General features: G+C 33.0%; 3 protein-coding genes, 1 long non-coding RNA gene and 1 pseudogene across 6 annotated transcripts; all 5 read left to right on the top strand.

The window, feature by feature from the left end:
- The first annotated feature begins 17,825 nt into the window (after positions 1 to 17,825).
- Positions 17,826 to 19,623, top strand: LOC107938753 (berberine bridge enzyme-like 18). Its single transcript, XM_016871987.2, has one exon. It carries the CDS (start codon positions 17,852 to 17,854, stop codon positions 19,433 to 19,435), a length of 1,584 nt encoding a protein of 527 aa, XP_016727476.1. The 5' UTR covers positions 17,826 to 17,851; the 3' UTR covers positions 19,436 to 19,623.
- A 9,421-nt stretch (positions 19,624 to 29,044) lies between these two features.
- LOC107938754 (berberine bridge enzyme-like 18) lies at positions 29,045 to 30,776 on the top strand. The gene has a single exon (XM_016871989.2). The coding sequence runs from the start codon at positions 29,076 to 29,078 to the stop codon at positions 30,660 to 30,662; it is 1,587 nt and encodes a 528-aa protein (XP_016727478.1). The 5' UTR covers positions 29,045 to 29,075; the 3' UTR covers positions 30,663 to 30,776.
- Positions 30,777 to 32,545: 1,769 nt separating this feature from the next.
- Positions 32,546 to 33,906, top strand: LOC107938756 (berberine bridge enzyme-like 18; annotated as a pseudogene).
- Positions 33,907 to 38,577: 4,671 nt separating this feature from the next.
- LOC121228278 (uncharacterized) lies at positions 38,578 to 41,491 on the top strand. 3 transcript variants are annotated; one of them, XR_005925834.1, is made up of 10 exons: positions 38,626 to 38,645; positions 38,736 to 39,067; positions 39,172 to 39,353; positions 39,584 to 39,676; positions 39,773 to 39,838; positions 39,953 to 39,985; positions 40,160 to 40,343; positions 40,569 to 40,625; positions 41,045 to 41,140; positions 41,249 to 41,491. It is a non-coding gene; the product is annotated as an uncharacterized lncRNA (long non-coding RNA). The 3 variants fall into 3 exon arrangements; XR_005925833.1 differs by having other exon boundaries at positions 38,578 to 39,067; XR_005925835.1 differs by having other exon boundaries at positions 38,579 to 39,067; positions 39,215 to 39,353.
- Positions 41,492 to 43,942: 2,451 nt separating this feature from the next.
- LOC107938752 (ATP phosphoribosyltransferase 2, chloroplastic) lies at positions 43,943 to 48,247 on the top strand. The gene is made up of 11 exons (XM_016871986.2): positions 43,943 to 44,346; positions 45,065 to 45,124; positions 45,227 to 45,340; positions 45,649 to 45,714; positions 45,800 to 45,907; positions 46,048 to 46,131; positions 46,958 to 47,059; positions 47,188 to 47,301; positions 47,385 to 47,465; positions 47,570 to 47,689; positions 47,825 to 48,247. Exons 1-11 carry the CDS (start codon positions 44,116 to 44,118, stop codon positions 47,918 to 47,920), a joined length of 1,176 nt encoding a protein of 391 aa, XP_016727475.1. The 5' UTR covers positions 43,943 to 44,115; the 3' UTR covers positions 47,921 to 48,247.
- Positions 48,248 to 72,089: the final 23,842 nt, after the last annotated feature.

Consider the following 72,089-nt stretch of genomic DNA (forward strand, 5'->3'; position numbering starts at 1 on the left):
CTTTAGGCATGTTTGTCGTATGTCCTTCTTCTTCATGATTTTTGTGACTATATTCATTACTTCGGCTCTTGACTTTCTCTTTAGGCCCTTGTACCCGTCCTCAAGTTTCACGAAACAATCTGCGTTTCTCAATTATCGCTCTCTTGCCCCTGGTTGAAATTCGTCCTTGCTTTGAGGCTCTTGTACTTATCGAGTTCTTATCTAGGTAATGATTAACATTTCTTTTGTTTAGAGTATGTCATTTCACTATTTATCATGAAAATAAACGACATAATGAGATGCATGAAAATGGTCAGGTAGGGACAAAGGGATACCTCACATTTATTTATTTCAAATGTAGCAAACAAAGAAATTTAACCAGTGATAGTAAAAGAGTGTCATAAAGAAAAGGGATTGCATTCAACGAATACAAATGCTCTAGATATTCAATGCATGAACTCTTCCACATTCCTCAATCAAGAATCTTTTTGAACATGGCTTCTTGCGTAGAAGATTTCGAGCTTTTAGAAATGCTTCAAATACTGTAGTCTCACTATTCGACCCAGCGTTCAAAATGCCTTGCTTTTTAAACTAGTGCTTGCTTCATTAGAATGCCCTTTCGGGTTTTAATCTTTTGTGTTAATCAAGACGCCCTTTTCGGGTTTTCACCTTGAATTTTTTTTGAGACCTTTTTTCGGGTTTTCATCTTGATTTTTTTTAGGCATAATATTTCTTCACAGCATCTGAGTTCACTGGATTCGGTAACTCTTTCCCATCCATCTCTGTAAGAATCAAAGAGCTCCCGAGAATGCCTTCTTTACGACGTATGGTCCTTCCCAATTCGGTGTCCATTTCCCTCGCAGGTCTCTTTGTATTGGGAGAATCTTTCTCAACACGAGTTCTCCTTCGTGGAATTCTCTTGGCCGTACCTTTCTTATCATGAGTCGCGATCATTCTCTTCTGGTACATCTGTCCATGACAAATTGCCTTTAGACGTTTTTCTTCGATGAGGTTTAACTGGTCGTATCGAGCAAACCCATTCTGCTTCCTCTAATTTTGACTCCATTAAGACTCGTAGAGGGAATCTCAACTTCGATAGATAACACAGCTTCCATTCCATAGACTAGAGAGAAGGGTTGCCCCCGTAGATGTCCGCACAGATGTGCGATATGCATACAAAGCAAATGGTAGCTTCTCGTGCCAGTCTTTATATGTCTCGGTCATTTTCCCAATGATCTTCTTAATGTTCTTGTTCACCGCTTCAACAGCTCCGTTCATCTTTGGGCGATAGGGCGAGGAGTTATGATGCTTTACTTGAAATTGCTCACACACTTTTCATCATCTTGTTATTCAGATTCAAGGCGTTATCTGAAATGATTCTTTCAGGCAAACCATATCGACAAATGATTTCCTTTTTCAAAAACCTGCAAACTGCGGTCTTCGTCACGTTGGCAAACGAAGCGGCTTCTATCCATTTTGTGAAGTAATCAATAACCACAAAAATGAATCGGTGTCCATTAGAAGCTCTTGAGGTAATTGGCCCTATAACATCCATGCCCCACATAGAAAAAGGCCACGGAGAAGTCATAACATGAAGGGCAAAGGGGCTACATGAATTTTATCACCATAAATTTCACATTTGTGCATTTTCGTGCGAAATTAATACAGTCACTTTCCATCGTCAGCCAGTAATATCCGAGTCTCATAATCTTCCTGGCCATAGTGAAACCATTGGCATGTGTCCCGCAAATTCTCTCATGGACGTCTTCAAGTATTTTTCTAGCCTCAACAGCATCTACGCATCTCAATAGCACTTGATCTTTTCCTCTTTGTATAGGATGTCCCCGTCAAGAACGAATCCAGCTGTCATTCTTCTAATTGTTCTTTTGTCGTTCTCATTTGCTTGTTCAGGATACCTTTGATTCTTGATATATTCTAAGACATCATGGAACCATGGTCGTCCATCTGGCTCTTTTTTAATGCTGAAACAATGTGCAGGGACTTCATATATGCTCATTTGAAAAAGGCATTATTTCTGTTTCTCTGTTTGCTTTGAACATTGAAGCCAAAGTGGCCAGGGCATCAGCCAATTGGTTTTCTTCTCGTGGGAAGTAATTAAAAGTTATTTCTTCGAATTCTTTAGTCAGCTCTGCCACTAGATTACTGTATTTAACCAATTTCAAATCCCTCACTTCCCAATCTCCACGGATTTGGTAAATCACCAATGCTGAGTCTCCATAAACCTCTAAAGTTTTGACATTTCGTTCAATAGCTGCACGAAGTCCCATGATACACGCCTCATACTCCGCTATGTTATTGGTACAGAAGAAATTCCTGGCGGTGAGTGGGTAATGGTTCCCTTCTGACGATACTAAGACTGCTCCAATCCCATGCCCCAATGCGCGATGCACATCAAAGTTCATCTTCCATGACTTTTCTTTTGATGACTCACATTCTTTTTCTGTAATGCATATCAAGTTTCATCCGGGAATTCAAATCTCAATGGTTCATATTCATCCATTGTTCGGGTCGCCAAAAAGTAGCTATTGCGCTTCCTTTTATTGACTTTTGACTCACATAGACGATGTCGTATTCTGATAGTAAGATCTGCCACCGTGCCATTCTTCCTGAGAGTGCAGGTGATTCCATCATGTACTTTATTGGATCTAGCTTTGAAATTAACCGTGTCGTATGATACAACATGTATTGCTTGAGTCTCCGAGCTACCCAAACCAGAGCGCAACAATATTTTCAATGGATGAATACTTTGCCTCATATTCAGTGAACTTTTTACTGGGTAGTAGATCGCCTTTTCTTTCTTTCCTGACTCGTCATGTTGTCCCAGTACGCAACCCATTGAATTTTCGAACACTGTCAGATACAAAATTAATGGTCTTCCCGGAGTTGGAGGTACTAGCACTGGAGGACTAGACAAATACTCTTTTATCTTGTTAAAAGCCACTTGGCACTCATCGTTCCATTCTCTGGGATTATGTTTTCGAAGGAGTCGAAAGATTGGTCGCATTGGTTGGTAAGCTGAGCGATATAAATCGGGCGATGTAGTTTAATCTCCCTAAAAATCCTCTGACTTCCTTTTGCGTGCGCGGAGTGGTAACTCTTGAATGGCTTTTATTTTATCTAGATCAACTTCAATACCTCTTTCGCTGACAATGAAGCCCCAATTTTTTCCCGAGGTAGCCCCAAACGTACATTTGGCCGGATTGAGCTTTAGCTGGAACTTTCTCAGTCTGTCGAACAACTTCTTCAGGTTCACTACATGCTCTTCTTCCCCTCGGGATTTAGCAATCATATCGTCGACATAGACCTCTATTTCTTTATGCATCATATCATGGAATAACGTCACCATAGCCCTCTGATATGTTGCCCCTGCATTCTTTAACCCAAAAGGCATCACCTTGTAGCAGAATGTTCCCCACATCGTTATGAAGGTAGTTTTCTCCATATCTTCCGGGGCCATTTGATCTGATTGTACCCTGAGAATCTATCCATGAAGGAAAATAATGAATGTTTTGTCGTGTTATCCACCAACGTATCAATGTGTGGTAAGGGAAAATTATCTTAGGACTTGCTCGATTCAGGTCACGATAATCCACGCACATTCGTACTTTACCGTCTTTCTTTGGTACCGGGACTATGTTAGCCACCCATTCTGGATATTTGGAGGCTTGTAGGAAGCCAGCATCAAATTGCTTCTTGACTTCCTCTTTTATCTTCAACAACATCTCAGGCCTCATCCCGTCTTAGCTTTTGTTGAATAGGCTTGCATTCTGGCTTTAATGGGAGCTTATGGACCGCTACATCTTCATCCAATCTTGGCATGTCCTGATATGACCATGCGAATATATCTTTGTATTCGCGGAGCAAAGCAATCAAATTATGCCTAGTGCCCCCTGAAATAGAAGTCCAATCTTCACTTCTTGCTTCCTTTCTTCAGTTCCCAGATTTATTGTTTCAACAGATTCTTGATGAGGCAAAATCTGTTTATCCTTTTGTTCCACCATTCTTAAAAAATTAGGAGACGAGACATAGTCTTCAGCGTTTCTTCGGCTTCGAATTCTCCTAAACAAATAGCCTTCTCAAAATCGATTTTAGGACTCGTAACGGGTTTGTTCATGCTGTTGACATCTGAGCACCTGAAAGTTGAATGGAAAAGGGAACTATAGAGGGGCATCCAAGTATTGAAACCAACAAACGAAATGTTATGGCATGGGATGAGGCAAATGTAAGGATTGGCTATGAAATGAGAAAATGATTATGAAATTAGTGATAATGTGAAAGATTATGACGAAATGCATCTTCATTGATATTCATTTGAATGATAAAGAGCGAATGCAGGCTCTTACAAAAGAATTCTATTATATCTAAGGACATAACAGAATGTTAACGTTTGAGCATTACTCTGAAGACTTATAAACTACAAGAAGTTCCTCGGCAGTCCAATTGTTCAACCTGAAACCCAAGGGGGGCGTATCCTTGAGACGTCTTTACTTGCGTTAGCTTCTTTGTCAATGACATTTATACTGACATTCTGAAACCCCTTTCAATTAATAACAGCGTGCTTTGTATATTATCCTGTCTGGGGTATATCATTCCTGCAGATGTAAATGTTTTTAAAGGACTTGGCTCCTTCTATCTCCTGATCCTTCTTCCACCCCCACTGTTTCTTCTTGAGTGTCGCTGACCCAAACCTTTCGGCTTGCTGCACTGGCTTTAGGCCCTGATTTTCCTTACAGTACTCCAACTTTCCTCTCGCTCCCTTCCTACAGTCAATGCACCCATCTTGGTATTCTCGACAGTTTTGGCTTGAGAGTTCTGTTTCCTCAGCGACGAATGTGCATTGACAAATTCAGAGATCGGAAGAACATTCCATAGCATCTTTACTCACTTCAATATATGGTGCTCCAGAAATAGTTGTCCATGATGATTTTCCTTTTATGAAGGGATGATGGCCGCTCAGCAAATGAATCCAGGTCTTCCCAAGAGACAATTGTATGATGGTGTAATGTCCATGACTTGAATTCAACATCGTATATGTAGGGACCCACTTCTAAAAGGGATCTCAATTTTTCCAATAACTTCTCGTCTTGTTCCTCGAATGCCCTTACTGTAGAATGGCAGGCCTTAGATAAGGACAAATCCATCGGAATCCTGGAAGTGTGGCCAAAGGCATGACATGGAGTGCCGATCTATTATCGATGAGCACGTTCGGTATTATATAGCCCTTACAACGGCTTGTGATATGCAATGCTTTCACTGAGCCTCTACCATTGGGCGGTATTTTATCATCATTAAAAGAAATAAAATTATCCGCTTTCAAGTTGTTCACCCACCTATTCCAGTTTTTCAACGGATACATTGTTTGCCACATAAGCTTGATTTAACACTTTCAGCAGAGCGTTCCCGGTGTGGTTCTGAATTTAAACAGCAGAGATAATACCGAGATTCGCGCTGGCTGCTTATCAATTGTTCTACCACGTTGTACTCATTGTGCTTGATAAATTTTAAAAATTCCTGTGCTTCTTCCTCGTCCACAGCTTTTTAGCTTCTTGTTCAGGCACAGTTCATACTCATCTTCAGTCACATGCATCGGTGCTTTTCCTTTCTGTTTCAAGTCACTGTTCTTCTTTACTGATTCGACCTATTTCAATAACATCTTCCGCTAGAGTGAATGACCTACTTCCCCAACGTTTCCAGTCATGGCTTTGGGTTTTTCATCTTCAGGTGTGACGATATTAACGTCATATTTCCATGTACTGCTTTATTGTCCTTGTAGGGGAAAGAAGATGGTACCTCGATTATCACTTTTGGTTTCATTGGTTCCTTCTTCGCGTCATAATAAATTATTAACGGTCGGTTGGCGCTATACGGGACAACCTGACGATTGATTGTCGGAGGCACATACTTCTTTCTCATTGGCCTCTTCGCCTTTATAAAAAATCCCAATTCCTTATTGTCCATCATATTTTGTAGTAATCTCCTGAACTCTTCGCAGGATTGAATGTCGTGCCCCTCAATACCATGAAATTCGCAAAAACTTTGATCTTTTATATTCCTTCCCTCGAATACTCTGTTAAGATGACAAAGCAAACCCTTTTCAACTAGCACCTCCCAGATTTTCTGCAGAGGTGTTCTTATTTCAGAAACTCATCTTCTACTTTGTCGTTTGTCCTCCTCTCCTACTGCGCTCACATTCCTTTCGACGTGGTTTGGGAATGGGTTTCCCGGATGTACCGCCAGTGCCATCAAATCGCAGAATACTCGCATCGATAAGTCCTTGAACTCTCCTTTGAAGGCCAGACGTTTTTCGTAGAGTGCCCCTGGTTCCCGGCATGGTATGCACAACTAGCATTTGGATCATACCATTTCGGGTATAGAGGTTTAAGGGGTGCCATGTAATGGGGAGATATTAATTGCTTCTCCAGAAGTTTTGGGTACAGTTCCCCATACGACACAGGAATAGGGGTGAATTGCTGTCTCTCGGGATTGGGCCTTGTTGGTCTTGGTTTCAATTTTGGGTTGGCTTTGAGCGGTAGAGTGTTTTGTGAGAATGTAGTGATGGGCTTTGATTATTCATGGCGTATACAAGGTAGGAAGGAGGTGATGCTTGGTAGTAAGGGTTTGAGGAGGATAATAGAATTGGAGGAGGATAATTTCGAGGTCGGGGTTGGTTTAGATATGGATTTAGGGGTATAACGGCTTCCCATTCCTACCATATGGCTTCTGGTTCTTCTTCTTCATGGGCGCTGCCTTTTTTAAACTTTCTGAACCTTCCATCCTTCCACTTTTGATGGCATTCTCTATAAGTTCTCCCGGATATTACGATATCGAAAAATCCTTCGTAGCACTTCCACCAGCTTGTCATAGAATGGTGCTTTTAGAGTATTGATGAAAAGGACTGTTATCTCAGTCTTAGTCAGTGGAGGCTCCACTTGGGCCGAGATATCTCTCCATCTTTGCGCATACTGTCTAAAGGTTTCTGTTGGTTTCTTTTCCATCATTTGTAAGGTCATCCGATCAGGCACCATATCCGACACATGTTGTACTACTCACAGAAGGTTGACGCCAAGTCCTTCCAAGATCGGATCTTTTCCCTACTAAGCTGGTTGTACCACCGAAGAGCCGATCCTACTAGACTATCCTAAAAACAATGTATGAGTAGCTGTCTTCATTCACGTAACAGTCATTTTTCGGCAAAACATGACCAGATGCGCATTTGACATCTCGTGCCATCGTATTTTTTGAAATCAGGCACCTTGAACTTCGGAGGCAGAACTAGATCAGGCACCAAACTGAGCTCTTTGGCACTTAGTGTAGAGAAGGCTTCATAACCCTCTATTACTTTGAGTCTTTCCTCTAAGCTCCTATACTTCTCTTGAGTCTCAATGATCGTTCGTTCTCAACCTGGCTATTTTCGCTGGATCGTCCAAATCTGGAGCAATTGGATTTGGCAGGATAGCCCCAGAATTTGATATGAATATTCCTTCCCTATGAGTATGTGCACCGGCCGTTGCTCTAGGTCTGTGGGTTCTCCTTGGGTGTACCCTCCTTGTGCTGCGCGGCTATGTGTGGAGTGAATCGGGAGGATAGACGGTTTTGATGTGATTAAATCTTGACTGATTCCTCGATGTTGGGCTCTGCATGAGTCCTTTTTTAACTAGTCATTCTCCATCATCTGCCATTTGATCTTCTATTCGAGCAATTCTTCTCGTGATCTCACCATTAGTCTCTCGTCTCTTGTGTGACCTAGCCAACTGCTCTGTAATTCCTTTGAATTCTTTCCATTCTTTCATCCTTTCATTGAATTCGCCCATTGTTCTAGTTTGTCGATGCGTTCGATACGAGTGGGTGGTTCCAGATTTGAGTATTGCAACTGCGAATTGTACGTTTTAACCTCAGTAAATGAGTATGGATATGCATGAATGAATGAATAAATGCATGAATGCTTGAATGCAAATGAATGTTAGTCATGAATGACATGTAAGGAATGTGTTGATTTCAAGTAGCCCCTATTTAGCATTTCATTTATCAAAAGAGTTCATTACAAAACATTTTGCCATTTTTGATTCAGCTATTACACAACTTTCTAGCTATATCGCCTATTTCTTTACTCGCTCTAAGAATTCCGATATGCTTGATCGTTGGCTTGGTGGGAATTGGCAACTGAGATTTTTAGCTTCTTTCGATAATTGTACCACGTGCATGGCTACCCCGCGAACTTCATTGATCAAATAGCTAAGTTGCCTTTCTTTTTCCTGAAGGCCCTTTTCGTAAGCACGAACGTCTCTATCATACTGACTATCTTTTTCTTCCAAAGCTTTCAAGAGAGTATCTAACTGTTGTTGGCGATCTTGCAGCATATCTTCTAACTCTCGTATCATTTCTTTTAGTTCTTGACGTTTAGATCGACTAGTCATCACTTCGGCAGACACGACTTCGTATTCGGCGTTCTTCTTCCTCAATTCTATCATAGCCCGCGCAGCTTTTTCTTCCTCTTTCTTTGCTTTTCCTTTCCAAACTCCATCCCTCCTTTAATATTGCTTATCTCCTATTTCCATTCTGCTGACGACTTGCCCAGCCCACTATTTTTTATTGTGCCTCTTAACTTTTTATTTTCCAGATGAAGGTCTCTTAAGTCATTTCTCACGACTTCAACTTCTTTTTGCGCTTTCTCGGTTCTGGATCTTTCAATCTGAATGTCGATCTTCAATTGTTAGTTTTCTTCTTGAAGGGCACTAAGGTCCCGAGACATCTTGGCCTTTTCTCGTTCAAATTCTTGTCTTGCTATTTCTAGCTCAGACGGCATTTCCTTTGAGAAGGATTCTGGAGGGTGTAGTTTGTTGACGAGATTTGCTGACTATTTATCCGTTGCTTCCTCCATATGTCGTAATCTTGGGTGAGGGTATCAGCGTATAGAGCCAATTCCATGAGATGAACTTTCTTCCAGACTTTGCAGTGTCTCGGACCCTCTTCATATACCCTTCACCTGCGAAAGCGAATTCGGATTGTGTCAATCCTCTAGTGGCGGGTATAAATTATCGCGAAGAAAATTACCTTTGGACTAATAGTGGGGCATATCCGACTCCTCCCCATAATCCAAGTAGTGGTACCAAATTTTGATCTCCGACCTTGTATAGCAGAACTGACGGGCGTATCCACGGGGCTCTCCAAGTTACGTCATCGGCGCGAAGATTCTGAAAGACTGAGACCCAGTGTTGTTCGGTGACCTCCTTCGGCCATTCTTTCTTGAGATAAGCTTCTAACGGGGAGAATGTTTTAGAAAACATATGAAACGGTGTGCGTTCCATTTTCCAGAAGTGGCTCAAAATCCAGACATTGAGTAACTGCGCACATCCGATAAAACGACCTTTCCCTTTCTTCTTATAGCTACTTAGTGATCTGAAGGTTTCGGCCAGGATAGTTGGGACGGGGTTGATTCCTTGTTTTAATCTTTCGAAGAAATCTACCACCGCAACTTCTATGTGTCCAAGGACCTTCAGGAAGATGATCAAACCGTAAATGGCCAGAGCGAACGGATTTACCCTTTTCAACATGTCGGGATGGTTCAGAACCAAATCTCGTAGGGCAGACCATGGAATACAAATGGTTTTATTCTTCTTCTTTATCTGTTTTTCGGCCCATGTGTCAGTCATGTCTGTCAATCTCACCAACTTTTTCTTGAAGGTCATCGGCTTAGTTCTTTCACGTATATCTTATAGGATTGTACGTCATCGATACGAAGCAGAACTGCGTACTCTTCTATAGTCGGGGTCATGTCTTCCTGGTTGAAAGTAAAACATTGGTAAGCTAGATCCCAAAATCTGACCATGGCTTGGATCAATCGTTCGTCTATGTTGACAGCAATCAAGTTGGCTATGTCCCCATATCTTTCAGTAAAGATACCCCTAGTGTCTGAGTCCCACTGATTCCAAACCAGAACCAAATCTTCAAGGTTATTCTGGCGAACATTCACAGTTACGTGCTCGGGCAGATTGGCAATACATCCCTCCACTAGACTATCTCTTTTTTCTTTCTGAGTTTTAGAGACCAATCTCAGACTACGGCATTTTTCTCGGTTGTTTGTATAATTGACTCTTCCATTAGAAACCCGTTTTTTGGCAACCGATCTTTAGTCAACACCTTTCTAATATGATGCCTATAATGCATGATGAAAACAATACGGAAAAGACAAACAACCTTGATTAGTAATTAAATACAGACAGAAAAATTATGGAAAATTTAACGAATCAAACTACCCAAATCTAGTTTATTAAATAGACCCAATCCCCTTGTATAGAAAGTGAAAATGCAAAAGGCAAGAGGCGTTCCTCCCATGCACTTATTTTGGTAACTACTAAACGGACGGAGGTTCGTCATGGCTCTAGTTAGGTGGCCCGTATGGTTCATTATATGCGGTTTTGGTTCTAGATAGGTACTCGAATTGTCCATACTGTCATCTGCTAAGATTAGTACGAAGCCTCGGTCATAGCCTATCACAGACTCACGAGTTCAATTCGAGGGATTACATTTACTTATGCCTATGCGGAGGACAAGTTAACTCACGAAGCATAAGTCATATGTATCCCGAAGTATTCACTAGCCTGTGCGGAGGGACGAGTTAACTCACGAAGGCATAGCGTTTACTTTCACTTAAACGGACGGGGCCCGGGTTGAGAGCTCATGTTATGCGAAAATGCAAGTGCACGGTGTGTGGGGAGAAACTTGCAAACCTTTTCTCTTTATTTAAAACTAAAAACTAGAATCGTAAAAACTTAGAGCTGAAAAACGGATGATAAACAAGTTAGGAAATATTTACAACACGATACAAATGATTCTTCCAAATTTAAAATTTTAAGGATCACGACTAAATATGTTTTTGAACAAGGAATTTTTGCAAATTTTAACAACACATGCTTAACTCGACTCGACTCTTAAAAAGGGTCCCTAGTGGAGTCGCCAGCTGTAGCGACGTAAAAATTTTAGCTTAGATTGCTCGCTAATTGTGGCGATTTATTGAAAAAAGTTTGAAATTTGACGTTTGATTTTTGAAATAAACAGGGAGTCGCCACCGATCCTTTTTCCTAGGTGTGATCGGACACCTATTAGATCTCTTATTAAAACAAATAAAAGGCTGAGTTTAGGTCTACGTTAAAATCCAGAGAAAATTTAGGGTTCGGGAGTCGGTTACGCGCGAGGAAGGTATTAGCACCCTCGCGACGCCCAAAATTGGTATCTTATTAAACACATGTTGTCTTGATTTTCAAAATTACGAATTCAATTTGACATTTAAGTGTGATCCGATTGAATGAAATGAGAAGTTGCAAGTTTTTTTATTTTTTTAGAAGGACGTCCCGTTTTTAACACGAGCCGATTAATTTCACCCAACATAGCGATGAAATCGATGACTTAATGTTAAAATCGGTACATTGTCTTATTCTTAAAATTAAAATGTAAAAGTTTTTAAAATGATAGTAAAAAAATCCAAGAATATTGTTGTCAAAAAAATGCGAATAATGATGTGAATAATAAAATATATAAAATATAAAATATTAAATATCAAATATTAGAATAATAATAATTAATATTGACAAAAAAATAAAATAGAATAAAAAATGTACATAATATATATTAGAAATAATAATGATGTTTAAAAAAACAATACTATTAATAATACTACATCAATATGTACATATATAAAAAATAAATACGTGATAATATTAAAATATGTACATAATATAGTGTTAAAATACATACATAATATAGTTAAGATATATACATAAGATAACATGTAGAAAAACAAATATATATAAATAATATAATATTAAAGATATATACATAAAATAGTATAAATATATATATACGTAATATAGAATTTAAAATATACCTAATATATTAAAAGAATATATATAATATAATATTCAGAAATATAATAATAACAAAAAAGAGAGAGGGAGAGGGTGGGTGATTTTCGGCCACAAGGCCGGCCATCGTCCGGTCGCCGGACCGCCGCCGGCGCCACCGTACACGGCAGCCGGACCTCAAAAAAACTTTTTCGGTAAAAATGGGTAAGCTTCCTCCTTTTATTTTTTACTTTCGTATAAAAGAAACAAAATAAGATTGAAAGGAAAACAATAAGTAAACAAAGAACTTAAAATGAGAATAGATAAAGAAACCTCTTTTGCTTTGATCTTTGATTAATCTCAAAAAAAAAAACTAGCTTCTCCAAAAACTAGCCTTTACAATAACTCTTCTCCTTGATTACTTTAAAAAGAAACCTCTCCAAAATCCTTTACAATAACTTTCTCTCCCAAAACTCTCCAAAAAAAAATCCCCCCATATACAAAATATGAGAAGGCTTATATAGTCATTTACAAAATATTTTTTTTATTGTTTATGTCTTCATTTGTAGGTACAAGTGGTGGTGGAGCAAGTGTGGTTAGTGGAGTAAGTAATGGAGCAAGTGTGGCTAGTGGATTTGGTGGTGGAAAAGGTGTGGCTAGTGGAGTTGGTGGTGGAAAAGGCTAAGATTTAGTTGAGAAAAGTTTAAGTTGTGGGCTAGGGTTTTTTTATTTTGATTTGGGCTTAGGGTTTGGGCCATTGGGGTTTTGATGTAAATTGGGCTTTGGGTAGTTAATATTTTGGGTTTAATTTTGGTGGTTAGGTAAGGCTAAATTGGGTTTTGATGTAAATGGGCTAAAATTGGCCTACAACAGAAAGTTTGCACTAGCATATAAAGATACCATGCTTTTGACAAGCACAATTTAAGTACAATTAGAAGTCAAGCCATGAGTAAAGATAGGATTCTTGCCTTCAATGTGTCAACAAATACAGTTAATTCAGAAACAATTTTAAAGGAATCGAAAAGAAGGGATTAGTTTTCTTACCCAAAAGAAGTTGTGGACGTTGATGTTCATTAGAAAGCCTTTTGACTTTTTTTTTGACACTGTTTGGACTCATCAAGCTTGGATTGGATTAAGGAAATTGATTTCTCTATTTTGAAGAAATTGGATCTATTAAATTTGGAATTATATCCTAAAGATTCAAGACTTATCCTAAACTTATTGAAGATATTCTTAGCGCTGATTATCTTATTGTTTTAATGAGAAGACTGGTTGTAATTGATCTAGTAAGTCAACTAATCTCAATTCCTTACATATTGAGGAGACTTATATAGATGATGTAATGAATTGAGAGCACTTGTTCTTTTTCATTGAACGTTTTCTATGAGTGCATTAAATGTAAAATCAGTGTCCTACTTGTTTTGTCCTACTTAGAGGAGAGTGATATAAATATTAAGTACAAAAACGAGATTATAATCTAGTGAGTGTTAGAACTAATAATCATTTATTGTACGAGGTGTTAAGATAATAAATTATTTTTCTAGACAATACCTCGCTGACAAAAAAATGAACCATATAAATATATCATGTGTTATTCATTGTTCTTTATCAATACCTGGAATAATCGTCACGGCTCAATTTACCTACAACATCAATTTAAATTCTTTCAAAAATAAATAAATGAATAAATAGAACCGTTGACTCAAAGAATTAATGCCAATCAACCATCATAATTTCCTTTGACAATTTTTATCTGAATTTTATGTAATTGTCTTTGTCGTACTTACTTTCTAAAGTGGGTTTGTTTCACGTTTCTATCTAATAGAAAGGACTAATTATTTAATTAATAATTAATACAAGTCATATATTCCAATGGTTAAGTTCACAACCACTCATTAAATTATTAAGTACACTATATTGACTGCAACTTTAATTCATTTGGTAAATGACATAATTAGTCATTAAATTATGTGTAATTTTTCGTTTTGGTCATTTAATTAAAAATATTATAATTTTATTATTAAATTTTTTAAATTGTCTTCTTTCTTATCACTCGATTATAAAATAGCACTTTTTCTAATTGATATGGTAAAAGTTTTGTAGATAAAAAATCTAAAAATAGATAAAATAAGGGAAAATTATTTTTAGATCCTCCATATTTTCTCTATGTATTGTTTGTATAGGAATATGCAATGCCTATTCTTTAAAAAAACATTATAAAGACAAAAACATTATCTAAAATTATTGGTTTTCTATTTTTACCTCTTCTGTTTTTTGACATAACTTTTTCGTTATAAGAAAAAAGAAATTCAAAATATAATTATTTTTTTTACAATTGGGTTTTAAAAAATAATTTAAAAGATTAAAAATTTGATTTGAGTCCGAAAAAGAAATTTTTGTGATATATTTTGTATTTTTTTGCTAAAAAAATGGCATCAAAGCCAATTTCACAACCTTTTATAATATCAGTTCTAGATGTTTTTCAAGGGCATAGAACTTGACTTGAAGATATTACTAATTTAGTTCCGAGAAACATTGAAGAAACTTTTAATGATCTAACATTTTTTTTGGTTTTGTTTTATTTTTAATTTTTTTTGAATGATAATTTTCTTTATTCCTCATTAATATTAGTTCTTCAACAACAACATTTTCAATATTTTACTTTCTAGAATTTTTATATAGAATTTTCTATTTTTTAAAAATAAATTTGTGCTTTTTTTATAATTTATATATAAAAACAGTGCCAAATTAAAAGAAAATATAAAAGCTGAGAACTAAAATTTTTATTACCAACTAAAAAAGTGCCTCTTAACAATTGGATGACCAAAAACAATTTCGAAAACTTTAACTACTAAATTGTAACTTTTTTTAGTCAAGTGACCAAAACAATGACTTATTCATAATTTAGAGACTAATGGTGTAATTTATCCATTTTTAAATAATCATATTAAAAATACAAATGTTAAATTGCGAAGCCAAACTTTTGTGTTAGGGGCACAAAATAAAACTAAAAAAATTTGAGAGGGGCTAAAGCATAATTTTTATATTAAAAAAACTTAGAGATTAAATTATAATTTTTGAGGAAGGACTAACATATCAATTTAACCACTTGAACAAATGGGGGTAATTCTCTTACCTAACCCCCATGTTTTTAAATAAAATAATTATATTATTTTCCAGTTTAATCATTATATTAATATCATTTCATCATATTTAATAAAAAATAAGGGTCAATTCACTATTAGTCACTAAATTATGGGTAAGTTTTCGTTTTGGTCACTAAATTATTCAAAAGTTTTCGTTTAAGTCTTTAGATTGTTAAAATCAATGTTATATGACATTCTCCGTTTGCACTACCTATACCAATCGAAAGCTCTCTTTCCCCTTTTTTTCTACAGTTCAGTTTTTTTCATGAATTTTTTTTAGATATAAGGAATCTACGAATCAAAATTCAAACAACTTTTGTCTTTGATCTCTGGCATGGATTGTCAAATCGACTTGGATCTAAAGTATGTTCTTCTACTCATTTATAGATATTGATCCACTGTACTGATAGTCGAATTGTAGCTTAAAGCTTGCTAGTAGAACTTTAAAAAAAAATTCAGTGACTTAAATAAAAACTTTTGAATAGTTTAGTGACTTAAATGAAAACTTTCAAATAATTTAGTGACCAAATTATAACTTTTTTAATTAAGTGACCAAAACGAAAACTTAACCAGAGTTTAATGACTAATGGTGTAGTTTATTCAAAAAAGACGCATTAAACACTAAAAGAGTACATGAGTTACATTATATGCGTTACACTTTTTTATTTGATGAAGAAACATTTTTTATTTATTTATTTTAATATTATAAGTTTAGAGATGCTTGTGTGTTGGGCCAGGTTCAATTAAAATTTTAGGCCTATTTGTTAGGCACGAGTTCAAAAAATGAGCCTAAAATTTTACACAAACCTGGTCTGGATAAAAATGCTAAAATCCAGTCTCGACCCACCTGTATTAATTTATTATATAAATTTTAAAAAAAAGATATAATACATCCAAAATACTAAAAACATTAAATGTTTCCCAATAAATTGAAAAAATATATATTTTTAAATATGTATACTTAAATAGCACTAAGATAGGTGCAACTTTACAAGCAAATTCCTCTAAAATAATAACAAAATTAACAATAAAATAAGATTTATGCAATAGCAATATAATAGTGAAACAATAGCAAAATAGCAACAAAACAGGAAAAAAAGCAATAAAATAGTAAAAAAATAACAATTTTTTTTGCATATTCAAGCAGGGCCGGGCTTGGGCCAAAAAAGCCTTACCCAAGACTTGGCCTGTTTTTTAAATGGGCCTTATCTTTTTGCCCAAGCCTATTTTTTGAGCCTATAATTTTTACCTAAACTTTCTTACTTTTTTAGACAAGCCTTCAAGTCGAGTCAAGTCTATATAAATTGCTTAATAATATTTTTCATTAAAGGTTATTGCTTAATATTACAATTTATTAAATTATTAAATTTATACAAATATATATTAATCCTAAAGATATCTAAACACAAAGATAATTCTCAAACTCAACAAACCCTTTAATAAAATAACAAAAAAGAAGTACAAGATTATTTTAATATGGTTTATATAGGTTTTTTGTAATAGAATTTTATGGTTTATTAATGTGTAAATTTTATTGGATTAAGTACGATTTAATTTTTTAACAACTTTATCATATATAAAAATTCAGATTCTAATTAAAAATTTTAATTGTACGGACCAAACAAACCATCCCGATTACGGATTAAAACGTTTTTGCCAATTATATATTATTTCAAATATCAAATAATGACCCTTTTTGAAACGATACCAAAAACAATATTAAGATGATCCTATCTATTTATTAAATTTTATAATTCAATATTTTTATCGATTTTAGACTAAAATTAAAATTTAACTAGTAATAATAAAATAAAATAAAATAAAATAAAACTCAACTAACAATGGACTTGGTCTCTTTGGGTGCGCCCCTCTCCTTATTATTAAAACCTAATTAAGTAGCTGTGGCGCCCCCCAATTTTGACGAAAATAATGATAATAATATCCAATAGCCCAAAAAATAAGGGTAATATTAAATTGGAGAAAGAAATTTTTAAAGATAAATATTCTAATAAAAATTAGGTTATTGGAATTGAATAAAAATAATAAATAACTTCAAAATTTTTGAGAAAATTCAAGAATTTCATCGCAATGGTGATTTATTGAAATTCATAATAATTTTATTTCATTTAATACACCTATTTACACTATAAAACAAAAAAATAAAAAAATATTTTATTTAATTTTAATAGATATTTTTAAATAGTTTAAATCATGCTAGTCGCATTTTACCCTGTTATCGTAATTCATAAAAGAAAATTTTCTTTATTGAAGGATATATATGCATATTAAAAAATAGTGTATCAAAAAAAGAATTTCAACCATAGTTATAAAAAATAATAATTATTATATGTTACGTTATTATCATATCTTTAATTATCATCATATAAATTTGGTAGAGTGCGGCCTTCCATCTAACCAAAGATTTCCTCATTATTTATAATAAAACTCAGAACGATCTGGTGAAATCCAAAATAAAGAAACATGCAATTATGAAATTTTAATAGTTTTTATATACTTGCATGCTGTACATTCCAACTACCCTAATATGCTTAAAAAACCCTTAAATAATTACATCTTGTTTAAGTAAGTCCCTATTTCCTAATGCAAACTTAATTATATGCCTTCTAGAGAAGAGGTCAAACTTAATTTGTTTATACAAAAAGTCAAACTTAAATTTCAATTATCTGCCTTTTTAAATTAAACTTCCATGCTAAACACGGTGATAAGAAAATTGGTATTGTTTAGAGCATTTTGGTTTTCCCTAGGAGTAGACTTTGACAGAGTAAATGGAATAATAAATATAAAACTTGTCAAACTTAGTTATAAATAAGTGTAACACATTTCCATACTCACAACCAACTTAAGAACATGAAGGTCCTTCAACTTTCTGTGCTTTCATTCCTTATTGTGATATTGTCATTGAATGGGGCAACTTTAGCTCATCCTTATGGAGATTTCCTTCATTGCCTTTCTCTTCGTATATCAAACTCTTCTACTATTTCTAAAGTTATTTACACCCAAAATAATCCCTCGTATTCATCAGTTTTGAATGCTTCTATTCATAATACTAGGTTCGCTACACCCACCACCCCTAAACCCTATGCCATTATTACACCACTCAAAACATCCCATGTCCAATCAACAATTTATTGTTCCAAAAACCATGGCTTCCAACTTAGGATTCGAAGTGGTGGTCATGATGTTGAGGGTGTTTCTTATGTTTCTCAAGTTCCATTTGTCGTCCTTGATTTGGTCAACTTTCGAGATGTTAAAGTTGACACAAAAAATGAAGTTGCCTGGGTTCAATCTGGTGCAACTACAGGTGAATTATATTATGGGATTGCTTCGAAGACACAGACGCTCGGCTTTCCTGCTGGTATTTGCCACACTATAGGCATTGGTGGGCATTTAAGTGGGGGTGGATTCGGCATATTGGGCCGTAAATATGGTCTTGCTGCTGATCATGTAATTGATGTTAAATTGGTTGATGCTAATGGAAGGGTTCTTCATCGAAAATCCATGGGTGAAGAATTGTTTTGGGCTATCCGAGGAGGTGGAGGAAATACCTTTGGAGTTGTTCTTGCTTGGAAAGTAAAGTTAGTCCCTGTTCCACCTGTTGTAACTGTGTTTACAGTTAACAAGAACTTGGAACAAAATGCAACCAAAATCTTCCATCGATGGCAATACATTGCTCACAAGTTACCCAATGAGTTATTTACGGCTGTTTGGGTAATGAAGGTGAATTCCAGTCAAGTAGGGAAGAAAACAGTTCAAGCTGGTTTTAGGGGCATGTTTCTTGGTGGGGTTCATGAGTTGATTCCATTGATCCAACACGAGTTTCCAGAGCTAGGACTTGCCAAAGAGAATTGTACCCAAATGAGTTGGGTTCAATCTATTCTTTACTTTGGAGGACTTCCAATTCAACCCGTGAATATTTTGCTTAATAGAAGTGCTCTTCCAGTATCAAGCCTCAAAGCCAAAACGGACTTCGTCAGGGAACCGATGTCTGAAACTGGAATCGAAGGGTTCATGAACATGTTTCTTGAGGAAGAAGCTGACTTTGCTATAACGATGATAGAGGCTTTCGGAGGCAGAATGGATGAAATCCGGGAAAATGAATTACCTTACCCACATAGAGCAGGCATCTTGTTCGAATCCACTTACATTGTCCAATGGACAAATGAAGCAGAAGCGGGAAGGTACATAAGCTGGATCCGAAGACTCTACAGTTATATGGCCAGTTATGCTTCGAAATCTCCGAGAGAAGCATATTATAATTACAAGGATCTAGATCTTGGAACTAACAACATTGTTGGTTACACAAGTTACGAACAAGCTAGCGTTTGGGGTCTTAAATATTTCAAGAATAACTTTAAAAGATTGGTGCAGATAAAGACCAAGGTTGATCCAATGAATTTCTTTAGAAACGAGCAAAGTACCCCTCCTCTTTGATCTCCATGAAAGAAGAAAGGTCGTCAGGGTTGAAGATTTGAGTTTTTTTCTTAAACATGAAATAATATTTGGGTGAAAAGTAACACTATATTGAAAAATAATTTGTTTCTTTGTCACTATATATGTCATGATGAATAATTTAGTGCACAATGTATTAATTAAATTATAAATTTGTCTTTATTCTAAAATAGTTTTTGTGCGATGAATGTATTTGAAAGGTCCCTGCATTATAGGGATTGAATCACATGGCTTGTCATTTTAATTTTTTTATTTAATAAAAATTACAATAAAAAAGGATCTGAATAAGGTAATAGGTATGGGGTGTACCTCGCATTTTCAGACCCTTTCAGGCACTTATCGTTACCCCTGTCACAACACGAGGACTTTAGAAACATAATACCCCCAATAGGCGATGACATCGTGACGAGGAGGTTTTCGATGTCACGACAACGGATGACATCGTGGTGAGATGATTCGGGACACTGTGACATGGCGACGTGTTCCCACATAAATCAGGTTTCTTTTCCCAGTCAAACTCTGGTTATCCTCGAAATATTTTAATAAGATATTCACACTCATTTCAACATATAAAAGGGTTTTAGTAACCCTAGAATTTCAACATATCTTCATCACATTAAGATTAAGAGAGTTTAACGGAATTTCGTGTTTTAGCTAGAGAACTTTTTTTTTTTGAGATTCAAAGTTTTCTGTTATGATTATCTCCATCTTGTGCTCTTCGTTATTTCCTTATTAAGTAAAACCTACTTTGCCTGTGATTTTTTATCCTCTTCATAGGGGGTTTTCCATGTAAATATTTGTGTGCCCAATTTTCTTTCTCTTTTTTGTTGCGTATCGATCCACAACAAACTGGTATTAGAGCTTGGCTTGTTTTACACAATCAATTCATTCAGGGATGTCAATGAGATATGATATCGAGAAGTTCAATAGCATCACAAGCTTCAGTTTATGGCAAGTCTGAATAACAATTATTTTGATTCAGTACGGCCTGAAGAAGGTCATTGCAGGGAAAAAGCCCACAAATATGAATCAGTCAGAATGGGATAAGCTTGATAAGAAGACTTTGTCAACAATTCAGTTGTGCCTCACAAATAATGTATTGCAGGAAGTGTTTATAGAGAAAATTGCAACAACCTTATGGAGTAAGTTAAAAACCCTATACATGACAAAGTTTTTGGCAAATCGATTGGTGTTGAAACGACACCTCTACACGTTTCGTATAGCCGAAGATGAGTACCTTAAGGGTCACATGAGTCAATTTGTTACTCTCTTGAATAATCTTAAAAACATCGAGGTTAATATAGCTGATGAAGATCAGACTATGTTATTATTGTGCTCTTTGCCACCTTCGTATAAGTTTTTCAAGGAGACCTTGATTTATAGTAGAGATAAACTCTCGTTCAAGGAAGCGAAGCGAAACTTGTTGACCAAAGGCAGACTTGACAATGAGTTTAGTTCGGATAGCGAGTCAAATGAGCAAGCCTTGGTTTTTGGTTGCAAGAAGCAAGAAAACATCAAAGTTGAGGAATCGAGACAAAACATGTGGCTACTGCAAGAAGTTAAGTCACATTAAGACAAAGTGTTATAAGTTGTAGAAAATCAAATACTAGTTCATTGTATGCATGACTTTTTAAGATGCATGATTCTGATGGGTACATAAATATAATATATATATATGACATGCATATATTTTTACAATCATGAAAAAGAGAAAGAAAGAAGTTAATGAAATTTTAAGCAATGCAAGGAAATAATGTTTCAGTTGGTGCCTTAAGCCAAAAACACAAGTTTGTTCGATGATTTGAAATCCAAAAAACCATGTCTATTTTGTAAACTTCCATACATGAAAAGTTATGACTTTTCAAAAGGCACTTATGTACTTATTGGTACAGTATATATAGTTGTTTGGTTGGAGTTGAATTAATTTAATTCATTCCATCCAATTTCTTAGTGAAATTTTTAGTACAACATTATTCTTTCTTTTTAATGATATTCAATTTGATATATGATATTATTTATTTATTTAAATAATGATATTAGTGACCAACATTTGGATAATATTGATGAGACATCATTTTCATTGTTAAAAATCAAAGTTTGTAGATGATCATATAATATAAATAAATTTAGTTGTTGTTTTTATTAAGTAACCTTAAGCTAAACGAGTTTTATATATGATTGCACATTTTTTATTCTATATCATACAGTTTGGACTAGAAGTGATTTTGACTAGAAATTAATTAAGTTATATGCATATGTATGGTTAATTTTTCTAATCAATGTAGAATAGTGGAAAAATTGGCTTATATAATAATATCATTATTCTGTTATGAAATCTTCTAGTGAGAATATATAACGTGATAATCATATATTTAAAATCGAGATTATATTGTGCATATTTATAATGGTGCATATGGTTTTTTATACATGGCTTGGATATGATCCATAATCTCACGATTCTATAAAATTTGAGATGTAGTAAATTTTGAAATTCACTTTGGAAGTCATGAATAAAAAATATTATGAGTATGAAATAACAATATGAATGCTATTTGACCCATTTACGCGATGAACATGATTTTGATCATAGTCAGAAAATAATTGATAATGCCCATGGTGAATAAATGTATGATTTTATAGTTAATTGGACAATTGATGGTCTTTTAATATGACTGTATATGTTACACCCTTGTATATATAAGGTGTGTTGAGAAAAATAATGTTATTTGACATGAATGAAAAAAAAATTAAATTCATGTACTGATTTTGAAAATAAGCTATGACAAATAGCAAATATATTGTCCAGTTTCACCAAGAGATTTAAGGCCTCTTTACAACAATTTACTTGGTGAAAAATACATGATTTATGGTTTCATATATTTGATTATTGTGAAATTAATTTCTTGAATATTAATAAATAAATGAAGTAGCCAAATATGATAAGAAAAGATAAAGTGATCACTATTGTAACGCCCCAATTTTCGGGAATTTTGTGAATGTTGGCATAGGTTTAATTATGTTAGTGGGCCTCTAGAAGGCCCAAGCTTAAGATAGAACCCGGCAATTTTAGTTAATTTTTGTTCCATAAGAAAAAAAGGGGTGAAATTATGAAATAGAACCTATGTGAAAATGTTTGAAAATGCTATAGGCTAAATTGAAGTGGCCAAAAAAATAGGAGTGCAAAATAGGAGGATTTGCATGACAAACCTCCCATTTTACATGAAGTGGCCAGCCATCATGTTGTTGTAGACAATATGAGCACTTGATATCCATAATTCATGGTACAAATTGATAATGGGTTAGGTAAATGTTCCATGTTAATGGATTAGGTAAATATTCCATGATAATGGGTTAGGTACATGTTCTATGATAATGGTTTAGGTAAATGTTCCATGATGGGCATTTCATGTCTTTTGTATTAAAAAATTAAATGGATGAAATATGAAATTTTATTGGGGTGAAAAGAACAAAGTTTTGTCCATCTTTGTTCATCATAGCCTAAAGTTAGAGAAGAGAAAGGAGAGGAGAAAGCTCTTGAATGTTCGGTCACTTGGGGAAGAAAATTGAAGGTAAGTTCATGGGAGTTTGCTTCTATCTTGATGTTCATGAGTTCTTCTTGATTCTACCTTAACTCTTGAAGCATATTTTGGTTTTTAGTTGTGTTGTGAGCATTTAGTCATGAATTAAAATGAAGGAAATGGTTGTTGTTTCATGTTCTTTTGATGAAAAATGGAAGATAGGTGAAGTTGATCCAAACAAATGAGCATGCATGTGCCTTAGATGCTAAGGGGAAAAATCGGCTAACATGTTGTGCTTTAAAATGATGAAATGGAGATTATACTTAAGTAAAATCATAGAAATGTGATGATTGATTGGTGATATACATGTTTAAATAACAAGCATGCAAATTAGGTGTGAAAGAGTGATTTGGTAATAAATCTGCTTGGGACAGCAGCAGTAACGTGGTTTTGGAAAATCACCATAAATTGTGGGAGATGAGTTAGAAGCTGTATAAATTATGTAATTAAAGCTTAATGAGTCTAGTTTCAAATGGAATAAACGAGAACATATTTTGAATTCTGTACAATGAGAAATTTGATTCGTAATGAAGAGTGGTCAGATTAGTCAAACAGTGAAACATGGGAAACTTTAAGAAAACTCTGGTATTGATTGGCCATACCAAAAATTCTGAAAATTTCATGGATAGAAGATATATGAGTCTATTTTCAGGAAAAATTAACGGCACTTGATTTGGAGTTTCGTAGCTCCAGTTATAAATGATTTAGTGACTGTTGCTTAGGAAGACAGCTTGCAGTGAAATTATGATTATGTGGTAAACATTGACAAAAATTTGTTAATGAGTTGCTTATTGATTTCTTATAAGCTTACTATGATCTGTAGGTGTGGTTGGCCGAATATTGTAAGGGGTTAATACGTAGTTCGTATTTGAATAGTTAGATTAACGTGTTAGTAATCCAATTGTAGGCAGTTCGTGTGTGGATCTCGTCAGCATATCATCGCAAACAGGTGTGTAACTAACACCCTTTTTCTTAGTCTGGATCAACGAAAGTCGAAAAGCCGAAATACTGAAAACCAGTATTTTGTAGATTTGCGAGTGTGCGAATGCTCGTGAGGTAAATCGATTAATGTTTTTGGTAAGCTGCAAAATTTGGACTGCAAAGTGCATGATTTCTGTGCCCTCGATATTTTTGGGCTTAATGGGCAAAATTTGGAATGATGGGCTAACGTGATTCTGTTAGTACGTGAAAAGTAGGAATATGCATGAAAAACCCTAAAATAGATAAATTACTGAAATACCTTTAAAAGTGGAAAATTTACAATTTTACCCCTAGTAGATAAATTACCGAAATACTCCTAGGGTTAAATTGACCTAAATGCATGTTTGACTGTTGTTATTTACCGCATGCCATGTTGTTATTATCCGATGCATGGGATTGGGATATTGATGGAGGAAGTACTGAAAGTGGCTTGTCCACGTACTGAAGGCTTTGCCTCAATTTACTGTTAACTGAGCAGCAAGGCTGCAACTGTGGAGTGTTGGGCTGGGTGGGTTGAGCTATTCCCCACATGGAGTGTAGGGCTGGTACGGGTGGAGTGTAGTGGTTGGTGGGTTGAGTAGTCTCCCCAAATGGGCTTGCATATGTTATTGATGTTGCATGTATTTTGAAATGGGCCTATGGGCCATACTGTTATCTGAATAAGGGGCTAAAGCCCAGTTTATTGTAATCTGAAAAGGGCTCTGGTCCAGTATTACTGTTACCTGAATGGACTTAGGCCCCATAGGCTTGAGCTGACTTGGGCTTTGAATGAGTTTTCCTTACACACTGAGTTTCCCCAAACTCACCCTTTTATTTGCATCCACGCAGGAAATCCCCAACCATAGTGGGCTTGGAGCTGTGAGGGAATTCGGAGTGGCCACCCGTTCTGAAAGTTTGATTTTCTTCTGGTGAACTGGACATCCTTTTAATTACATTTGAGGTTTTGGGCTTTTAAATGTAAAAAGGCCTCTTATTTATTTTTGATGGTTTTTATATGTTTTATTAAGATAGGTAATATTTATATTTAACTGTTGAAATTGGATAGCTTTAGGGCGCGTTTTCAAAAACAGTAATTGATTTCAAAATAACACAAAAACAAGCAAAGCTTCCGCAATGAAGATATTTTCCAAAATTAATCACTTTTCCTAAAAAGGACTTAATCGAATCGATTTCCTAGAAATATACATGACGTTAAGGTATGGCAATGGCGGTTTGCATGTCTAGGATTGGATCCGAAGGGAGTTTGGTACTTAAGCAGTCCGATGGACTCACCTCCTCTTTTCCGGTTTCCTACCTGGTGAACAGCTTCCATTCACTTTAACCTATAATGAAATCATCTTTTAAAACACTCAGTAAGTTTTCTTTTTGGATCGGAAATGTTTTGAATGCTTCGATGTGGCATGTCGGATCCGACCATAACGTCTGGGCCGGGTTTGGGGTGCTACAACTATAATTTGACAACAGTAAAAATGATATCCTTGATAGCATTCTTTTGCGAAAGAATGAGTAATTGAACATGGTGGGGATGTTGGTCTTGTAAATTTTCAAGACATAAGTAAATATAAAGTTTCACCATGTGATATGGATAATTAACATAATTATGTTGAAATTTTGGAAATTGAGAGATAAGGTACAAGCTTATAATATTTGAGTCGCCAATGATGGAAACTCAACTCAATGTTTGGTATAATGTCAAGTCTTGATTCAATAAGACAAAGTACATCATCAGTACGTGGCTGTTAGCACTATAAAAAATATATATTATATCATTTCAAGGGAAAAGTGCTAGGCATCTATAATGATAAAGGGAAGGATGAGTATTATACTATTAATAGACCCATAGCATAAATATGTTAGAGTGTTATAATTATGAGAATACTCTTGATGGGATCTACCTATATGAGTGGAAATGTGACTGCTTATAGGAGCTCAAGCACTTGACTCTGATAACACTTACAAAAAGAGGTTATAGACACATGGCTATAATAATGTCTCTGGATACTATGCATTGGCTGGTGTTGAAATCATTGTGTAAAATGCATTTGGTTAATCAAATGGAATAGTTGATTCAAAGCATAGTCTACCATGCAATTTCAATTAACTTTAACATGTTTTCAGTAAGTGAAGGTTCAACTGTAAGACACATTCACTTATTCAATTGATTTCTAAAATTATCAAAATCTAGAATATTTTGAAAATAGAGGAGATTGTTGGAACATTTTTAAATTATATAGTGTTCCAATAAGTGACAAATGAAAAGTGATAAATTACCCAAAGTTTTGTCAATTAATTAACAATAAAAGGTCATAATTATTCGAGTAGATATATATTGAATAATTATGTTTATGGCTAAAGATATGACTATCCATTTGGGGTAGTTATATCCCTATGAAAAGACATGAGACCTCCTATAAATAAGAGTGAAATTTCATTTGTAGGACACACCAGAAAACACATCAAAAAGTTTTTTTTTCTATTCTCCCACCGTCTTTTATTTTTCTTGATTGTTCTATAAAGAATTGTTACAGGAATTCTTTATAAAACTTGATATTCTTGTTATGCTTCACTCAATGCTCAGTGGAATGTTTCCATTAGTACAAAACGCCGACAGTTATTGGGCTTTATTGAATCCTCGAAGTTTATTTGCCAATAATTCTTTTACACACCTTAATATAGGTGAAAGCGAATAACACCTTAAAAAAGTGACATTGATACACGCATTGAAATATTCATTAACTTCTCATAAATTTAATTTTATCCTCACGCTCTAATACCACAAATTAACAATAAAATCTGAAAGAATACATTCCCCACTAATCAGAAAAGAGAAAACCCAACCTGGAGATTGTGAAACATGCTTCAGAAAAATACATACCAACATAAGATTGTTTAGCCAACAACAAAAATCTCAAAACTCTTTTAAACAAATTCTTTGCCTAAAGCATAATTATTCTAAAATAGTTTTTGTGCTATGATTCGACATTTAATTTTTTTATTTAATAAAAATATCAATCTTAAATAAGGTAGTAGGTAGCTAAGTGATTTTATTTTATTAAAAATATTATATTTGAAATAAATTATTTTTTAAATAAAATAAGATATTTAAAATACCATATTTTACTTTTATCTAAAAAAATTTAAAATAATATATTAAAAATAAATAAAATTTTTAAAATTAAAATTCACTTTTATCAAACCACATAATCATATTTAATAATTAAGTTTTACTAATTTAACATACAACTTTATTTTTATATAAATATAGTATTAAAATTAATTCATTTCATTTTATAAAACAACATATAATTTTTTCAAACCGATTCAACTAACTTTAGTTGAGAAAACTAGTCTAATCGAATCAGCTTTAATTCGATCGATTTAATTGATTTTTTCGATTAATTAACTTTGAATTGGGGCTATATAGTTATATATCTCTTATATATATATATTATAAAATATAAATATTTTTTAAAATAATATAAATGAAATCAATTTTTTTAATCAGTTCAATTTTAAGATTCAAAATCAATAACAGATGGAATTAAATAACTAAATCAAAGTCAAAAGGGATGAACCCACTGCACCATCTACATGGGAATCGAAAAAACCAAATGGATGAATTAAATTGCTGTTCCCTAAAGTCAGAGTTTGAATCCTAAAGAGCTGTCTTGAAGAGGGATTGTATTATTTACCATTCCAGGTATGGGGGGCTTAGACTTTTGTCCCTAATCTATCGTTTTAAACCAACATATTTTAATTTCCTTTTTCAAAAATAAAAGATATGACTAAATGATAAAGGGGTAAAAGAAGAGGTTGTTAAAGTTGAAATATACTAAAATTCGATTCGTTTAGAAAAAAATTGAATTTATTTTTAAACTTCAAGTTAATCGAATCAAGTTATTTAAATTATTTGAGTCAACTCGAATAAGTAATTCGAGTTTCGAGTTCGAAACGAGTTGAATTTTACAATTCGAATAATAGATTGATGTAAATACCCTTTTAGCCTCTACTAAGTTTGAAAATGAACAAATTAGTCCCTCTCTCAACAAAAATTACAAAAAAAAATCAAAAATCCAAAATCCAAATATTTATAAAAATTCCAAAAATTTTATTTTTTAAAAAATTATAAAAATCTAAAAAAATGTATAAAGAAAGTTAAAAAAATAAAAGAAATTTTTTCTAGAATAATAATTTTGAGGACCTACATAAGTTACTTAATGATTCAAGTTTATCATACTAAAATATTTTTTTATTATTTTGCTTTGATTTTTAAATGTATATAGTTTCAAATTTATGTGCTCTAACATGTAATTAGTTATATTGTAACAAGATTTTAATTTGACTTGTTTAATTTTTTTAATTTAACTCGAACAATTTCACTCAATTTGACTCGAATCGACTCGAAAAAATTCTAAATAGAGTTAGGGTGACAAAATAGGACTTATCAACTCAATTAATTCGAAATTTTTTAACTTGATTCAATCGAACACTCACCCTTAAATTCTTATGTGAGAAAGTATACTTCAACAATATCAATGATTAGTTAATTGAATCGTTGATAGTGTGATAAATACTTTTATTTTTTATTTTTCACATTGCCCCTATTAAATAGTTATATATATGCAACATAGTATTTCAAAATTAGCGAAATTACTAGAAAAAAGATTATTTACATTAAGAGGAATTCAATCTAGAATATAAAGCTACCCAAATCAACCGTTATTTTGATATAATAGTTTGAGGTAATATTTACACACATTAAATTTGAAAAAGTTTGAGGGACTAAAATAAAAATAATTTAATTTAGAGTTATTAATGATGTAATTTACCCTTTTAATAAAAGAAAAATTGTTTATAGTCTAATAGTTATCTTAGATTTAGCTAAACAAAATTTGATTCAATTTAAAAAGATGCAAAAACATGTTTTTTTAGCAAATATACTGCAGAAATAATTAAAATATGAAAAGAATAAAAGAAATTATAAATATAAAACATCTCAAACATAACTATAAATAAGGTAACTAAGTGTAACACAATGCCATGCTCACAACTGGCTCAAGAACATGAAGTTCCTTCAATTTTCTGTGCTTCCATTTCTTATGGTGATATTGTCAGTGAGTGGGGCAAATTTAACTCATCATCCTCATCGGGATTTCCTTCGTTGCCTTTCTCTTCGTATAGAAAACTCTTGTACCATTACTTACACGCACAATAATCCCTCATATCCATCAGTTTTGAATGCTTCTATTCAGAATACTAGGTTCTCCACACCAACTACCCCTAAACCATATGCCATTATTACACCACGCAAAACATCCGATGTCCAATCAACAATTTTTTGTTCCAAAAACCATGGCTTCCAACTTAGGATTCGAAGTGGTGGTCATGATGTTGAGGGTGTTTCTTATGTTTCTCAAGTTCCATTTGTCGTCCTTGATTTGGTCAACTTTCGAGATGTTAAAGTTGACACAAAAAATGAAGTTGCCTGGGTTCAATCTGGTGCAACTACAGGTGAATTATATTACGGGATTGCTGCAAAGACACAAACGCTCGGCTTTCCCGCTGGTATTTGCCACACTATAGGCATTGGTGGGCATTTAAGTGGGGGTGGATTTGGCATATTGGGCCGCAAATATGGTCTTGCTGCTGATCATATAATTGATGCTAAAATGGTTGATGCTAATGGAAGGGTTCTTCATCGAAAATCCATGGGTGAAGATCTGTTTTGGGCTATCCGAGGAGGTGGAGGAAATACCTTTGGAGTTGTTCTTGCTTGGAAAATAAAGTTAGTCCCTGTTCCACCTGTTGTAACTGTGTTTACAGTTAACAAGAACTTGGAACAAAATGCAACCAAAATCTTCCATCGATGGCAACAAATTGCTCACAAGTTACCCAATGATTTATTTACGACTGTTTGGGTAATGAAAGTGAATTCCAGTCAAGTAGGGAAGAAAACAGTTGAAGCTTCTTTTAAAGGCCTGTTTCTTGGTAGGATTGATGAGTTGATTCCATTGATCCAATACGCGTTTCCAGAGCTAGGACTTGCCAGAGAGAATTGTACCCAAATGAGTTGGGTTCAATCTGTTCTTTACTTTGGAGCACTTCCAATTGAACCTGTGGAGATTTTGCTTAATAGAAGTGCTCTTCCAAGATTAAGTCTCAAAGCCAAAACGGACTACATCAGGGAACCGATGTCCGAAGCTGGATTCGAAGGGTTCATGAACATGTTTCTTGAGGAAGGAACTGACTTGGCTATAACGATGATGGAGGCTTTCGGAGGCAAAATGGATGAAATCCGGGAAAATGAAATACCTTTCCCACATAGATCAGGCGTCTTGTTCGAATCTGTTTACATTGTACAATGGATAAATGAAGAAGATGCAGGACTGTGCATAAATTGGATGCGAAGACTTTACAATTATATGTCCAGTTATGCTTCGAAATCTCTGAGAGAAGCATATTATAATTACAAGGATCTAGATCTTGGAATTAACAACGTTAATGGTTACACAAGTTACGAACAAGCCAGCGTTTGGGGTCTTAAATATTTCAAGAACAACTTCAAAAGATTGGTGCGAGTAAAGACCATGATTGATCCAACGAATTTCTTTAGTAATGAGCAAAGTATCCCTCCTCTTTTGTCTCCATGAAAGAAGAAAGGTCGTCAGGGTTGAAGATTTTAGAGTTTTTTTGTCTTAAATATGAAATAATATTTGGATGAAAAGTAATATTATATTGTAATACAAAGACTTTCTTTGTTACTATATATGCCGTGATCAATAATTTAGTGCATAATGTATTAATTAAATCATAAATTTATTTTTATTCTAAAATATTTTTTTTAAGGTGAATCTACTTATAAGGTCCGATATTATATCATATGGTTTTTTATTTTAATATAAAAATTTTAATAAAAAAAATGTTGAATAAGATAGTAAATACCATTCAAAAATTAAAAATAATATTACATTCACCATCCGCTTTTATCAAAATTAAGAGATAAATAAAAATTTTAAAATTAAAATTCACTTTTATCAAACCACATAATTATATTTAATACTTATTCTTTTTACTAATTTAACACACTAATTTTTTATATAAATTTAATACTAAAAATTCATCACTTAAATTTTCGTTTTATAAAACAAAATATAATTTTTAATCCCTTCAATATAAAATATTTAAAAATAATCATTTTATTTGAATTTTTTTCTATAAAAACCATTGAAAAAATAAATAATCTAGAATACATTCAACCAATTAATAATTTATTTTTTATTTTAATATTATACTCTCTTTTAAGTAAACATCAAATCATAATAGTTTAAATTAATTATTTTTATTATTAGTTTGGATATTATTAAATATATATATATTCTTATATTTTTTTACTTTTTGATATTTAATTTTTTTTAAAATTTAAATTTTATATTTATATTTATCAGAAGTGGGTTAAATTTTGGGCGAACTTTACCTATATGATTGAGTAAGGGAAAGCAATCAGTTTAATTAGTAGGTTCGATTAGTTTTTCCAAACTGAAAATCAATCGACCAACTTTAATTGAGAAAATCAGTTTAATGAATCGATTTCGATTCGATCAATTTAGTCGATTTTTTCGATTCGATTCTGAAATTCCAAAATTGATAACCAATAGAATTAATCAATTAAAGTCAAGGTTTGAATCCTATTTGTATTATTTACTGTTCCAAGTCTCGGTGGCTTAGACTTTTGTGCCTAACCTATCGTTTTAAACCAACTTATTTTTAAAAATAGAACATGTGGCTTTACATTTTTTGAAACTAACATATTTTAATTTCTTTTTTTAAAAATAAAACATATGAGGTAAAAGAAGAGGTGGTTGAAATTTGAGCAAATATTTTTTTTATATAGCGTCTAAGATTATCTGTAAGTGTACTCAAACTGACATCTTCTTATAATTAATAATAATGTTGATGCCAATTGAGTTAAGACTCAATCGACTCTGAAAAAAATATTTTAACAATATTAATGATTAGTTAATTGAATCGTTGATAGTGTGATAAATGCTTTTATTTTTTATTTTTCACATCACCACTATTAAATAGTTATATATATGCAACATAGTATTTCAATATTTAATTAGCAAAATTACTAGAAAAAAAATTATTTACATTAAGAGGGATTCAATCTAGAATAGAAAGCTACCCAAATCAATTTGAAAAAGTTTGAGGTGATCAAAATTAGAACAATTTTATTTTGAGTTATTAACGATGTAATTTATCCCTTTTTAAAATAATTTTATTATATATTTTAATCATTTTTTTGATACAATATCTAGAATTATTCATAGATCTTCCCAACTCATAAATAAAAGGATAATGCGCTTCAGTTTACTCTGACCTATGTCCTTCTACATTGGCAATAATCCACATACTAATCGAATTAAGACTTAATCGGCTAATTTAAAGAGAAAATTATATATATTTACATACTAAATAATTAAAATATGAAAAGAATAAAAGAAATTGTAAATATAAAACATCTCAAACATAATTATAAATAAGGTAACTAAGTGTAACACAATCCCATGCTCACAACTGGCTCAAGAACATGAAGTTCCTTCAATTTTCTGTGCTTCCATTTCTTATGGTGATATTGTCAGTGAGTGGGGCAAATTTAACTCATCATCTTCATCGGGATTTCCTTCGTTGCCTTTCTCTTCATATAGCAAACTTTTCTACCATTACTTACATGCAAACTAATCCCTCATATTCATCATTTTTGAATGCTTTTATTCATAATACAAGGTTCTCCACACCAACTACGCCTAAACCCTTTGCTATTATTACACCACTCAAAACTTCCCATGTCCAATCAAACAATTTATTGTTCCAAAAACTATGGCTTCCAACTTAGGATTCGAAGTGGTGGTCATGATGTTGAGGGTGTTTCCGATGTTTCTCAAGATCCATTTGTCATCCATGGTCAACTTTCGAGAAATTGAAGTTGACACAATGAGTGAAGTTGCCTGGGTTGAATCTGGTGCAACTCTAGGTGAATTGTATTACGAAATTGCTTCAAAAAGTAAAACCCTTGCTTTCCCAGCTGGTTTTTGCCGCACTGTAGGTGCTGGTGGGCATTTAAGTGGGGGTGGATATGGCATATTGGTCCATAAATACGGTCTTGCTGCTGATCATATAATTGATGCTAAATTGATTTATGTTAATGGAAGGATTCTTAATCGGAAATACATGGGTGAAGATCTGTTTTGGGCTATCCGAGGAGGTGGTGGAAATACTTTTGGCATTGTTCTTGCTTGGAAATTAAAGTTAGTCCCTGTTCCACCTGTTCTAACTGTGTTTACAGTTAACAAGAACTTGGAACAAAATGCAACCAAAATCTTCCATCGATGGCAATACATTGCTCACAAGCTTCCCAGTGATATATTTATGGCTGTTTGAATAACGAAAGTGAATTCCAGTCAAGTAGGGAAGAAAACAGTTCAAGCTTCTTTTAAAGCCATGTTTCTTGGTGGGGTTGATGAGTTGATTCCATTGATCCAACACAAGTTTCCGGAGCTAGGACTTGCCCAAGAGAATTGCACCGAAATGAGTTGGATTGAATCAGTTCTTCACTTTGGTGAACTTCCAATACAACCCGTGGATATTTTGCTTAATAGAAATGTTCCAAGGTCAAGTCTCAAAGCCAAAACGGACTTCATCAAGGAACCGATCCCCGAAACTGGAATCGAAGGCTTCATGTCCATGTTACTTGAGGAAGAAGCTGACATTGCTATAACGATGATTGTGGCTTTGGGAGGCAAAATGTATGAAATTCCGGAAAATAAAATACCTTTTCCAAATAAAGTAGGCAATTTGTTTGTAGCCATATACATTGCAGCAATGGCTGAATGAAGAAGATGCAGGAACATCCATAAGTTGGATCCGAAGACTTTACAGTTATAAGGCCAGTTATGTTTCGAAATCTCCGAGAGAAGCATTTTATAATTACAAGGATCTAGTGTCACGGGGCTAGACCTTTCATCTCGCAATCAGTGCGGCCTTAGGCAATTTGCTCGTCCAAACTCGCACAAGTCAGCCTTTACACCTAAAAATGAGGGTTACTTAAGAACTCCTCCAAGGCACCAATTTATATAGCGGAAGCGATTGTGCCAAAAGAAGCTACAAATAAGTAAAAGAAAGTCAAACAAAGAATGCACACAAGATGTTTGAGTAAATGCCCAAGAATTCTATTACTTTTAAGAATTCAACATACAATGGATGGTTTACAAATGAGGGGGAGACTCTCCATTTATAGTTGAGCTCCCCCAGAATTGACGGTCAAGATACATTTATATCGACGGACGAGATTAATGATATCCCATGATTTAAGGGATTTACAAGATATGCCTTATCAAATCTAATCTAATCTTTACAATATAAGATTCTCTCTATCTTTTAAGATTAGTTACCCAAAATAGCCTAAGTTGCTATATATTCGCTATCGGGCCATCTAGGCTTCAATCTGATAGGCTTCTCCAACAATTCTTGGAATCGGGCCAATTCTTGTGGGCTAAATGATCCCCATCTAATCGATCGACCTCTATGGGGTGCATCTTGTGCCAGGGTCACGGGCATGGAACTTTGGCCCGTGACACTAGATCTTGGAACTAACAATCTTAGTGGCTACAAAAATTACGAACAAGCCAACGTTTGGGGTCTTAAATATTTCAAGAATATCTTCAAAAGATTGGTGCAAATAAAGACCATGGTTGATCCAATGAATTTCTTTAGAAACGAGCAAAGTGCCCCCCCTCTTTGGTCTCCATGAAAGAAGAAAGATCACTTGGGGATAAGAGAAATGATTGCATGAAACTGTGATTACACGTCTTTCTTATCTCTTTCCAATAAAAATCAAAATTTTCTTTATTTTCAGTTTTTTCCTCCTAAAAAAATTCAAATCAAACTAAAAATGCTAAAAATCAGGAGAAAAATCTGATTTGTCATTCTTCTATTAGAAATAGATAGGGATAATGTGGAATTACAGCTTCATACAATCCCTTCTCTTTGAGTTGAAAATTTCAAAGTTTTTTCTTAAACATGAAATAATATTTGGATGAAAAAGTAATTCTATATTGTAAAATAAAGAGTTTTTTTTGTCACTATATCTATATAGGTCATGATGAATAGGTTAGTGCATAGTGTATTAATTAAATCATAATTTTATCTTTGTTTTAAAATAGTTTTTGTATGGTAAATGTACTCGATAGATCCTTGTATTTTAGTGATTAAATTAAACGATTTGTCATTTTAATTTTTTATTTAATAAAAATTTCAATAAAATAAGTGTTGAATTAGATAGTAGGTAAATAGCTATTTATCCCTTATACTGAAAAACAATAATAATTTTATTTTATTAAAAATATTATATTTGAAATAAATTATATATTTTTTCAAATGAAATATTCAAATGATCATATTTCATTTTTATCCAAAATTATTCAAAATAATATAAAATATTATATTAATAAAACTAAGAAATAAGTAAATTTTTAAAAATTAATATTTACTTTTATCAAATGGCATAATATTAAATACTTAATTTTTACTAATTTAACAACAATTTTTTTTACTTTAAACTTAGTACTAAAAAATTATCACTTAATTTTTAATTTTATAAAACAATATATAATTTTTTAATCCCTTCAATATCAAATATTTTAATTAATTTTTTCTATAAAACCATTGAAAAATGTTAGCAAAAAGGTCGTTGCTGAGGATAGATGCAACATAACCACATTGGTGCTTGAGATGGTGGGCACTACTCCAAGCACTAAATGAAGAACAGTTAGCACACAAGACACAAGGATATGATGACGCAATTTAGTTTCCTTAATTACTTTGCAAAGCCTAACTTAGTGAGAAATATGCACTTTCTTCAACAATCACAAAGTGAACATATTCAATCACATATACCGTAATTGTTTCCCTCACCCTTACACTTTGAAGACACAATACTCATACCACTATGATCACCCATTGTGATCACAACAAGTAAAACACAACGGGATTCTCTATAAAAATAGCACTCTTACCAAGTTATTCTCACAAGAACAAATTAAGTGTCTAACTCTCAATACATTTACCTAGGCAAGTCTCTCAAATATATAAACTTTAATTTTGAGATTTACTTACAATTTGCAGATCTAATACAATCCTATTAAAACAATAATGCCATAAGAATAATACAATATAATAATAACAACAAATTGTTAAGCTTGATAATCACCACAAGGGGGTGAATTGGTGTTTAAAAAACTACAAGAAAATATGACAAACAAATGAGACTCAAGAATTTATAGTAGTTCGACCCCAATTGCTTACCTTTCACTACCTTAGCTTATCACAACTAAGGATTTCTCAAATTCACTATATTTGAACCTTTGGAGGACAATGTTTAACCTTTACAAGGTACTATCTTTTCACTAGGCAAGATAAAGCCACTTCCACCTTAAACAAAGATGAGGAATGAGAATAAAGATTAAAAACTATTCTTAAAAGAAGATATTATAATGATAAGGCTCACTCAATAACAATACAACACTTGAAAATAAAAAAAGAGATGGTTGCTCAAGGGTGCGTACGAAGAACAAAGAGAATATCAATGAAAAGATTGGATTTTTGTGCAATTGAATTTGGAGCTATTGACTTGTATTAATGCCTTCTAACAACCTTGGAGCAGTTTGGAGATGTTGGGAGTAAATTAGAACCGTTGTTGCAATTAATTCGAGCATTAATTACAAAATGCAAACTACTTGTATCGATACAAGTAGACTTGTGCCAATAGAAGTCTTCCCGTTGAAGCCCAATGTATCAATAGAAGTCTACTTTATCAGTAGAAATTTGAGAATTTCAAGGGTTCAAACTTGTACCAATAGTTGTATCGGTAGAAGGTATAGAAGAATCGAAAAATTGCTCATTGGCTTACTTGTATTGGTAGAAGTCCCCCTAAGTACCGATAGAAGTCTGGAGGGATGCTTGTACTCTCTAACTTACTTCTATCAATAGAACTTCTCCCAAGCATCGATTCAACTAGAGATGTATCGGTAGAAGAGCCTCTAAAGTATCAATAGAAGTTTGAAAGAATTCTTGGGGTGCTCTCTGGCTTGCTTCTACCAGTACTTCTATACACTTGTATTGATAGAAGTGTTACAAAGTTGTAAAATTTGTTTTGAATCAAGATTTTTGGGAGGCATTGAGTTTCTAAACACTTTGAAAATAATTTTAATGGCTTATATCAATTGATTGCAAGTTGGACTAAAGAGAATTTATAATTTGACTTTGTTATATCAAAACATTTGAAAAACTAGGATAACAATCTCTCCCTCCTTAATATAACAAAACCATTGAAACAATTTGCTAACTCCCCTTTACTCGAACATTATTTTCAAGTTAAGCTCCCTTTCAAAAAATATTTGATGAAGACTTTGTATAAAAGTATTGAATTTATTTTCAACTTTAATAATGGAAGAATTTTTGGGAATTAGTTGAAAACAATTGTTTTATGTTTTATGTAAATAAACACTTACAATTTAGAGAGAAACAAAATACGAATTTAAAATATTTTAAAAAAGAAAACATCCAAGGCATAGCTATATAACCAAAATATAAACAAAATTGACCAATAAATCAACATAGTCCAAATATAAGGTTCAATAGATTGCCAACACCTAAATATAAAAACGGTCTCCATACAAATTTTATTGGTAAGGGAGCGGGCATACTCTATGACACCAAATTGCTAGTTTTATATTTTTCAACAATCTCCTCCTTCGACAATTTGAAAAAATATAATTAAAAAATATTTTAAAATAAATTATAAAAACTTATTTTAAAAAAGATTGAAAATATATCTAAATCTATTAAAAGTAAAAAAGCAATTAAAAGAAGAAGAAATTAAAAATATTTTTAAATTAAAAATAATTTATAAACATTTTAAACATGAAATTAAACTATGTTTTAAAACTAATTTATAGCACTTGATTCAAGACGGAAAACACTGAAAATCAGTAAAAAAAATTAAAAACGAATTTAAACATGTTTTTTTTAAAACATTAAAACTAATAAAAAATACTTTTAAAAGTTGATAAATTTTTACGTCAAACTTCCAAGCTATTTTCTTGGACTTGAGTCGTGAAATATTATTAGTTAAACCTTTTAATTACTCCCAAAATAAAAATTTATAGCCAAAATTATAGTCGAAATACTGTAACAATATTATATTGAAAGTTTACTAATTTTTTTTAATTATTCACCTAAATCCATAATAAATAAAATATAAGTATAAATAATATAATTAATAATTTAAATAACATAAATCATGAGGGGAAATATCATAAATAAATTCAAAAGTATGCACTTACCGATTTGGGTTGTTTTGGTTTTAGTCTTTTTAGATTTAAATTATTCTAGTTTGAGTCTAAATTTTTGATATTTTTTATTATGGTCATTTCAGATTTTAATCATTAATAGCATGTTTGGTTGGGTGTATTGGATTAGCCAATACACCCCTAATCCGTGGGCCCCACTAATCTCCACTTAATCCCGTGTTTGGTTTGATGTTTTGCCTATTACAGGCCTATTACAACACGGATGTAATACTCATTTTCTCTGCTTCAACAACGATTAGCCATTCCGTTCCAAAAGTAAAGATTAGCTAATCGTTTCTGTTTTACCCTCCCCAGCCTGCTGCTCCACCCCACCCTCTCCCTCCCAACATCAACAGCAGTTTTCTTCGAACCAAATCTCCACCGTCTCAGATCGCCTGTGAGTAATCCCAACAACAGTTGCCAGAGAAAATTGCCCTTTCTTCAAAAACCCAGCCCTAAATCCTTCTCCTCTTTCAATACTCCATTCGAACAGGTTATGGCAACAACAACCGAATGTAGACCATATCACAGGGAATAAAATCCGGAATAGTTTTATGTTTTCGAGGGGGAAGCTTCCTGGTCCTCTTAGGCAACTTCAAATGGATTTGAGAAAATTGATGCTTCCTTATACTGCTCTCAAACTCAAGGTAATTCATTTCCCTCTTTTTTGTTTAAAAAAAATGAAATTTTGTTGTTTTATAAGTTGTCCCTTTAACTAGATTTATTGTTTGTCGTTGTTTAATGGTTGCAGGAGAAGAAAAGGAACAATTTCAAAGACTTTTTGAATGTTGCAGGGCCAATGGGTGTAACCCATTTCCTCGTTTTATCTAAAATCAAAACTTCGCCTGTCCTTAGGGTTGCAAAGACCCCTCAAGGCCCTACTCTCAATTGCGCCCTCGTTGCCCGCAGGATCTTTTCAAGAATCCTCCTTTGGTAATTTCTTCTACTCACACTGTCTCAGCAGTGGAACTTTTAAGGTTATTGTAATTCTTAGCTGCTTGTATAACTTAGAAATGGATGTCTTTTTATGAGCCAAATATTGTGGTGTTTTTTTGTATTAAAACATAACTAAAGAGAGATTGAAACCTTGTTCTTTCTTTGAGTTTATGCCTTAACTTGTATGGAACCTTCATGGTAGTAATTCTAAATATATCTTTGGGCAGATTGTTCTGTTTGGTTTTGCAGTAGCAGATGAACAATTAAGGCTCACGACTATGGTGTTCAAGAACATCTTTCCGGATATTGATATCAACACTGTGAGTTCACTTAGACAGTTAAATTATAGTATTCAAAGTGATCTTATTTCTTTTCTTCTTCCCTCTTTAACATTGTTTGGACATGAAATGTTACAGGTTAAACTCTCTTCTTGCCAGAGGATTGTGTTGATTAACTACAATAAAAACGTTTCCTCCCTTCATGTATATTCAACTGTTTGGCTTGTTTTCATTTTTAAATTACTTAATGCTAGTATATAGAAAATGGATTTGTTATTTTTATTTGGCCTTGACTTTTCCGTTGTATATATTTTGCAGCCTTTTCAAGCAAGGAGTTAGTTGTTCACAAAGGTAATTTTCTGAATTTATCGTTTCTTTATTTGGGATCCTTTTTTGGGTAAATTTGCCTTAACTATATAATTCTGTACATTATGGTAAGAGCTGTATGCCTAGATCAACAAATATTTGCTATTCCATTCAAGTTTATGCATACTGAATTGGAGCTATCTTTTTTCTCTCTTATAGTTTCAGCATATGCTGTCTGTCAACAACACATGATGCACTTTTTCCTGTCTTGATGTTTATAGTTTAGTGTTAATATCTAAAATATGGACTTCAGAAAGATCGTAGTGTTGGAGAGGCAGGGACATCAGCATTATTGGATGATTCATGGTTTTCTTCTGATAGCTTTCTGCACTGCTTTTGCAAGGTAGTTTCATGATTTTTAGATATGTAGTTGTGCTGACTAATTGTTAGCATGATTATTTTTCCTTGAAATAGTTGAAACCTGCATCTTTTTGTCAAGTTCTGGCATTTAGTTAGAAATAGGATCACCTGACTTATTGTTTCATTTGTACCTAACTTCAAAGTAACCATTTTTTAGTAACATTAGCCTACACCAAAATTGATAAGTAGTTTGATGGTGGAATCACAGGATTTCTTTTCGTTAGTGCAAGATGCTTCAGTTGTTGATGGAGATCTTCTCTCATGGGTATGTGTTCTAAGCCTTGCTTTTCTACGTTTCAATTCTTACCAATTTTATACTTGCCAAAACATGTTACGAACTAGGAAGGTTTTTACGCTTCACCTATTTCTTCCGTATAGTTATCCCTTTCCTTTTTTTTCCTCCTCTTAAAAGGAGTCAATGGTGACAAATAGAGACTAGGCTTATTATTCATATAGTACTTTTTATCTTCAATATTTAACTAATTAAACCTGATTGTTAGATATAAAGACTGCCTGAACTGTGTGTATATGAAAACCCTTAAAATCCTTGGGTGATTTGGCTAGTATCTGATGGGAGAATGTGGATGACTTTTAGTCCCCTGCAATTATTTATTTGCAAGCGGCAGGTATAAGTAAATTATGTGAAGTGAAAATCCTGAGTTTCAATATATGTGAATTTTGCAGACAAGGAAATTAAAAGAGCTGCTTGAAAATAGTTTAGGATGGGAGTTCCAGCAGAAAAGTGCAGTTGATGGAATCTACTTTGAAGAGAATGATGAGGTCTCTCTCTGATTTTTTCATCTCCATGAACTTCAATCTCTCTCTCTCTCTATATATATGTATATAAACAACATCATCCCTCACCATTCCTGCTTTTAACTTGTGCAGTATGCTCCTGTGGTTGAGATGTTGGATGAGCCGAGCGGTAGCGAACCCACATCTTAGATAGTTACATCATGTCTTATTATTTTTTGTTAATACATTAACGGCTGTGAGGGTAGTTTTCAACTTTGGAAATAGCAAGTCTGTGGTATATCAGCCTATAGGATCAGAGGTAAACAACACTTGAAATTAATTCCATGTATAAATCAATTATCTAAACTACAATGAACTTCCAATCTTGTCTCAAAATTGTGTGATCATGGACGGGGACATATGCTTAATTTAAGCCCTGAAATGCAGCGTTCGATAGATACAGCTATTTTTTACTTGATGTTCTTTTGTTCCATTCTGTTTATCCTGCTTTGGTTAGAGAACTAGACAAGGGGTGATGCTTTTATGATGAACTCCTTTCTCAAAATAAAAAATTGTCTAAAATTCAGTACAATATTCAGAAGATAATAGTAATGGTTATTGAATTTATGTTTATTAAAAATTAATCAATAATTGAGTTGAAGTAAACCGGTGAAATGCTTACAAATAAATATTCTTTTAAGTTTGGATTCAATCTTTAAAATTTCATATAAAAATACCAAAAGATGAGAACACCGTTATATAAATATTTAATTATTTTATTAAAATAATTAACTTAGAAACAAATATTATATTTTTGTTCATGTAAATAATTCTTAAATTTGAATCTAGATAATTATTTTAAATTTTATTAAATCATATATTTTAATTAAAATATATTTAATATTAATTATTTCAAATTATATTTTATAGTATCATATATTATGATTTTAGTAAATTCATATAAGAATATTGATTATTAGAATTTTATTAAATTATATATTTTAATTAAAATATTTTTAATAATTATTATTTTAATTTATATTTTACAGTATCATATATTATGATTTGAGTAAATTCATATAAGAATATTAATTATTAAGAATTTTATTAAATTATATATTTTAATTAAAATATATTTAATAATAATTATGTTTAAATATGAGTAAATTATTTATTATTGATATTAATAATCTTATTAAAATTTAAATAAAATAATTTACCAAAACAAATTTCTGCTAATTATTAAGAATTTTATTAAATTATATATTTTAATTAAAATATATTAAATAATAATTATGTTTAAATATGATTAAATTATTTATTTTTGATAATAAATAATCTTATTAAAATTTAAATAACAATAACAATAATCATTTACCAAAACAAATTTATGCTAAGGGTATTCTGGTCATTTTAGTTTTCTCTATTATGCTATTACACCTCTATTACATTCAACCAAACACAGTTTTACTATTACGCCTCTATTCCATTACATTCAACCAAACAGTTGATTTGCTATTACACATCTATTCCATTACACCTCTAATCCAATACACCTCTAATCCAATACAGCGAACCAAACGTGCTCTAAGAGTTTAAATTATTTCGTGCTCACTTTAATTCTGTATTTAGTTTAGTTTAAGTTCAAATTGGACGGAATCATATGATTATTTATTTATCATGAAATCGAATTTAATTGAGTTAGAATGGATAGTATTTTTAAATGAGGGATAATTTTTTTAAATTTGTTAATTCAACCCTAGTAAAAAGTAACATTTAACAGTTTTTTAAGTCAATTTTTTTAAACTTTAACTTCAATTAATTTTAAATAGTTTAATTAATTAAAATTTATAAATACTTTAAAATTATTTTTATAATATATTCATAACCAATTATAAAAAATAAAATATCTAAATTAAAAATTATTGACCACTAAAAATAATAAAATTATTTCTTTTGGAGGGTTACCTTGACAATTTTGTCTCATTGTAAAGGAAGAACTTGGAGGTTGCATGTTCCCTCATGAGTGGTCAACTTCATCTACCTGAAATATCTCCGACCGCACCAAATCACGCCCCTCACTTCCCACAGACTCAATTGAGTTAAAAATAAAGGCATAATACTAAATTTAGTCCTTAAACTTTATATTTTTTTATCAAGTCTGATTCTTATTCTTAATTTGAGCTAAATTTAGCTATCAAGGTTTTAAAAAGAGTCAAATCATTTTTAATGGAAATACTTGACTAAAACATTAACTTTTAACAATGTTAATGTCACAACTCACATAATAGTCATTATATACTTTGTATTGAAATAGCATTATTTATTTTATATCCATCAACAAATAATTTTAAAAATTATATAAAGAGATAATAACAAGTTTTACCCTATACTTCAATGAAAATTTTAATGTGGTACATAATCATGATGACATGTGTAACACCTCATAGGTTATCTTGTCACATCAACAAAATTTCCCACACCAGTAGGATCAGGTACCAAATCAATAGACAAAATAAAAGTTTAGATACAGCAATGGATAAGTTTGAAAATAGAAGTATCACATTGACAATTTTATTAAAGAATAGGGGTAAAACTTATCATTATCCCTTATAAAAATGTTAAAAAAAAAACATAAATTACATAGGAATTGTCATGCAAGCAATTATTTTTTAAAAAATAATATTTTAATTAGTATTTCTGCTAAAAATTAACAAAAAAATTTATTTTTTTAAAAGGTTAAGTGTCAAAATTAGCTTAAAGAAAATAAAGACTAAATTGATAAGAGATGTAAATATTGAAGGTTAAATGTGATATTATGCCAAAGAAAAACACAAACTACCTTCCATCTTGCCGCGGCTCATTGTTTAGTCCCTCGTCAATCGTCACTGTATTTTCCTCTGGATTTTACTTTTTATTATTATTTTGTTTTACTTCAAAATATCTCAAAAATCAAAATTTCCATTCATAGAATCCGATAATTGCTTTAGGGTTTTAATTTTGGGGGTCAGCCGTAGAAAATGTCTCAATTCTCCTCCGCATTCACGGCCGCCTCCTCGGTCTCACTTCCTCCTCCGTCGTTCTACGTATCGGTTTCTAAACGCAGCTTCATCTATTGTTGTTCGTCGTCGCAGTCTAGAACGACCGTTGTTAATGGGAAATTCGATGGTAAAATCGTTGATAGAGATGAGATTCGTTTCGGCTTGCCTAGCAAAGGTCGCATGGCTGGTGACACTCTCGATCTACTCAAGGTAGTACTGGCTTAACACTTGTTTCTTATTAAAGTTTGTGAATTATGATTGGAATCAAGCATTACGAGCTATAATATAGCTGTTAATTGTATATGCTTTAACAAAGTTTGAGATTTAATTGCCATACAAAGTTTTAAAAAATGAATCTATTCTGGTTTAAACGTTGATAAGATAGTATGTTCTGTTAAACTTTGCTTATAATCAGGTATGCTTACTGGAAAATAATGGTTTGCTTTTGAAATTTGTATGATTGCACCGTTTGCTTGATTGCATGGATGGTTAATTTTGATGGAAAATATTAATGGTGTCAACTACTGAGTTAAACTTTTTTAAATAAAAAATGTAAGGGGATTTAATTTTAGCTTTTTAAAGTATAAGGGATAAATCTCAAATTGCATTAAGTATAGGACTAACAGCGCAAATTGACCTTTAGAAATTGATTTATTTCCTTTATTAATTAATTTTATCTGGATTTGTTTATTTTGTATAAGAAACTGTAAAAGTGAGGCATTGGCACTTGCTGTGCAAAAAAATGCTTTGCATACGAAAGTGGATAACATTTCTGAGAAGTTAATTTAAATTTTTTTTAATAATAAAAATGTACATAAATTTTGTAATCATGTCATCATGTCCTCATTTTGTCTTTCCTTTAAAGAAAAAAAAATCTCTATCAAACTCTTTGGTCTGACCCCTTCCATTATTCTGTATTTGTCAAAAGGATTGTCAATTGTCGGTTAAGCAGGTCAATCCTAGACAGTATGTTGCACAAATACCTCAGGTTTGTCCTATCTTTCTCTCTCACAATATGCACTGTACTCGGGACCTGTATATGATTAATATGTAGGATTGATACTGAATGCATAATTTGTTTATATCCCAGCTTTCCAATGTAGAAGTCTGGTTTCAGCGGCCCAAAGACATTGTACGGAAATTGTTATCTGGAGATTTAGATCTTGGTATTGTGGGGCTTGATACTGTCAGTGAATATGGGCGGGTAAGTAGTTAGACATTGCATGGCCCCAAGACATTTTTTAATTCATTCTGTCATTATCAAAATGTTACTGAGAATCCAAATATCTAATTCTATGCAGTGAATATGTTAGAATTTCAGCCTTGCCGATTAATTTTGCCATGTCATCTTAGAACTAGTTATACATTATTGTCTGAGTTATCTAATGTTAGGCTTGGAGGTGATCTGGTTTATTCTACTACTGCACTTATCCTTTTGCCTATATGCAAAAAGATTCTTTCTTGAAAAAATGAATGCAGAATGGAACTTTACTGCTTCAATATTTTTATCAGGGGGATGAAGATCTTATCTTTGTTCATGATGCCCTCAAGTATGGAGATTGCCGTTTGTCCCTTGCAGTAAGCAGATTCTTTGTTACTAGTACATAGCCAGATTCATCTTCCTGATATCCTTGCTATTGATGATTTGCATATTTTTGTTCAGATTCCTAAGTATGGGATCTTTGAGAATATCAATTCACTGAAGGAGCTAGCTCAGATGCCTCGGTGGACTATTGATAGACCTCTAAGAGTTGCAACTGGCTTCACTTATGTATAACATCCGTTTAAATGGTTTTTGATAATTATATTGATTTTAGAAATTATTTTTGGTACCGTCTGCTTTGGTTAGCTTATTGCCTATTGGCAATTGTTTCTATTTGACTTTAATTTCTTTTCTATCTTTCTACCTAGCTTGGTCCTAAATTTATGCAAGAAAATGGATTGAAGCATGTGATATTTTCAACTGCTGATGGAGCCTTAGAGGCAGCTCCTGCGGTAAGAGTCAAAATTCTCCCGGAGTACCTGTAATTTACTTTTCATTTGAAGTTATTTAAAATTGAATGAAAGAGTAGCTCATCCTTCTACAATTCTGTGTCTATTAATTTACTTAAACCTTACTGAACACTCTTATCATGCATATTATTGCTTTCCTAAAGGAAAAATATTCCCACTTGAACTTCAGACTTCCAAGTCTAGTTGTTCACTCACTTCAGTTAATTCTCTGCTGCCTGCTTACGAGTTTTAAGATTGTTTTCCAGATTCATAAACCATAAATAGATTAGTTCTCTTTCTCTCTCTTAATTTAAACAGTATAGGCATGCATTATCTGATAGGTAATAAGAGAAAAAAGATTCTTCCTTTCCCATTGTGGGGTTAGATGATAAAAATGGAAGGAGTGAATGAAGGGAAGCGATGTTGTTTATATGACAAAAGGAAGAAGTAACAAGGGAACATAGCAATGAGACTACCATAGAAACTAAGATACATAATCAGAGGAAAGAAGAGAAAGAAGCTTACCAGGCAACGAAAATGCTGCCTAACTAATAACTCTATATGGAGTTCTTATTCAATTTAGCGGTGGGGGTGGCAGGTTGGAAGCCCTTTATTAATGGGGTAGCTGACCCTAAAGGCAATTCTGCTGTTCTATCTTCACCCAATTGATATTTGACTGAACAAAATGTCCAGTCTTTCCCCTGTTGAAGGAAATGATATTTGAAAGACGGTTAGTACTTGCTAGATATGGATGAAGCATTTTGGAAAATGATGGTTCTATTTGTCTTCATGATGTTGTGGAAATAACTTCTCTTTGTTATTAATATAGATGGGAATAGCTGATGCAATCCTGGACCTTGTGAGTAGCGGGACAACTCTGAGGGAAAACAACTTGAAAGAGATTGAAGGTGGAGTTGTATTGGAAAGCCAGGTAACCAGCTCTACATCTTTCCTGTTCCTGCAATTTTCAAGAATGTTATCTTGTCATCTGGAGTATGCTATTTTAAAAGGATTTATTTTCAGAATATTTTTCCCTACCTTTAGTCCATTTTTCTTCAGGCTGTTCTAGTTGCAAGCAGAAAAGCATTAATCCAGCGGAAGGGAGCTCTAGACATAACACACGAGATACTGGAAAGATTTGAGGCTCATTTGAGGGCAGCTGATCAGTTCATGGTATGGATATTCGTGATTCTTTGTTGTTATCTTTTCCCTTCCCTTCCCTCCCAGTATTCATCCTGTTTATCTTTTTATGGCAGGTAACTGCAAATATGAGGGGCAGTAGCGCAGAGGAAGTCGCTGAGCGAGTACTGAGCCAGCCATCATTATCTGGGTTGCAGGTGAGGTTTTGAAAAGATTTTGCTTCCTGGAGATACTCACTTTTTCCTAGTCTATTGCTAAATCTAAGATGGGTTTTAGAAATATTCATGTTTGCATTTTGCAGGGGCCCACAGTATCTCCAGTTCTTTGCAAGCGTGATGGAAAAGTAGCTGCTGACTACTATGCGATAGTCGTATGTGTACCCAAAAAAGCTCTATACAAGTCTGTGCAACAGTTGAGAGCGGTAAGTCATGACGAATTATAATAAATACTGCCTATATGTTATGGAAACTGTGGTTTTAATGCTTGTTCTATTTGCAGCACTAGTTTAAGCAGTGCACATCATTATAGTCATGAATTTGAATTTTCTCTGGTTCAGATTGGAGGCAGTGGAGTGCTAATTTCACCATTGACCTACATTTTTGACGAAGAGACCCCAAGATGGAGGGAACTGCTCTCGAAGCTTGGTCTTTAGTCCTTTACGATGGATACATGGGTGCATTACTTGCATTTCATATCAGAAGTTTTGAAGTCGTAAGGTACCAAGGTGGATTGGAAACTACTTTGGTGAGAGTAAGAACCTCCAAAAGTTTTGTATTATAGCTTGTTTAATTAAAATGTCATTCTCTTGCCCCTTCTCTTTTGTTTGTTTTTCTTTTCTGATAGTGCAATCCTCATTGCAACCATAACAATGATTTAGAGAAAACGTTTCCCTTTTCGATTTTGTATGTATGATTATGGGGAATTGTTTGTATAGCTGCTAGTTTGCAGTTCTTATTGAAATGCATAGTCACTTTATATACGCTCTTAGCTTAGATGAAATCTACGTGCTTGGTAATTTTATTACATCCTTGGGGAAATACAACAAAACATCTCTCCTTTCAACTTATAATATAATTCACTAAGCCCAAAAAGACTGGTGGAAAACCATCAAAGGAACTTAAAGTAAGGAGCTCTCGAACTGGAAACTGGCATTTCAACCTTGTTATGTGGAGCTAGAATGCTTGGATGTTCCATTTCTCTTTGTTCTTGTGAGCCTAACCCAAATAACTCGATGACTTTTGGTTCACTAACTGTTATATCTGGCTTCAGGCTAATATATTCAAACATCAGACCAGGTTGATTTTGAAGCCCTTCAGTCTGTTCATGGTTTACAGTTCGACCAGTGCTGCTGTTGGAGGCAACAGTTGCTTCCTCTTCAACATCAGTGTAGCTTGCTACCGCCAAGGCTGATGGCTCTTCAGCATCGTGGTTCTGAACTAGTGGTAAACATTCTCCCCTAATCACTCCAATTCTTTTGTACCCCTAACCATCTTTATCCATCTTCCTACAAACCATCACTGTATCACCGATTGCCAGCTTCCAACGCTGCACAACTGGAAGCCATCCCTTACCAAGAACAGGCTTCGGATAGTCTTTCTTCCACCTTATAGAACAGCAAAATAACCGGACTTTGCCGTGGTCTGTCATCCTTCATCTTAAACTCCCACTTTATTTGGAACAGACAACCTGTTCTCAGTATCAATCTTTGTAAGTCTCTTGATGAATAATAGTTTTTCTATTTCCATTGTTTAAGGAAAAGTGAGTTGAAGAGGTAGAGCTTCAACGGGTTTTAGTGTTGCCCAGAGAAACAAAGAAAATGGCTGATATTTATAGGGAAAAAGTGGCGAAATACAGTACATGGAGTGATATGGAGTACACGGATTGTTTTTTTTTTTTTTTTGGGGGGGGGGTTACTTTAAAAAGATTATTTTGGTAGATTAAAAACACTAATTTTGACTGACATGGAGTTGATATTTGGAGGGGGCTTTTAAGAAAATCTCATCAACTTTCACTAAAAATAATTAATGGTTTTGTTTGGTATTGTACGAATTTTAATTTTTATATTTTAATTTGGTATTGTTTTATGACATTATTTGTTGGTTTAAATGGTCAAGGTCTTTTTATAATGTTTAAATTTGAAATTTAATTTAATTAATAGGAAACTTCCTTTATGCAAAAAAAAAATCATCGTAATTAAAAAATTTAAATTTTACAAATAGAATTAGAGGGTTAACAAGTATCGAGGTATAATTAAATATTTAAAAATTAAGTATTTTAGAAAAAGAAATGTAACAAATTTTTAAACCAGTTTTTAGAATAAAAAAAATACATTTTCAATGTACTTTTTATTAACCCGAGATTTTTAATTTAAAAGATTATTTTCGTATATTAAGTATTTTTGCTGACATAGATTTGGTATTTGGAGGGGGGTTTTAAGAAAATCTTATTGGATTAATTATTGAGGCTAAGTATAGAATGATATGGCACATTTTGGATTTAATTCTTTTAAAGGGATTGAAATGAAATTTTAATTTTTAATAGTCTATATTTTTATAATTTTAGGGGGATAAAATGTAATTTTATCTTTATTAACTTAAAATTTTAAAATTTTTTAAAGGGTCTAAATAGTAATTTTTTATTTTAGGGGAGTCGGTCTTGCCAGACCCCTAAATTTACCTTTTATTTGAGCTATATCTAAATTCTAAATTTATGTCTTGTATTTTAATTTAATATGTCAAATTTAAAAATTGAGTTTTATTTTTAATTTATATAATATGTAACATCCCATATCTAATTCAGTCGTCTTGAGCTACGAGATGCCTCAATCATTAAAGTCACATATTCTTCATACAACCATTCACGCATGCAATTTAATGCATTTCACATACATTCTATGTCATATAATCATTTTCGAGTGCCATATGAGCTTAAGAAATGTTTTTTTTTGTCTTCCTTCATTTTTTTTTGTAATTGTGTAATTTGGTAATTTGGTGCCATACGAGCTTACAAAATCCTCACCATTTACGTCACTCTGGATTGTTCGGCAATAGTGATTCGAGTATACAAATTATCACCTCAGATTACCCGACAACAATAGTTTTCAATTAATAATTTAATTCTATAATATCTCAATTATATCCGACTTGATTCGACAATTAATAGGCTAATTTCAATATACAATTCAAATCTTTCTTATTTATTTCAAACTTTCAACATCAACTTATCAATTCAATACGTGACATATATATACCAACTCAAGTTCATACCAATTTCACATATCAATTTAAGTCATAAAATTTTTATTTTATTCAATTTAGTCCTGCTTCATCATTCAATCCAACGCATTACAATTCAACTCAAGCATTCATCAAGAACTCACCTCCAACTTCATATGCTTCCTCTTCAACATCACCGTAGCTTGCTACCGCCAAGGCTGATGGCTCTTCGGCATCGTGGTTCCGAACTAAAGGTGAATCTCTTCTCTTGATCACTTCAATTCTATAGTACTCCTTACTATCTTTATCCATCATCCTATAAACTCTCACTCCATCACCGATTTCCAGCTTCCAACACCGCACAAATGGAAGCCATCCCTTACTGAGAACCGGCTTCCGATAGCCTTTCTTCTTCCTAATTGAACAACAAAATACCCAGTCTTTCCCATTCTCGTCCTTCACCTTAAACTCCACCTGATGCCGATTTTGGAAATTCAGGAAACATCTTTTCTTCTTAGTTGGAATAGACAACCGCGCCTTGATATCCGTCCTTGAAAGTATCTTCATGAATAGTGGTTTCTCTATTGCCATTGCTTTAAGGAAAAAAAGTGAGTTGAAGAGGTATTTTTCTAAGGGTTTTAGTGTTTCCTACCCAGAGAAACAAAGAAAATGGCTGTTTACCTTTGTCCTTCACTCTTATTTCTTTGACCGATGTGAGGGTAGTTTCCCGCTTTTCTCCTGTTCTTCCTTACTTTGTAAGGAATTGGATGCAATTTCTTCGAACAAAGCAAGAAAGAACAGGTTTTATTAAAAAAAGAAGTCAACTACTTCTATATATATTTACCAAATTATTTAATTTTATCTTTTATTTTCAGTAGTTGTTATTTTAAAATTTGTATAATAACAACTTTAAATTTTAATATTTATAAATTATGTTAATTTATTTTTTATTTTAAAAAAATTAACCCTTAACATTTACATTTCATGTAATCTGGTCTCTCTATTTTTTTAAAATTTTGTTTTTCTTTATAATATTGAGGGTTAATTTTAAAAAATAGAAAAAATTAAGATTATTATCTTAGATTTTTAGTGTTTTCATTTTTATATGTTTTCAATTAAATTTAGTTGATAAATTTATTTTTTAAATATTTACTAATAGTTTAGTGACCATTTTGTATTTTTCATAGTTAGGTGATTGAAAAAAATTTATAAATAATTATGTAATTACTAATATAATTTACCAAAAAAACGAATTTTGAAGTGACAAAAATTAAAAAGGTTTTACTTAGGAGTAAGTAATACCATTTACTATTAGGGTAACCCTCTATTTTTATGAATTAAGAAAAACCTATAATGTTAAATTTATATTTTTAATTTGAAATTCTATTAAAAATATTTTTTTTGATATATTTAAAAACTAGAGTTACCCTGGCGCTGGGTTTTTATAAAATTTTTGTTCCATTAATAATAAATTTTAATTTAAAATGAAATAAATTATATATTTATCCTAGATTAGTATTTAATTATTTATACCCACGTAATCATGTGGTAAAAACATACCCATCTAATTCGCCCTCTATTTTTCTAATCGCATAAATTATGGTAGCGTTATTACTAAGTTTGAAATTTAATTTTTATATTTGTATTTAGATTTTATTTTTCATTTTTATAATATTATTTTTTAGACTAAATGGTTGATATTATTGACTATTACGATTTATATAATGCTTAAATTTGAAATTTAATTAAACTTCCTTTTTTTTATGAAAAAATTAAAAAAAAATCTATTTACTCTGAATTTGACATAAGATTTTTGAGAAAATATTTGGTACATTATCGGTGGAGTTTTTAGATTTCATAAGCTGGGTTAGAGGGTTGAAAAGCTGTTTTCAAAATAAAAAAAGCTAACTTGAGATTTTTATTTAAAAAATTAATTTTTTCTGGCATGGATTTGGTATTCGGAGGTGTTTTAAGAAAATAAGTATAGAATCATATGACATACTTTGGAGTTAATTATTTAAGCTATATTTAAATTCTGAATTTATTTCTTGTTAAATTTTATTGTTTTAATAATCTTAAATTTCTTTAATATTGATTTGGGTACGTTTTTGGGGTTCCCATCATCTATATAGGAGCTAATAAAAACTTGCATGCTCTGTTAATTGACCATTAGAAAGGGAAGGTTTATCTCTGGCAGTTTGTAATGTTATTGTTCAGTTTACGAGTTACGACGTCTTCTATTCCTTTGTATTCTATGCAAACAGCCTTACTTTCGGCTTCTGTCTGTGATCACTTGGATAGGATCAATTGCAATTTTATTTGGGGAGGGTCTACATATTATTCTCATAATCACTTGGTGAGTTGGGACTTAGCTTGTCGTACGAAAGTGAGTCGGGGACTTGGACTGCGTAAAGCTCGCTTAAATATTATGTCCATGCTTGCTAAATCTAGTTGGAGGATTTTTAATCAACATGATTCTCTTTGGTGTCATGTATTCCGGTCGACTTGGAGAGGCCTGTTGAAATCAGGGATGGTTGTTCAGCTTGGTTGTAAATGGCGCATAGGTGTTGGTACCCAACTGAATTTTTGGTCGGATTGGTGTTTCATCTGTTCTATCTCACCATGATAAAGAGCATGCCCCATGAATATACATGATACATCGGTCAAATTTAAACTTAAATTATATTCTATATTATATAAGTACTAAGTTCTTACAATCATTTCGCCATACTAGGATCGTGCATCTACACTTACTAAGACTTTAGACTTAATTCGGTATAATACACTTATTCAACCCCGAGGCATAACCTCTAAGGGTGCCCCTCAATATGCATAATACAGTTAAGACGCTACTCGTGTGAGCCTGGCGGTGTTTGACTTGATCCCTCCATACGATCCTTAAGTCATTCATTGACCCTGCATACAAGGCAATACATTCATAAGTTCAGATGAACTTAGTGAGATTTCGTGCAACAATAATCATAAAAGACTCTAGATTTTCGGGTAAATAAAATTAAGGGTGCAAAAGAAAAACTCCCTGAATGTCTTAGGAGATTCTGTAGATTGACTAGCATAGCCGACGCCAATTCGTTCTTTGAACAAATCGCTAGCGGACATGCCAACTAATTTAGTCGTAAGTGTACTTTTCCAAACAACCCTTTTTTGGGTATTGACCCTGTTTAGCTTCATTTCAGACCTCCATTTTACCTTCCTAATTTGACTCACCACAAGATAATAACCATATACGTAACTATGTGGATTGGCGTCAACAACTATTGGCGAACATACAGATATCTCGCCACACGGTAGATTTGTCCCTAGTCCGTTCATTCCATACCAACACAATATAGACACACCGTATTATCCCGACAATTTTCCTTTTATGACTTAGCCTCTGTGTATACCATTCCTTTACTAATATCCTTATTGCAACCCTTGATAATGAGATTTGGCTGGTAGTTCAACACCCCTTTCTTTGCGGATTCATACTTGCTAGATAGTCCCATAGGACTTTCCACTACAACGCATTTGAAAAGATATTCCCAACAACCGTTAGTTCCCAGCGGACTATCTCATCCTTAGATTGACCTTGGCGGACTTTATCATTAGATAGTCCTAAGTGGACTTCCCAACACTAGATAGTCCTAATGGATATCCTCTTTCTTTATTAATCCCTAGCAGATTTTATCGATCAGTCAGTGATAAAGCATGAGAAGGATGAACGCGAAAGCGGATCGTAAAGTTTGTCAAAGTCGCGGATTTGACTTAGGGCTCTAGACGTTTGGAAAGAAATTTGGATTTTTTTGACACAACCTGAAACGAAATTAAATCCAAGTTAGATAAAATAATTAAAACAAATAATAAATCAAAGATTAAGGAAGTGAATAAAGAAGATAAATGGAAAGATAGAACATGGCGTGTAGAAGTCCTAAGAAGCCTTAGAAACACGAAGAATCCACAACCCCCTTCAAGTGGCTCTAATTTCCCCTCCAAGATAAAAACCTTGGCAAGAAAAAGTTTGAAGATAATCCCCACAATCTAAAAAGATTGTTAAAACTCTTCTAAAAGAAACTCAAGAGAAATTCTTGAAAAGAAAAACTCAGAGAGAATTTATTAACTCAAAAGGGAAATAGAATAATAATGAATTGTCTTCATTGTGTACAATGCAAAGGCCTATATATAGGCTAGATAAATAAATCTAAATAAAACTCCCAAGTATACTAGAACTCTAATTTAATCTAAACAAGAAGTAGTTTTAAACTAAACTTTCTTGCTAACATAAAATTCCTAAATAACTTAAAATACTTAATAATTATCAAAAATTCGAAATAAAATAATAATAAAATAATAAGAGCTAATAAATAAAATATTGTGCTCATATATAATAAAAATTAAGCCTAAAACTTAAACCCAATATGAAACGTCTAAGCTTGTAAGATCAAGTGGGGTTCTTGAAGTGAAATGTTTAAGATTGTTAGCATTTTCCGCATGGGCTTGTCGTCATAGATTGAGAGTTTAGGCCCACGAACATAATTAGTCTCTTCTAATTCATCATTACTCCAGAATTTATTGTCTTGAAACTTCAACTCTTATTCTCGAATTTTTTTCGTGATAAAGTTTTGAACCACTAAGTTGAGTTTTGACTTTATCTGTTTGGATTTGGATCTCGTAATTGGGCCTTGAGGGAAACTAAACTCATCTCTATTATGGCCTTTGAATTAGGCTGAGTTACTCGTACCAGTCAGTCTCTGACGGACATAATTCCCTCTAAGATGGCCCTTGTCAGACTTCCCACTTTTCTAGAGATCCCTTTGCAAATAAACCTTTAAAAGTAGAACCTGAGAACCGTCTTGCTTCCTCTTAACCTAGGTTGGCTTGTCTGTCGCCCTTGGTGGACTCTTAATAGTGGATACTTATTCGCAGAAATGCTAAAGGAAATATCCCTTTCTTCCACATATACCCATGTACAAGATGCTTCTACCTGTTCCTCCTACCTTTACATTTTGGTGGGACCATCTTAAGCCAGCTTACTAGCGTTCCCAAACGCACTATAACTGTTTGTCAGAATTTTTCGCCACATGAATCATGCAGTGATTTCTATTTATATGCCTCGTCAGCTTCTCTGTTTATTGTCCTAACGAACTTCAATTCGCTATACAATGTACCTGTTCGCCACTGGGTCGTGCTATGGCTAACCATGGGCTTTTGACTCTGATGAGCCAATAAACCTCTTTTGAGGTGTCGTTTCGAAGAGGCTGTATACTGTTTTCATGGTGTCACTCTAAAGAGCCTATAGATATCATTTCACGATGCCACCAAACTCCCTCAAGTCTTCTTTTAGTTTGCCCATTCCTCCATTACGTCAAATTTTCCTATCTTCATCTAACCCGTTAAAGTAACTCCCTCGAGTCCCCTTTCAGTTCGTCCATTCCTCCATTATGCCAAATTTTCCTATCTTCATCTAACCTGTCAAAGTAACTCCCTCTGTACTCCGCATTTTATAAGCATACATAGTACGCATAATGTTATATATACTATTATAACAAGTAGTTCACCACATATCAATATACAATTCTATCATACAGAGCATAATTGCAAACGTTCATGTATTACACATAGATTCTTGCATGCATAGCTTTCTCATTCACCAAAATCACATGCAACCTTAGGATTCAAATAGAGCTCAGAGCAAATATAGGCTCAGATCATACAAGCATCACAACATCCATCAATCACTCAAAAGTAGAATATAACAACTCACCGTAAATCCTTTGTCCTGGCCAGTTTAGCTTGTCCAAATGCTAGAGTATCCTTCGCCTTGGCGGCTAAGCATAGCAACCCATACACCAATTAAACCAAAGGTATTTAACTTAATCCATTCTCATACAAGAGCTTTTTCAAAGGTTTCAGAAATACTTACTTTTCTTTTCTCAATTTCACGAATACAGAAGAATAGAAAGGACTTTTTATACTCTACTTTTGAGTGATTGATAGATGTTGTGTTGCTTGTATGATATGAGCCTATGTTTGCTCTGAGTTCTATTTGAATCCTAAGGTTGCATGTAATTCTGGTGAATGAGAAAGCTATGCATGCAAGAAGCTATGTGTAACACATGAACGTTTGCAATTATGCTCTGTATGATAGAATTGTATATTGATATGTGATGAACTACTTGTTATAATAGTATATATAACATTATGCGTGCTATGTATACTTATAAAATGCGGAGTACAGAGAGAGTTACTTTGACAGGTAAGATGGAATTAATTGCTCATGCTCAGAGAAGGGTTCAAAGGAATTCGGGGAATTCATTGATAGATGCAAGCTGGTTGATTTACCGTTAATTGGAAAAAAAAATTACATGGTTTGGCCCGGATAGTAAATGCAGCAGACTAGACAGATTTCTAATAAAAGAAGATTGGGTGGTTCAGATGATGGATCTACAACAGAAGGGTCTCAAGCAATCTGTATCAGATTATATTCCAGTGATGTTGGTGGATGAATCTGTTGACTGGGGTCCAGACCTTTTAAGTTTGTCAACGCTTAGTTGAAGAAGAAAGAATGTTTGAAGTTTGTAGACACTAAATTTTTCCCGGGCCCAGAAATAAGTCTAAAAACAAAAATATAATAAACCCAAAAAAAAATGAAGTCCAAGTTCAGTCCAGAATTACAAATATAATTTGGCCCGATCAGAATGACCCATTACTTGAAAAGATTTAAGGTCCATCTACAAGCTTGACTTATATGGAAATATAATCTTTAAGGATATGCAATCTTAGATATGATATGATATGATATGCAATCTTGAAGATATGATTTTGTAATCTTTGAGATTTAATTTGTAGATATCCTTTAATATTAACCGTTGATGTAATTGATCTGTACCGTTGGATTTGGGGAGGCTCAACTATAAATAGAGGCCTCTCCCTTCATTATAAATCACTTGAGTTTTGGGAAGCAATAAGAATTCTTGAAAGCATTCACTCAAATTTCTCTCCCTCTTGCGTTCTTACTCACTGTGGTTTGTTCTTATTTTATTCTTCGTCTATCTTAGTTTTTCAACCTTTTTTTTATTTTAATTTCTTCATTTTCAAATATGTATATTTATTCCTGTCTTTTATACATTTGATTATGTATTTTATATATTATAATATTTAACCTTTTTATATAGTTTATTTTCAAATATATATTTTCTATGCATATATATTATATTATCATTTCATGTATTTTGAACTATTGCATTATATTTTTATAATTTGTAAATGTTCTATTTATTCATTTTTTTGTGTATGTCATTTATCTTATTTTTGCATAGTTTCATTTTTTTATATGCTATGTTTAATTATTTCTTTTATGTGCTATTTTATGATATATATTGTTGTATAATTTTTGCATGTATTATGTTTTTCTTTTAGTTTACTCATGTTTTTATTTGTTTATTATCTTATATTCACCCTAGTATGATTTTTTTTTCATTAAACGTATGTTCATGTTATTTAGTTTTGTCATAATGATATTATTTATGTTTGTATGGAAATGTTAGAATATTTTGTACATCTATGCTTCATGATGCATTAATATGTCATCCTAAAACGTCATTTAAAATAATATTCCAAGGTTTTTTAAAAAAAGAAAAATAAAAGGCAATGCTTGATATTTGGAAACTTCGAGAAAGGTAGTGCCTTAACTTACTGGGTTGCAACTTTTCTCGTTGAATTCGAATAGTCAAGCACCCTTCTAAGTGATTTTGAGTTTTCAAAACTTAAACAATTATTTCGAGATTTCAAAACATAGTGTCCTAACTTACTGGATATGGCGTTTTGTTGTTTCGAGATAAAAATTTTTGAAAGACGAGTTTAGTTTCGAAGGTTTTAAAATGTTACGTCCTAACTTACTGGATGTGATGTTTTAACTCGTTTGAAATAAGTGAGCCTTAATTTTCAAATTTGAGACATTCTAATTAAAAGAGGTTTGCATCTTAAAACTTTCAAATTTTCGACATTAAAGACACTTGATAATCAATTAGGTACCAATTTTGGGGCGTTACGAGGGTGCTTACCCTTCCTCGTACGTAACCGACTCCCGAATCCGTTTTCTCGACTTTCGTAGACCAAAATTAATGTTTTAAAACAAAACATTTTATAAGGTGATCCAATCACACCTAAAAAGATTGGTGGCGACTCCCGTTTTTGTTTTTCTTAAAGTCGATTCCCATTTTCCAAAACTCGATTTAAAAATGGTTTCGACAAAGTTGATTGAAAAAAATGGTTGGGTATGGAGGGTTTAAAAGGAAAAACAACTATCAAATTGAGAAAATTGAAAGGAGCAATCAAGAAGTGGAAAATGGAAGATGGAAATTTTTTGGAAAGAAGTATTGTTGAATGTGAGAATAGGATTAAGGCGATTGACGATATAAGTGAAAATAGAAAGCTGACCGAGTTGGAGATTGAGGAGTTAAAACAATTGAATATTGAGGTTAGTGAATCAATCAAACTCAAAGAATCTATATGGCGTCAAAATTCGAGGATGACTTGGCTAAAAGAATGGGATGTCAACAACGCATTTTTCCACAGGGCAGTGAAAATTAAAGCCAAAAGAAAAATGGTTCTTAGCCTAAAAATTGGTAATCGTAACATCAAGGACCCGAAGGAGATGAAAGAGGGCCTTGTCAATTACTTTAAAAATTATTTTGGTTGCTCAGTAAGAAGGTGGAAAATGGGGGTGGACTTAAAATTCAAATTGATTAGCGAGGAAAGTGCGAGGAAATTGGAAGCGCCCTTTTCGATGGAAGAAATTAATGAAGCTATGTGGAGTTGTGATGAATCAAAGGCGCCTGGGCCTGACGGATTCAATTTGTGCTTCTATAGAAAGTGTTTGGAGATCGTGAAACATGATTTACTAGGGTTAATGCTAGATTTTTTCACATTTGGGAAACTTGAGAAGAGCATTAATTCCTTGTTTATCACTCTTATACCAAAGGTGGAAAATCTTACGGAGATTTCTGAGTTTAGACCAATCTGTTTGGTGAGCTCCCTTTACAAGATAGTATCCAAGGTTTTGTCTCGAAGGTTAAGGGAGGTTGTAGGGGAAATGGTTAGTGAGACCCAATGCGCTTTCATTAAGGGTAGGCAAATTTTTGGTGGGATTTTAATTGCAAATGAACTTATCCATTCGGTAATGAAGAGAAATAGTTGTGGGGGAAAGCTGGTTTTTAAATTAGATTTTTCAAAGGCTTATGATTGCGTTAGATGGGACTTTTTGGAGTTGGTGTTATCAAAAATGGGGTTCGGGGAAAAGTGGAGAAGCTGGATGTTGGAGTGCTTATCAACAGCTAGAGGGGCAGTCATTATTAATGGGTCTTCATCCAACGAATTCAGATTTTGTAGAGGTCTCAGGCAAGGAGACCCACTGTCTCCATTTTTATTTATTTTAGTAACGGAGGTTCTCCATTTGGCGTTGGATAAAGCTTCGGAGGAAGGGTTGATCAAAGGGTTCAATGATGTAATTTAGGGGATGAATTTTTCTCTGCAATTTGCTGATGATACGATTCTTTTCCTTAAAGCCGACGATAAAGTGGTGACTAACGTGAAGTACATTGTTAGGGTGTTTGAGATTTTTTTCGGGGCTGAGCATAAATTTTAACAAATCCTGCTTAGTGGGGTTTGAAGTGGAAGAAAAGTTGTTGTTTAAAATGGCTGCTATATGCAAATGCAAAATTGGAAATCTACCTTTTAACTATTTGGGGGTTCCATTAGGTGCAAATCCAAAAAGATTAGCTACTTGGGAACCAATTATAGACAGAGTCAGGAAGAAGTCATCGGGATGGAAATGTCGATCTCTTTCATGGGCTGGCAGGGTAGTTCTTATTAATGTGGTGTTGTCCTCGCTGCCGATATACTTCATGTCTCTGTTTCATGCTCCGGTGACTGTTATTGAAAGAATTGACAAGATCAGAAGGAATTTTTTATGGGGGAACACGGATGGAAAAAGAAAGATGGCGAGAATAAGATGGGATATTGTCTGTAAACCAAAGGTTAAGGGTAGAGTGGGCGTGGCAAATCTTGAAGTTAAAAATAAAGCTCTATTGGCTAAATGGAGTTGGAGATTTGCAAATGAAAAAGAGGCGTTATAGAGAAAGGTGATTTTAGCTAAATATGGGTCAAATATTCAGAGTTGGCGATTTAAGACGATAAACAAAAAAGACATGTCAGTTGTGTGGAGAAGCATTGTCGAAAATGCTAAAGATGAGAAAGTGTCCAAATGGGTAGGGCCGGAAGCATTTTTTTGGAAAATAGGAAATGGAAAATCGACTTTGTTTTGGTGGGACATTTGGTGTGGGGATCGACCATTGAAATCTGTTTTCCCAAGGCTTTTCCGTCTTGCTAAAAATAAAGTAAGTACTGTTGAAGAGTCGTTAAGCAATTCAGGGACAGGATCTGTTAAATGGAAAGGATGGTTTTTTAGACCATTATTGGATAGAGAGAAGGAGATGTGCAAAATTTTGGCCGACAGATTGATTGGCACAGTATTGATTTCAGATAAAGAGGATAGATTGTGTTGGTCGAATGATAAATTGGGGGTGTTCTCAGTTAAAAAGTGTTCAGAGCTATTAATTTTGGAAGATGAATCAGATATTAACTTTGATTGCGGTAAAGTTTGGAATATTAAGGTCCCTCCTAGAGTTCGTAGCTTTTTGTGGATGTTGGCTATCAACAGAATCCCGACTAAGGATTTTCTGGCTAAAAGAGGAGTGAACCTTTAACACCTTTCGATTGTTTGCCCTTGGTTCGAAAGAGTTCTGAAATGCGCACCTCATCTATTTTTCGAATGCAGATTTATTGAAAGATTTTGGACAAATATTTTTAGTTGGTGGGATATTGAATGGAAGAGGGTCATGGTGTTGTGGACTTCTTTGCTTTGTGTTACAATGCGAAAATAGAAGTTAGTAAGAAAAGTTTATGGCTGATTTCTTGTGCTGCAGCTTGTTGGACAATATAGATAGCAAGAAATGAGCTGGTCTTTGAAGGTAGGAGAGTAAAAATGGAAAATTTAGTTTTTCAAACTAAGATGAGAGCATTGTTGTGGATTAGATCAGTTCATAATGAACTTATGATACAGGAGAAGTTTTGGTGGTTTGCTCTACAAAGATGTCAAGTGGTGTCCCAAAAACTCAACTCAACTGTTTCCTTTTGGAGACTGCCTCCATATGGATGGTTAAAATTCAATGTTTGTGGTGTAGCTAAAGAGGATAAAGCCGGCTGTGGAGGAATTTTGAGAGATTTGGAGGGGATGGCAAGAGGGATATTCTATGGTGCTGCAGGTACAAATGTTGCTGAGGAAGCTGAGATTGAAGCGGTGAAAATTACTCTCGAAGTGTTTGACTCGACAAGCTGAAAATGTTCTAATTCACTGGTAACTGAAGTAGGCTCTGCGGTGGTGTTTTCTTGGTGTATCAACAAGGGGCTGAGACCTTGGTCGCTTCAGGCATTTTTTTTCAGAAATTGAATCAACTAAGCGCAAGGCTGGATCCATTGTCTTCTCTTTGGTGGATAGGAATGGAAACGACCTGGCGTTCTCATTGGGTTTAGCTGGGGTAAATCGGACTCAATTGTTTAAAGCTTGGTGGTGATTTTTACTTTGTTTAGTACTTTAATGCTGCTGGAATTATGCTTTAATTTTTGCTGTATTTTTATTTGGATACTACTCTGCTTTGTTACTATTAACAGAGAAGTGTGAATGTTGCGAAAAAAAAAAGAATAGAAAGGCTTACTAGTTCCCAGGATTCTTTACTTCCTAGCCTCAAGCCTCACGATCACTTCCCCGCAATGTTTTCCTCAACTTTCTCTTCTGTGGGTCAACCGAAGAAGATGATAAGAAGGGAAGAAAACATAGATAAAATGGGGAATAATTCCCTTGCAGAAATAACCCTTTTCATATATATATATATATATATATCCTCTTTCACACGATCACCATAGTCCCAAATAACCAACCATTACTAATTATTGTGTCTCCCATTAAAGAACCAGTTGGTTCCAACTTAACCAAACTAGAGTTGAAACCTAATTGTTTACCATTCAGTTACTAAAGTTTCTTGATTTCTCAATAGGGTCTGTCGAACTTATTATCTTTTCCAATTTAGCTCACTCTCTTTCTTAATTTCGGACTCTAATAAGAATCGAGTATGACAACATGCCCCAAATTAATGCAAGGCCCTATTTCAAAAGAAACAGTGCACAGTCAATAAAAATAGTTAATATTGTTCAATAAATAGTACGAGCTTCATCTAATTGTCTTGAGAAAACTACTTCGGTGTGTTGTTTTTTATTCATCAAGTGATTACGCATTCTTATAGCTTATTGTGACAACTATTTGTTATCTAACATGCATGTCTTTATATATATATATATATGCTAGAGTTAGGTGATTGTGGGGTGAATCGACCCCACAAGTAACAAGTAAAAAAGAGAGTTACTTGCAAATTGTTGAAATCTACTTGCTAGGTAATTTTGTTACATCCTTTGGGAAATACAACAAAACATCTCCTTACAAATTAACAACTCACTAAGCACAAAAAGATGTGTGGAAAACGATCAAAAAAACTTTATGCTAGGAGTTCTCGAACTTGTAACCGGCATTTTAACCATGTTAATGTTATGCAGAGCTAGAATACTTGGATGCTCCATTTCTCTTTGTTCTTGTGAGCCTAAGTCAGAGCAGTCGATGGCTCTCGATTTCCTATCTGTTTCATCTGGCTTCTGGCTAATAAATTCAAACATGAAACCAGGTTGATTATGAAGCCCTTCAGTCCGGTCATAGCTTACGGTTTGCTCAGTGCCGGCAAAGGTTATGGTTGCCTCCTGCTCAACGTTAGTGTAACTTGCTACCGCCATGACTCTGTTAGCATCATGTAACTTTGAGTAAGGAGCTGCCGAACTATTAATCGGAACTTCATCCACGTTAATGTTATGCAGGGCTAGATTTCTCGGATGCTCCATTTCTCTTTGTTGTTGTGAGTCCAACTCAAAGAAGTCGATGAATTTAGGCAGATTACGAAGCCCTTCAGTCCGGTCATAAGTTATGGTTCGTGCGGTGCTGCTGTTGGAAGCAATGGCTCGATCAGCATCGTGGTTCTGAACTAGAGGTAAAACTCCTGTCCTAATCACTTTAATCCTATAGTTCTCCTTACCATCTTTCTCCATCACCCTATTAACGATCACTATATCACCGATTGCCAGCTTCCAACACCGCACGAATTGAAGCCATCCCTTACTAAGAACCGGCTTCGGGTAGGCATCTTTCTCCCTCCTGATAGAACAACCAAATAACCAATCTTTCGCATTGTCGTCCTTCACCTTAACATCCACCTTATGCCGACCGTGGAAATTCAGGAAACATCTCTTCTTCTTAGATGGAACAGACAACCGCTTCTCGATATCCGTCTTTGTAAGTCTCTTGATGAATACTGGTTTCTCTATCGCCATTGTTTAAGGAAAAAGTAAGTTGAAGAGGTAGAAGAAGAGCTTGAAGGGTTTTAGTGTTTACCCATTGAAACCAAAATAGATAAAAATAGGGGGAAAACGTGGGGTAGATGGTGAGTATTAGTGAATTCTCTGTTTCATTTTAATCTCGCGCAATTGCCTATGTGTCGCTCGATTCTCTGCTACTATGGCGCGAGGTTTCTCGTTCATCTTTAGACTTTAAACTTGGAAGCTCAAAGTAGGCAAAGCCTGTAGTACACTGATAGTGACATGGAGTGATAAGAAATATGGTATTATGATAATAAGCCATGGTCTAACCACGTACTTAGCCCTTTATTTTATAATTGGCAAAATTATGGTTGTGGTCTTACTGTGCTTCAATTTGTGATATAATCTCTATTTGGTCCTTTACTTTTATTATTTTTAGTCTAAATAAAGTAGCTCTCTATTTTTATAATTAGTAAAATTATAGTTTTAGTCTTTCGGTATCATTTGAGATTTTAATTCTTTAAAATTAATTTACTTGTGACCGATTGAATCACGTTAAAAAATTAATTGAATTTGTAGCTGAATTGATTTTTATAATTTTATAATATTTTAATTTTAATTTTTTAAACCGATCGGACCAATTGTTCTGGGAACCAACTGGTGAAACTAGTTGGAAATAAGTTTTAACCGATTTTTTACCTCTTACCGGATCGATACTTCAGTCGATTCTCGATCCAGCTAACCACTTTAGTTTGGTTTAGATAAAATTGGATTTTTGATTTTTTTTATATTGTTGAAATCATTTTTAAAGGGTTTTTATTTTTATTTTCATATTTTTTAAATTATATTTTTAAATTTTAAATTTTTATGTTTTGATTTAAAATATGAGTATAATTCAATTTTAAAAAAAAGATTAAAAAATTTTATATACTTTTACAAATTGATAATAGATTATAAATGTTGAGAGGTAAAAAAATTGTTTTATGTTTGACATTATTAACTTTAACAACAATAATTAACTCAAGGAGAAAGATTTTTAAATTAAAAAAATACAAAGATTTAATATCTCAAAATTAAAATATAAAAACTAAATTTTAAATCCCAGAAGAGGTAAAAAGATAGAAACCCATTTAAAATTTAGACTTTAATTTTTGGTTGCTATTAGTCACATGTACTTTACAAAAAGTTGTAGTTGCTATTAGTCTCTATATTATAAGGGTTAGATCAAATTCATCCCTCTATTATTAAATCGATCAATTTAGTCTTTATATTATTAAAAAAATAAATTAATCTAAATTGTTACTATTTAAAAACATCTTGAAAATTAATTTTTTTCAATTACAGTTCAATTCCAAAAAAAAAAAAATTATTTATTAAACTATAAAGACTTTAAAAATATTAACTTTTTTAAACCGTAAATGATATTTTTTAAAATAATAAATGTTAACTCTAGTCTTATTTAATTTTTTTAATAATACAGAAATTAAATTAATTTATTTAATAATAACAAGATTACTTTGACGAAGTCAATATAAAAAAAAACAACCTCCTAAGTACGTTCACCTAAAGTAGTCTGATATAATACGATGGAAAGCTTAAAAAAGAAGAGAAAGAAAGGCAGCGATGGTGGTCGATAATCTTTTGATGCGCGCGTTCATGTTTTTATTTTCTGCAGAGTCAAAATAAGAAACATTGAATCTGGTTTGTATTGTTAACTCAGTTGATATAATTTTATTTATTCTTAAACATTAAGATCCACTTTGTTTTTCACTAACTTATGGAAAGGATTAAACTATTTAATGTACTGAAAACCTAAAATTAATAATCACGGAATTGAATCGACGATATTTTCGATTTTCAATCAATTTTATTGAATTAAAAATTAAAAATATTATAAAAGTAAACAAAATAGAAAAATAAAAATGTAAAAATAATAACAATAATGGCTAAACATTAATTGATAAAATATTTGATCCGTTACGGGTGAAATTAGGTTTATGACATGCGAAAAATTTATAATTCTGTTTGTGATGTTTAAAAAGTACAGTATTAATATACCAAATATTCACCCAACATCAATTATACTCTTCATTTAGATTAGTTTTTTTTTTAAATTTTTAATTTTTAAATATTTGGATAGATTAGGCTAATTGATTTAAGTATTCATTTATATTGAATAATTTTTTTTGTTCGGATTCTTAATTCGGAAAGCTTAAACTATTTGAAAAAAGGAGTGAGAGGGGGTTATCTAACATGTTTATACAGAGGGTAATAAATTTGCTGTTGGCCTAGTATCGATAGCTTGAGGGCAAACATTATAAAGTGTTTTCTATTACTCTTCTCCAATAGCACTTCTTGATCAACTTGATGCTGATGCTATTGGTGTTATGTGACCAAAAACTGTAATTATTTAATTTATGTATTTCTCCTTCTATTATAAAAAAAAATCGATTTAACCCTTTTATTTTTTTCCCAAAATGAGCCATTGATATAGACAAAATTGGGTGCAAGAGATATTAAAGGAAGATTGGGATTGGGATTTGGGGAAAGACTAAATCATAAAATCATGTTGATAGATTCATACAAAGAGAAAGTGCTTTTGCTCGAGTTTCTAATTGTGACTCGCGTTACTCTCTCACCGACTCACCCTATTTTCTTTGTTCTATGAAAAACCTACTTTTATATTTCACGAAGTGGACACCCATAAATGTTGAAGAATGTATTGACCTAATCCAACAACTAATATCTGATTACATAATCCAACTTGGACCATAATTCTAGTTTTATCTAATAATTAACATCTAAATATATTTATTCACAAAAAAAATAAAATTAATGTATCTTCTATTCATTTCCTTTTAACTATTCTCTAACAGCTTCAGAAGTTCTCTCCATTCCACAAACATCATCTATGACTCTCGACCTATCGAGTGAATTGTTTCTATGATCTCATCAATCTCTTTGTTATCAACAGTTTATCAAGTAATTTTAAATTTTATATTGTAGATAGATATGTAATCTGTAACTGTAGTTTATGTAGCAGGGATATAAATATAAATACAACATTTTTGCCTAATTTATATATCATTCATTTACTTTTGAATCTATCGTTAATTTTTTAATTGATGATAAATTTAAAAATTAATTTCAACTTGATCCTGTAAACTTCTTTTTGTCCATACAATTTAATTTTTAAAAAAAATCTAAACAATTAAAAATATATATAAAAATAGATTTTAAAAAATAAAATTAAAAAAAATTTAGACAAAATTATAAAATGAGTCACTATTACTTGCTAGTATATAGCTTCAATGTTCATCTATATATTTTCTGATTTTGAAAATTTTTTGTATTCAATAATTACTTAAATCCTATTAAATTTAAAGTCAATTTTGATTGGACCTCTGAACAAAAGACAAACATGTTTTAATACTATTTTTTATCTGTAAAATTTAGAATCTAAATTTTCTTTTAAAAGATATCGAATTCTTTATTCATTTTTCAATAAAATTGTTGTTGTGAAAGAAAAACTTTTTTTTAATATCTTTTAAATTTTTTAATAATTTATATTTAAAGTTTATAATTATCTTAATCACGAGAGTTAAATGATATAATAAGTAATTGAGAATTAAATTCTCATTATATATATATGAACCAACTTTAAAACTCATAATTCATAATTATCTTATTATTGATTAAGACAGCAAAATTTTTCTTGGGTCATACGACAGATATCTCGCGAAATATTGGAAAACGACAGAAACTTCTATGAAATTTCTGCGGCTAACCGTGTTGACCGGCGGATCAACACAGTGGGTTAACAAATCGAAATATTCCCCCTATAAAAGAAGCTTTTGCTCCACGGTTGAGTTTTAAGTTGGATTAAGCCCTCTCATAAAGTTAACTAGGAACAACGACTCATTGAGCTAACTATGCTGTTCAATTAAACTGCAGATAAAAAATGAGGAATCAAGTTCATCCTCTCTCGCTAATGCTCGACTCATTGCTCTCCACCATCCTCAACCAAACCTTAACCTTAGCTTGTAACTGTGAACACAAAACCCTCTTTTGCCGACTATTCTTCACCACCAATGAACCCACCATTTACCACTCTCTCTACCATATTTTGAACCTTTTAATCCCCCACATGAACTGGCTTTTCATCATCTACGCCGCTATTTTAGTACAGCCTTGGATGAAATCTTTCTGTACCCCCAAATCCTTTGCAACGATTAGTCTATTTCTTCGGCTTGGTCTTTCATGGTTACTGATAATAAGATTTGGGAACCTGAGTCAGTGATTATGAATGGAAGTATAATAAATGTTGATCTTCAATGCATGTCATTAGCCGACGTTGAAGAGCTGTTGCGGGTGATTAATGAATCAGAGCACCCTATTCTGCAAGTTCTTAACTTCAAATCAATTGGTTCCTTAGCCGAAATCTGTAATGGAAGACGAAACCATGATGTATCACAGATTCGGAACAAGCACCAGAGAAGCATGGATTGGTGACTTCATTATGCGCTACCTTGCCATCAATGTAGATTATACCGAGGCTATATGGAAGAAGCCATGGTCTTGAATAGGGTTGTAATCAAATTCAATTCGTAAAATGTTGTAGCTTAATTTAGAGTTTAAGATTTAGGATTTATATTAAATCGAGTTCTGTATTTTTGTTAGAACTCAATTTAAGAAAAATTGTAACATCCCGATTTTTGGGTTAGGGGTTTTTCAAATTTATAGGTCGAGATAGTGGTTAGATAGGACAATTGAGTTTGTTATTGTTGTGTTTTAAGGTTAAAATGGGGCAACTGGTCTGGTGGTTGGTTATGTGTTAATATATCTCTAGATCGCGTGTTTAAATCCTTATGTGTGTATTTTGGAGAAATACTTTTATAAAATTTTTGATTTGTTTTAATTTAAAAAAAAATTATTTATTTTAAGTTTTATTTTTATTCTTTTTTTAGGAAGGTTCCTTTTTCTTCGAAGTTGCGATTTGTTTTTTCTTTCTTTTTTTTCGGTCGTGGATTTCAAACTTTAGTTATTCGTTCGTTACTGCTCTTCAAGTCGTTCTTGATTCTTTGAATATTGTACTGGGTTTCCAAACGAGTTGGTGGAGTGAATTGAGTGGTTATCGGTGCTTGAAATCGAAACAGGTGTGTGTTCGAAACTCTGTAATTTCGACGTCAAGTTGCCATTTGAATCTGTGAAATCTGACAAATTCTATGTGTTCTGAAATCATTCAAAATCAGCATAGAATTGTGTGTTTCCGAACCCTTAGTATTTACGGATTACTTTGTGGTGGCTAGAGGTGTTCATGGGTCGGGCTACCTGGCCCGGCCCAAAGGCCCGCCCGAAATGTGGAATGGTTTGGACAAAAATATAGGCCCAAAAAAATGGGCTTGGACAAAAAAATAAGGCCCGTTTAAAAAATGGGTCAGGCCTCGGGTAAGGTATTTGTAGCCCAAGCCAGCCCGAATTCACTAAATGACAAAAAAAATCTACATTTTTTTTAATTTTTAAATGTTATTTTCTTGTTGTTTTCTCCCTATTTTGCTACCATTTTACTATTATGTTGCTACTATTTTATTGTTATTGTTTGGATATTGTATAAAACTTATTTTATTGTTAATAATCTTATTATTTTAAAGGCATTTGTTAATTTTTATTATTATTCTAGAGGAATTTGATTGTTATAGTGTTATTTAAGTCTACATATTTTTTAAAATTTATTTTCAATTTGTTTGGAAAAATTTATTTTGATGTTTTTAGTATTTTTGATGTATTATATATATTTAAAAATAATATAAAAAATTAATACGGGCGAGCCAGGTCGGGCCTGGGTTTTAGTATTTTTATCCGGGTCGTGCTTGGACAAAATTTTAGGCCCATTTTTGGGCCCGGCCCGGCTGACCCAAACCAAATAAATGGGCATGATTATTTAGTTGAGCCTGACCCGGACCCGGCTCGGCTTGTATAGCGACGTAAAAATTTTAGCTTAGCTTGGTCGCTAATTGTGGCGATTTATTGAAAAAAAGTTTGAAATTTGACGTTTGATTTTTGAAATAAATAGGGAGTCGCCACCGATCCTTTTTCCTAGGTGTGATCGGACACCTATTAGATCTGTTATTAAAACGAATAAAAGGCTGAGTTTAGGTCTACGTTAAAATCTAGAGAAAATTTAGGGTTCGGGAGTCGGTTACGCGCGAGGAAGGTATTAGCACCCTCGCGACGCCCAAAATTGGTATCTTATTAAACACATGTTGTCTTGATTTTCAAAAATACGAATTCAATTTGACATTTAAGTGTGATCCGATTGAATGAAATGAGAAGTTGCAAGTTTTTTTGTTTTTTTAGAAGGACGTCCCGTTTTTAACACGAGCCGATTAATTTCACCCAACATAGCGATGAAATCGATGACTTAATGTTAAAATCGGTACATTGCCTTATTCTTAAAATTAAAATGTAAAATTTTTTTAAAATGATAGTAAAAAAATCCAAGAATATTATTGTCAAAAAAATGCGAATAATGATGTGAATAATAAAATATATAAAATATAAAATATTAAAATATCAAAATATTAGAATAATAATAATTAATATTGACAAATAAAAAATAAAATAGAAATAAAAAAATGTACATAATATATATATTAGAAATAATAATGGTGTTTAAAAAAAATAATACTATTAATAATACTACATCAATATGTACATATATAAAAAAATAAATACGTGATAATATTAAAAATATGTACATAATATAGTGTTAAAAATACATACATAATATAGTTAAGATATATACATAAGATAACATGTAGAAAAAAAATATAAATAATATAATATTAAAGATATATACATAAAATAGTATAATATATATATACGTAATATAGAATTTAAAATATACCTAATATATTAAAAGAACATATATAATATATTATTAAGAAATATAATAATAACAAAAAAAAGGAGAGAGAGGGAGAGGGTGGGTGATTTTCGGCCACAAGGCCGGCCATCGTCCGGTCGCCAGACCGCCGCCGGCCCCACCGTACACGGCAGCCGGACCTCAAAAAAACTTTTTCGGTAAAAATGGGTAAGCTTCCTCCTTTTATTTTATTTTTACTTTCGTATAAAAGAAACAAAATAAGATTGAAAGGAAAACAATAAGTAAACAAAGAACTTAAAATGAGAATAGACAAAGAAACCTCTTTTGCTTTGATCTTTGATTAATCTCAAAAAAAAAAAACTAGCTTCTCCAAAAACTAGCCTTTACAATAATTCTTCTCCTTGATTACTTTAAAAAGAAACCTCTCCAAAAATCCTTTACAATAACTTTCTCTCCCAAAAACTCTCCAAAAAAAATATCCCCTCCCATATACAAAATATGAGAAGGCTTATATAGCCATTTACAAAATATTTTTTTATTGTTTATGTCTTCATTTGTAGGTACAAGTGGTGGTGGAGCAAGTGTGGTTAGTGGAGTAGGTAATGGAGCAAGTGTGGCTAGTGGAGTTGGTGGTGGAAAAGGAGTGGCTAGTGGAGTTGGTGGTGGAAAAGGTGTGGCTAGTTGAGAAAAGTTTAAGTTGTGGGCTAGGTTTTTTTATTTTGATTTGGGCTTAGGGTTTGGGTTTAATTTTGGTGGGTTAGGTAAGGCTAAATTGGGTTTTGATGTAAATGGGCTAAAATTGGCCTACAACAGCTGCCCCTCTTTGCTTATTATCGTGTAACAAGAATAGAGCAAAGATATAAAGAAAGGCCAATTTTGCCCGGTCTTGCTAAGTATGGACTCCTTTGGTGCTCTTCTCATCCAGGTAGTCTCTTTCCAGTCCATCGCATCTTGTAGCTTTGGTTCAATCCACTGCAAATTCGAAGATATGCCTTGTAGCTTCAATCTGTTCCAATGTAATTCAGTATGCTCTTCTATCGCTTCAGTGAGATAAGGTTTTGGGTCTTCTCTTCTGCCACTTTAGAAAGGCAAGATCTGATATCCTCGATCAACTCCACTGCAACTTCAGGGAGACAAAATCTGGTGTATTCAATCAGCTCTAATATTGATTCTTTACTCGGCATGTGATCCTGAGCTCAACTCATTTCTCGCAATATGAATTGACTCTGTAAAACTAGACATTAAAAACA

Source organism: Gossypium hirsutum, chromosome A04 (assembly GCF_007990345.1).
Source record: "Gossypium hirsutum isolate 1008001.06 chromosome A04, Gossypium_hirsutum_v2.1, whole genome shotgun sequence".
In the NCBI taxonomy this organism is placed as follows: domain Eukaryota; kingdom Viridiplantae; phylum Streptophyta; class Magnoliopsida; order Malvales; family Malvaceae; genus Gossypium; species Gossypium hirsutum.

Excerpts from the sequence above, each read along its gene's own strand:
- LOC107938754 (XM_016871989.2), top strand. The coding sequence starts at position 29,076 with ATGAAGTTCCTTCAATTTTCTGTGCTTCCATTTCTTATGGTGATATTG.
- LOC107938752 (XM_016871986.2), top strand. The coding sequence starts at position 44,116 with ATGTCTCAATTCTCCTCCGCATTCACGGCCGCCTCCTCGGTCTCACTT. Across the intron at positions 45,125-45,226 it reads ATGTTGCACAAATACCTCAG|CTTTCCAATGTAGAAGTCTG; the intron begins GTTTGTCCTATC and ends TTTATATCCCAG. Across the intron at positions 47,060-47,187 it reads GAGTTGTATTGGAAAGCCAG|GCTGTTCTAGTTGCAAGCAG; the intron begins GTAACCAGCTCT and ends ATTTTTCTTCAG.
- LOC107938753 (XM_016871987.2), top strand. The coding sequence starts at position 17,852 with ATGAAGGTCCTTCAACTTTCTGTGCTTTCATTCCTTATTGTGATATTG.